The 72089-nt window shown below is 42.7% G+C and overlaps 1 protein-coding gene and 1 long non-coding RNA gene across 2 annotated transcripts; both read right to left on the reverse strand.

The window, feature by feature from the left end:
* Positions 1 to 16637: 16637 nt before the first annotated feature.
* LOC114015617 (uncharacterized) lies at positions 16638 to 30198 on the reverse strand. Its single transcript, XR_008732939.1, has 2 exons — positions 29518 to 30198; positions 16638 to 28900 (listed from the first exon to the last, which is right to left on the reverse strand). It is a non-coding gene; the product is annotated as an uncharacterized LOC114015617 (long non-coding RNA).
* A 21351-nt stretch (positions 30199 to 51549) lies between these two features.
* Positions 51550 to 56740, reverse strand: FAM110C (family with sequence similarity 110 member C). Its single transcript, XM_005438288.4, has 2 exons — positions 55499 to 56740; positions 51550 to 52183 (listed from the first exon to the last, which is right to left on the reverse strand). The coding sequence occupies exon 1, from the start codon at positions 56637 to 56639 to the stop codon at positions 55539 to 55541; it is 1101 nt and encodes a 366-aa protein (XP_005438345.3). The 5' UTR covers positions 56640 to 56740; the 3' UTR covers positions 51550 to 52183; positions 55499 to 55538.
* Between the last annotated feature and the right edge of the window lie 15349 nt (positions 56741 to 72089).

The following is a 72089-nucleotide window of genomic DNA, read 5'->3' on the forward strand; positions in this document are numbered from 1 at the left end:
TTGCATGCCAAAGAAAACAACTGCAGTTCACAGAAGTCCCTTAATAATTTCAGGAAAATGCTGAATGAGGAATTTTGTAATAAAGATTTTGTATTTTCTTACTTGATGTTCCATGCTGGGCTGGGAGAATTTTTTCTACTGATTCCATCACACCACACGGGGTGGGGGTGGGGGGGAGAAATAGTTGCATGATTGGCAAGGGTTTTATTGGAATAACTTTGTCATATTGTTATCTCTTAGATTCATGGATTAAATATTTATGTATATATTTTTTCCGGGCAGCCTTCAAATCAACATTTTCCTCATTAAATTTTTGCAGCACTTAGATTAAGTGCTTTGGCAGAAGAAATTAATTCTATCCCGTTTGTGGGTTAGTGTTTGGCAAACCTTAATACATAACAAATCAATGTGATTTTATCAGGATTCTGTGCCACATATCCTGTGAGCTAATATGCTGAGTGCAGAGGATGGAAAGAAGCAAAACTTTTGTCATAGCAGAAGCTCATATGAATCTGATGCCTTATGAGCAACTGCTCGTGCTCCACCTGTGATGTGCATGGTTGTGCTTTTCACAAAACCTCTGGAGCTCAGCCAGGAGGAACCTGAGTCTATACTCCCATTCCTGTCTTTCAGGGACATAATTGTGTATTCTTTCACAGGAACTAACATAGGGCTGAAATTTATTCAGTATCAAGTTTGGCAAATGATCTTTTGAAATCATGCAGGAAATTAAATTTCTTCCTGGCTGACATGTAGGTATGGCTGGACAACGTGCAGCTAGTTTCTAGTGAAGCACACTCAGATATCTGCTGTGCAATTATTCCTTGTCTTCTAGGACATCATTCCTTTTCCTCTTCTTGGTGAAGAAAATTCATTTAGCAGTCTGATCTGGAGCACCTGCATGCTCCTTCTTCGTAAGCTTTACACCATAATTCTCTCTTGTGCCCTAGACTAACCTGTTTTGCCCACAGAAGTTGGTCTGACATTAAAAGATAACTCAGTCCCTCATTTTCTGAGCCTTTTCTGATAGGAATGCTTATTGCTGAAAGTGCTGAAAGCTCAGTCTTTGGAAAATTGAGAGCTATACAACCCTTAAGAAGTCAAACTGAAAAAAAGAAAATTCCTACCTCTCTATTCATTTGTATGCACATGTATAATGGTACCTAATAAACACTGTCATTGATAAAGTACATGAATTAATAACATGAAAGGTTCAATATATTATTACAGCAGATTAATGAATGGCTGAGCATATGATGAAATAATGAATTTAAAGGCAACTTCTCTATGTTATGGTTTTTTCCTGTTGTCTCTGTTCTTTTTAGGAGAACCTTGGCGTATTAGCCTATTTCTAAAACTCATACTAAAATGTTGCAGTGAAGTGATATATTCTGCAGCATAATATTGAACTTTAGGACCTGCAGCCTAGCCATGCAGAAACCTCTGCTGAGTCAGCAGAATGGGAAGTGCAGAGTTTCTGCAGAGAAAGGCATCATCTCCCCTGACTCACTATGTCATAGACTTGGAGTACAGGCTCAGCCCCAGGCCAGAGAGAGGGAAGGCTTTGAAGCAGACTTAACTAAGTGAGAGAAAAAACAGAAAGCATAGAAAAAGGACATTAAAGCCAACTTTAATTTGCTTGACTATTATTTGGGTGGGCATAAAAATTTGATCCAATGTGGATGATTTTTTTGGAGAGCAAGGTTGGAATGTTTATGGTTATAAATACTGAACTTTTGAAAAAGAAAAACATAGCAGAAAACTGTGAGGTCAGCTCTACCTGAAAAAGCTAGAGTAGTCCAGTAAGAATACTTATACGTATAATGATGTACATTGATGCTGTTTGCACCCGTATGGATTACAAGAACAAAATTATAGCAGAAAAGGTGCCCAAGATGTAAAGTAGACTTTACTCCATCAAGCCAGATTTCTATGTCTGTCTCCTTCCATCTTTTAAATTATTTTTTTACTGGCAGCTCTGCTCTTTCATGACATCATCTCACACTAGATTATGCTCACTTACTTGGGTCTACATAATTCTTAATGAAGGTTATGTATCTACCCATTTTCCATATATAGCTGAATAAATCAGTATCACAGTCACAAATGTACAAACACATGTACTGATACAGAATCCTAAAAGCAAAAGTACACAGCTTTATTTCTTATTTGGCCAACTGAGGAATTTAGGCAGTTAGTTTATAAGAAATAATATATTATGCTTCCTTGGCTTTTTTTTCTCTTGCTATTTTTTCAGTCTAAAATAGAGAAACCCACTGTTCAAGAGCACAACTTCTAGATGCTTCAAAAGGAATGCAGCAAAAATGTTTAGGTTGAGTGCACTCTAGTCTATTTAAAATAATTTATGGCTGTCTCACTGTGGGAGTAGTAATTATTGATCAGCTTCTTTTTTTCATTCTTTTTTTGAAGTATTGAAGTACTGTAACCAGCTGCATTTGTAGAGGACTTTGTAAACTCTGCTTATTCACTACAGCTCAGCCACTGCAAAGCTAATGAGGCTGCTGACCTTGATGACAGGAAGGTTACAGGCCTCACAAAGTGAATATAGGACACTGAAAGAGGGGTTTTTTTCTGCCAGTTTATTAAAATGCATTTTTAAAGTTTAATTACTGGTGCAAATAGCAAAGTGATCAGAACAAGGAGTCAGAGAAGAAGCCACGTTCTGTGGCTATTTGTGCATTAATGGGTCTTTCATAGCAGAGGTGTACTGCTGTCTTGGTCATTGAAGATGCATTCTACTAGCGTTGAGAAATTCCTTCAGTTTTCAGGAAACTTAACTCTAATCCTCCTTTGACTATCCAGTCCTTTATCTTGGGATCTGTCATTGGACAGCTCATAAATCCTGTCTTAGAAAAGAAACAGAAAATTCCCACCTGTGCCTGCCATAATCTAAATCAAACACTGTATTCAAATCAGGCTACATTTCACATTTATACATTAGATACCATATTCATATAGAGCATCTTTGGTTTTAATAATTAAATATTTGGCCTTGCATCATAGGGTTTGTTAAAGTGTTTGTCTTGGCAATGTAAATTTGCTAATATTTCTTCTTATCTGTCTCTCTATTGTGGCAGTGAGGGGACCAGACAGTATTTCCTTTCTTCTAATTTTTAACCCATATGAAATATACTCCAGCATGATTATTTTTTTTTAATTGTACAGAACAGAAGTTGCAAAACCCCCCAGTGATACTCATTTGTCCCTGCATTTAATTCTTCAGGGTCTTTTCAAATCTTGGTCATCTTGCTGAGACAACCAGTTGGGGTAGTAAGGAAATCTATCCATTCAGGATATAAATACATAATCAGTCAGAATTATACACAGTGTTTCAATTTATAAAGAAGACTAAATATTCTCAACATGACAGTGACCACTCATCACCCGCTTTTTATCTAATGTTGCTAAAATTAAAGACTCTCTTGCCATCACCATGATTATATTTAATTGTAATAGAAAAGTTATGCAGTAAGCACTTTCTGGCCACTGCTTTGAAGAACTTAGAGGATAGTGCAGGCTTCCTGCTTATTACTGGCATCCTATGAAGCATTTCTCATGCTTCCTCTGAAAAATGTCATTGCTGCTCTTCAGTCCTAATAGATGTCTCCCACCATGCTGTTCCTCTTCAATTCTCTAATCCATGTTGGAATGAAGCCTTCAAGAAACTGATGAAAAAAACCAAAGTCTAGAGCTGCCTTGCACTCTAGCTGTGCAGGAAGTGCAGAATGAGAGTAAGTTTGCTAACAATATGTCAGTGGCTTTGTTACAAAATCTACAGGCAATCCTTTTTCCCCTTTTGATACTGAGAAAGGGGAGAGTCTAGCATAATTATTCTGCCTTTAACTCTAATTTTGTCTTTCCCTGTGACTTGTGCCTCATGGTTGTCAGGGTGAAGATGCACCAGCAGGGGCAATCCACCCTGGCTGATATGGCTTCTCACTCCCCGTGGCTGCTTGAGGTGCCTGTGGGTCATCTCAACCACTGCTGCAGTGGATTTCATGCCGTCGTCCACAGCACATTGTCAGATGCAACCCTTCAACCGAACTGTTATTCCTCATGTCATGGAACGGAGTATCATACGAAAATAAAGCTGGAGGTGACTTAGGTATTCATCTAATTCAACTGGCTGCCCCAAGATGGGCTCAGCTATAACTGTAGTTTCTCTCATTTTCAAAGAGTAGATTTTATTTTGCTTATCATCTCATATCTAAACATGGTTCTGAATCTGAGTGAGCATAAACTATTTGGAGATAAAATGCCAGATTCTGCCATTGATTATATATGGCTTGTATTTGTTTCAACAGCAGATAATGCACATAGCTAAAAACATAGCCTAAAACCATGTTTGCATGGCACGCAGAATTTTGCCCTTACTTAACAAAAGAATATTGCTGCCTAGATTGCAAAAACAGCGCAAAACTGTACAGATAGGCACCATGCTGTGAGCTTTTATTGTCTGACTGTGTCTAATGGTTGAACTGCCAAAACTAGCAGCGGGACAAGAATAAATTATGAACAGATTAAGAACTCTTTCATCCTTGTGTGATAATCCAGAGTTCCCTAATCTATAAATAATGATCCCAGGGTTTGCAAATGAGAAGCACAAACACTGCATGAACAAATGGTAGGAAGCTTTTAAATCCTGGTCAGAATTACCTCCTCTGACAAATCAAACACCATATACCTAAGCTAAACAGAATGGAAACCCTGTAAATTAAATGTCCATGGTACATATATAATGGTTTACATTCTGAAATTTGGTGTACGCTTCTGTCTCTGCTTCTGTGTAACATTAATGTTTTGTATTCACGATATGTATTTCTTGTATCCAAATTGAATAGAAATACCCTGAGATACATTACGGATACTTTCTTTAGCAGCATAGAATTTGCCAGTACCTCCATTTTGGTTTATTTCACATACAGGAGTGTTGTCCATGGTATTGGATACGAGGGAATTTTTATTATCATAAGATACAACTTCTAATATTTCTGGAAATACAACTATTTCTTAAAAGAGCTGAAGTCCAGATAAATGTGAATTTTTTTTTCTTTTCCAAAGTGGCTATTTTTACTCACTTTAATCACATAGTTTCTAAGTCAACTGTGCTGGCTTCTGCTAGGCACATGAGAATGTGTAGCTGTTGTGCAGAATGCAGCTCTATTAGTTTAGAATTGGAAGTTATAAGTGTGCAGCAGGAAAACATAATCAGGTGTTTGTCCTGTTGTATTTTGCAAAGGCGCACTGGTAGATTTTCTTTTAAAAACTGCATTATTTGTAAGTACAGTCCAGTGAGATCTTAAAAATTAGGGCAGCTTATGAATATGATGATTCTGTAACTTAGAGTCAGTGTTCTCTTTTTAGTCAAAAGGAAGCAGGTCCATTTTGCAAAACACATTGCTCAACCTAGCAGCTTATTCACATAAGCAACACCGTTGAAATCACCAGTTTTCCTCACATTAATTTTGTTTCCTTACAGTAATTTTGTCCTTGTAAAGACTGACATGTTTGTTTAAAACTACTTATACCAACATTGCTAATGCTAATTCTTCCTTCTGTGGATTTATACTGGGATAGTTGTTTCCATGAGGAATTCACACTCCTAAATCAGGCAGCTATCCTCATACGAATTAGGACTAATAAAATGCATATTTGCACATTTTCTGTATTTGATGAGCAGGAGTTGAAATGGGGCCTATGCTTCAAGCTGAATATGATGGGGAAAGAAAGAGAAAGAGAAAAACAATGTCAATGAAAAGATGAGAATAACAGGCAAGGTGATAGTAAAATGGAGAAGTCTTCTGCCATGGCTGAATGCTGAATTATTTAAAGCAGAATAAATAAGGTATACTACAATATGAATTATTCTTTACGTAGTTATATCCATTTGTTGCCATGGCCCATCTACTGTGCCATCTGCAGAAATGTCAGTCCATATGAACCTTTTGCCTTACATGTCTATGATTAGGACATTTAGAAAGAAGCTGAATGCAGACCAAGAGCTAAAATATACAAATAACATTAAAACTTCTGCATATATCTGATGACAAAGATAAGTAATCTATAAGTTTCATATAGGAAAGATTGATAGGATCAAATAAGAAGATTGATAGATTTCCCAGTACAAACTTGGTATGCCAGAAGATACCTCTAGCTATGGGTCAACACATGGATCTTGAATTTTGCAAATTTTTTTCTTTTACTTATTGTATTACTGCAGCTTGACTGTGTAGCTTGTGAAAAATTTCCACAATATGTTAGATGTGCTAAGCATGTAACTATTCACATCCTACATGATGACAAGAATCCAAATTCAGTTCATGTATGGCGGGGGCCTAGAAATGAGAAGAACATAGGATTTAGACCCTGGCTGAAAGATCAAATTCTTGTCTTTGCCTGGTTCTGAAAATAGACCCAGAAATCATAGTTTCCTAGACTTTCTCAGCATGGAAGCCAATTGAGTCAATCTGGTTTGATAATTGCGTTAATTTGGGGGCTTTCAAAAATTTTATTTTTTACAAAATGAAAGTTGCCTAAAGAAGTTATATGAAAGGTCTATTTGATATGGACAAAATATCACGCCTGGAAGCACATGCGGATTTAAGACTTGTTTTGTGTACACTGTGATCCTATTAACCTAATAGTTGCAGTGTAGGGAAAACATGGTAAGTTGTAAAAAAGCTTGAATCTATTATTGTCTCAAGACAAATCTTACACATCAGGCAGATTTCAGTTTTTGACTTTGTGAACAGTTTCCACTGACTGTATGTATGTGCTGTCTGAAGTTTCTTACTTGAGTGAGAAGTTGTTTTGGCTAACAAAGTAAGTTTATTATTAAGTCTGTATGTTAGATAATTAACTATAATTGTAACTAACTACCTAGCTACATGAAGATTTTCCCTAGACGACAGTGTATGAAAATATGTAATGCTTTCAATGCATATCCAGACAAGTGTAGAGTCTTCAATTGGAAAATAAATGCTTCTACGTGGCCTTATAGGGCTCAGTTTTGTTTGGACTGTGAATGGGTCTTTGGCATGACTTTAAGCTGTGTTTAAAATGGTTTGTTACGGTGACCTTAGTAGTCACAGAATCTCCAGAGTATGAGCTATGGGTCAGATTTACTGTCCTAACCCTGACATGCTCTGTGTCATTCTTTGAGCTGATGGGACATTTTTGCCAGCTTGTGTTTCTGAACAAGCAGATTAACAACACTGAATATAGGCAAATGTAATGCCCCTGTTGCTAATAAATGTGTGCAGATACTGAAATGAAAATACTTTTGGGTTCATAATCAATTACTGCAGAGTTTCCTATAACCAGCATTGCAGGAAAGTGCACTTTTTCCTCAAAAGGGTTCTGTATTTTTTTCCAAATGTGTAGCACAAACAGGATGAGCAGAAAGGAATAACTTCCTCGAGGCATGTACATGTACTTTTGCACTATTAGAAAATTAGAGGTGTAGAAAGTCTGGTAATACAAGTAGAAGTGATTGATAACATAGTTTGCAGAGGGGGCTTGAAGAATTTAAAAACCATAAAGAAGACCAAATTAATAAAGGATGTGTATGGAGTATTTGCAGTTATTATACACCCAAACCTGAGGTTTGGGAGAGATCTGCAGTACCGATTCTGTGTGAGCTCCCAGACTTCTGTTGACTACAGGATCTTAAAATCTGTCAAATCAGCATCTTTGTTTCACAGCATGTACTCGTGGGATATTTCAGTTCCAGGCTAGCAAAAGAAAAAAAACCCAACAAAACAGCTGCTGTGATCTCTCCTTTGATATTTGCAAAAAAGTGGAATGGTCAAGGATTTCTGAAAGGGGATCAGTAAAATCACATATGCTTAAGTGAATCTTGCCAGGCTACATTTACTATGCAGGGTAAATTTGATTTGCAAAAATGTGGAATATAGATTACTAGATTAATGAATTAAAAGAGCTTGCTGTCTGTCTTTTGCTCATTTTCTGTCTCACGGGAAGAATAAATTATATTCTGTCTCCTCACTGGAATAATTAAAATTTTGAAGAGCATGTAAGTACAGTGTTGAATAGTTACTCATCAGTTTGCTATTTTGCTGATCTTCCCTTATCATAAAGAGAACATCAGTCTCTGCAGCTAGCCATTAAGAAGAAATAAGTGCCCCAGTCAAGCCATAACTTTTGCTACCTTTCCCTCTGATTTAGAGAGTGGGTCCAAACTGGGATTTTTGATTTTTTTTTTCCCATTTCTTGCTTAATCACAATTATTTTTTTCACTGACTTTGGGTCCTGAATCAGTTCTGCAGCTGTCAGTGAATACTGAGAATTTTGTCTGTGAAATCTGTGGGAGTGAGGACATCTCACACAAAGGAACAATCTGGTTAGACGTCTTCGTCCAGGGCACAGCAAAGCCTGTGAGGCCTTTTCTTATGATTTCTGTGGGCACATAAGCAGGGACAGAGCAGCCACCGCTCCTTTCAGACAACAAGTAATTATACTTTGAGGGGAGATAACAGTGGAAACAGTCAGCCTCCAGAAAAAAGGGACATGCTGAGGCATATTTGATTGTGTGAGAAAGGACAATCGGCAATAAAAGAGAAAGGACAAAAACCCCTGTGTATATGGCATGTTACTATGAAAAAGGAAGACTTGGGGCTTTTGGGCAGGCAGAAAATGGGCTTGGTGCTGAGAAGGAAACTCTATTGCACCCTTTGACTCCACATATGGGGCTCCAAAAGAAGTGTAGTCTTGATGCAGAAGAAGGAGCAGTTCCTCCTCTCCAGTCATAGAATCATAGAATCATTTAGGTTGGAAAAGAACTTTAAGATCTCAAGTCCAACCATTAACCCAAGACTGCCAAGTCCACCACTAAATCATGTCCCTAAGCACCGCATCTACGCATTTTTTAAAAACCTCCAGGGATGGTGATTCCACCATCTTCCTATGCAGCCTTTTGCAGTGCTTGACCACCCTTTCAGTGAAGGAAATTTTTCCTACTATCCAACCTAAACCTCCCCTGGCACAACTTGTGGCTGTTTCCTCTTGTCCTGACACTTGTTATCTGGGAGAAGAGACTGACCCCCACCTGCCTACAACCTCCTTTCAGGCAGCTGTAGAGAGCAATAAGGTCCCCCCTGAGTCTCCTCTTCTCCAGACTAAACAACCCCAGTTCCCTCAGCTGCTCCTCATAGGACTTGTGCTCCAGACCCTTTACCAGCTTCGTTGCCCGTCTCTGGACATGCTCCAGCACCTCTGTGTCCCCCTTGCAGTGAGGGGCCCAAAGCCGAACACAGGATTCCAGGTGCGGCCTCACCGGTGACGAGTACAGGGGGACAATCACTTCCTTTCTCCTGCTGGCCACACAGTTTCAGATACAAGCCAGGATGCTGTTGGCCTTCTTGGCCACCTGGGCACACCGCTGGCTCACGTTCAGCCGGCCACCAACTGTCACCCCCAGGTCCTTTTCCACTGGGCAGCTTTCCAGCTGCTCTTCCCCAAGCCTATAGCATTGTGTGGGGCTGTTGCAACCCAAGTGCTGGACCCGGCACTTCTCCTTGTTGAACCTCATACAACTGGGCTCAGCCCATTGATCCAGCCCTGGGAATCATGGGGAGTCATGCAGGGGTCGTATACTGGTTGGGATACTGGGAAGAGGACTGCAGGTCTACTAGTTTCCCTGCTAAATCAGTGTTGTGAAGAGAACATGAATGCTTGCATTTTTGTTGTTGCTGTTGTGAATAAGTGGGACCACATATAAGAAACACCTGACTTCTTCATCAGTTTCTCCCTCTGGTGGAAGCAACTTGTAGAACTGCAAACCCTGGCTGATAGTCTGGGACAGGTAACAATCTGTCTATATAGAGATTCAGTGTGTATTCATATCAAATATTTCTCCTCTAAGATGGTCCCGCTGCAAAACTCCTATTTCTGTCAGTTTAGATTAGCCTTCTAAATTTTAAAGCCAGCAGCTAACAAGTTTAACAGCACAGCCTTGTAAATCATCTGTCTTGCAAAGGCACTTACGTAGAGGAGCTGAGCATCTCTGAAAATCAGGCCATTTCATTTTACTGGCTATATACGGGTGCAGCAACTTAAATTAGGCATACAGAAATGTTAGCAGTGAGATTTTCTGGAGATTGATTGCTGCTTGGTTATTAGAGCATGCTCTGAACACTTGTTTTATGCCAGAAAAGATATGACGGCAGTACTTCACTAGCCAAATGGACAGAATGACCTTTTAGAAATGGCTCTGGCACAGGATGGGGCTGACACAGCAATATCAGTGCATGTGGGTGGATACTCAGAAGCTCAGGGGTTCAGCTGACACAGTGGGTAATTTTCAGTTAAGACGAATTCTAGGTTTGGTAAGCTCATGTGGCCACACCACAGCCCTGAAAGAGAAGTGTGGGGAGCTGGCTTGGGCAGGTCAATGGTGATAAGAATATGTGGCTAAGAGTAGGGGTCAGGCAACACTAAGCATATGCTGAGCCAGTCGTTGGCAACCTTTAATTGGTAGAGCATGTATCTTTCCAGCTCAAGAATCATGTGCTCGAGGGAGCTGGGGTCCTTTGCCTTTCAGAAGTAGTTCTCTTGAGCTACTGCTTTTGGAACTTGCAGCCCAGTGCCAGCTTGGCTGTGTGGCAAGTGAAATCTGTCCTTTGTTGCGAGCTGCTGGCTCTGCCACCAGGCCGCTTGCCCAAGGTTGAATATTTAAGCTCTGTCCCTAAAGTTGGCATGATTGCTGCCCACTGGCTCAGCCTTGCTTTGAACAGCCAGGGAGATGATCCGCAGCATTCACAGATATTTGGTCAGCTTCCCACAGAGCTCTGAAGATGTCTGAAATACCTTCTTTTTTAAAGAATGAGATAAGATCTTACGGGCACAGGTTGGCATGTGCTGGAGACTGGCTGTGGTTGCAGCCAGGAAAATCAAACCTATTGAATCTTTGCTGTGCGGCATGTAGCCTGGTGTGCTCTGGCCAGGTCCCATGAACAGAGGGCAGATGCTGGGCTTGGCATTCTGCAAATGGGACCCATCTGCTCAGCTCCCTTCAGGCTCGTCTCTGGCTGTTGGCACAAGTTATCTTCTATTGAGTGGTTGCACTGTACTAACTGCAGACGCTGCTTTACTGATGGGAACTCCCCAGGGCACAGGAGGAATTGTGCCCATCTTTTTGCAGTTTTAAACTAATTGCTGTGACAAGCTACTATGAGGAGAGAAGAAGTGTGATCCTCCTATTTAAGTAATTGCAGTCTGAAATAATTAAACCTTAATTAGTGAGTTGTTGTAACTTGCTCTGGCTCATGGTCTTTGGTGCTCAAGAAATAGCAGCAAAGCCAATGTGTGATTTGACAATTAACAGGTTGTTTATTTTCTAAACAAGGGCTTTTGCCTTGCTTGAGTGGTGGGATTCTGCTCTCAGTGAAAGTTGTGTTGTTTTTTTTTCCTCTGAAATGTTTGATTTTATGTAGTGACGGTTCAGTGGTAGGAGAATAGTTGCTCTGTGTAAGCACTGCTGTAACAGCTACAAGCCCCAAATAGCCGCACTGTATTGACTCCTTCACTGTCACTGCTCTGCCTAAGTGTTTGTAGAAAATAAGCATCTGAAGGAGTAGCTACTTTGAATTTGCTTCCAGAAATCCGTGGTTGCCCTTGTATGATGAGAGGACTTGGAACCAGAAGACTCAGCTCTGCACCTCAGTGTCTGTGTTGCAGCTGAGGCCACAGATGCCTCTTCTGGTTTTGGAGATTGTGCCCATTCAACCCTGGCATTAACTTATAATCTGATATTAGTTTAATTTAGTCACAGCACTGGCACGGTATGCTGTGATCTCTGTCTTCCATCTACTAAAGGGTTCCTTCCACTTAGAGAACAGCATCTGCAGTCATTGGGCTGGCAGTGAGAAACAGAGGCTGAGGTGATAATAGTAAATAAACCAGGGCTAGGGCACAGCAGTAGCGCACGATCATCCCACCTGGCTGTTAGTGCAATCCCTGGTATGGGTTTTGGCATGTACCAGCTATGTCTCCCCCAAGGAATGCCCAGGCAAAGCCTGGATGACAGTGTCTGTCAGGGACTGTTCCTAAAGAATCAACTTGAGGGAGGGAGGAAGCGGCAGGGTTGCAAGGTGTGCTCTGCCGGTTAGCTTCAGGGCCTGTGGGCCCCGGCCTGTTTTACTCACTGATATAAACAAAGCTGGAGATGCCAAACATCTGATCCCTTTTTCCTGAGTCTGAGAAGCCAGAGCATCTGTAGGATACTTTAGCCTTGGTACTCACAGAGGTATGACAGAGCTGCCCAGGAGCTTTCATAGCCCGAAATTTTAGAGATTTCCTTTGTAATAAATGCTTCGGCTACGTACAGTTTTATGCTGGAACTGAATGATACCCTTTCTTCCACAGGCTCTGTAGAAAGTCTGCACCCTTTTAAAGAGCTACATGTCATGCTTTGTGTGCCACAGGTACAGCATATCCTGGGTAAAGCAATAACGGCTGGGAAATGTGTACACCTCCAGAGAGCCATCCTTGCAGTCAGAGTCAGCCTGCAGCTTTGCCATAAATTACGTAGCAATAAAAGTGATAAGGCATTGTTTTATTCTTTGGAAAGAAAAGTGCCTCTTAAACTGGCTGGATTATCTTTAATTTCTTTGAAATTTAGCAGAGTGATTTTCTTCATGCTTTGGGAATTCACAGTGAGAGATGAGCACAGCTAATGAACCGCTTTCAAGGAATCTAAACTTAGCTAAAACCTGTTCATGAATCCCTTTGATAATCAAGAACATCAGCAGAAGAACAAGGCTGAAAAGGCAAAACCCTACAGCCTGACTTTACACTGTGTGAAATTAAGGAACCAGCTCTTACATTTGATCTTTTAGGTAAAAAGGTAAAGTACATTTACACTACTCTTGGCCTCTCATCACCTCACTTCTGGCAGTACATTTTGAATGGTGCTGATTTGTGATGCCACTGTTTTACACATCAGCCTGGCTGGATTTCAGCTACAGTTCCACATGTTGCCATTGCCATGTCCTGCCTTTGAAATGAAATGTTTGCAATTTGCCTTGCTGCGGCTTCTCCCCTTGACTGCAAAAACACAATCCAGTAGATACTCTTCCATTCTTCCTGGTTACTGAAGAATGAAACACATTTTGGCTCTTCTTAGCCGACCACGTGCCTGTATTTGTTTGCACTTAATGGGAACTCGAGGCCACAATGCTCTGTGAGCTCCATCCCAATTTCATTGAAAAATGGGGATTCAGTTCACAAAGCTGAGCCTTATCAGATGGCAATACCTGCTTGCAATGAACAGGCTATGAAAGGGCTCTACTTAAAGGGAAGCAAAACTTCTGAGCAGATTGTCTTTAATGTTTCTTCTTTATAGAAAGAGTTACAACTGCTTTGTTGTTGTTGTTGCCCTTTTTTTTTTTTTTGAGGGATTGCTCCACTGCTATTGTACTGATTAAATTTGTCCATTTGTTAAGCAATCTAAATTGCCTTCATTCCCAGCTGCTGCACAATATAACTGTAATAGTGCAGATTGTTTTACAGAGATGGCTTGATTTTTGTGGTAGATTATATGGTAATGAATTGTTTGTCAAAGAAATTTAACTGTAAGTGCAACAATATATGCACAATTGAAGTAATGACATTTGTGATCATGATAATACTGCTTTTCTATTTTATGATATAGTCAATCTGTCCTCTTAAAGTTAAAAAGCCAGGTTTGATGATGACTAAACAAAAGAACAGATGTTCCCAGCTCAAAGCTGAGCATACAGAGTGTGAAACTGTTTTATATGACCTAGTGAGAGCCCTTTGGAAAGGATGTATTTATAAAATATTTTGGATCTGAAAAAGCAGAAGATAATTCTGACACCGATTATTTAAAGTTTCAGCACTTAAGCACAATGCAATATTTCACTGTCAACTGTTTGATCACCTCTCTGAAATTTTTAGTCTCTTGCTAACAGGAAAGCTGTTTCCTTGAGCAATATTAGCAAGAGCAGGATAGATGCCTTAAGATGGCTGCATGCCTGGGTGTGGTACTGATGAGAAATCTACAGGAAACTTTCTTCCTAGAATTTGTTTTTGTAACTAGATACTAGAGCAGAAAGGCTATCTGGGAATCAGCACTGAAAATTACAGCACAAAGAACCATTTAGGCAAACACTGTAAAGTTCCCTATGGTGGTGTAACACTTTTTCAGTAAATGGCTTGTTCATTAGAAAAGGGTATCATCAGATCACTCTCAGGGACCTGTTGCAGGTCAGTTACACAGCTCTGGTCTGAGGCATAGAAGACAGGGCTCACAAGGAAAGATGAAACTTCACATGGTGCTGCCATCCCCATCTCAGCTCATTGTTTAAGCTCCCTTTACTGTCAGTGGAGAGAAATACATACAGTCCAGAAAAGCAGGCATCCCTTAAAGACAGCAAAAAAGAATAAGGACCTACAGAAAATGATGACCTCATATTGTCTAATGTAGGCAAAGGACGAGTGATTATCACCTCCCACTACAGCAAGACTTTTTCTCTCCAGTGACTAGAAAAGGAACCTCAAGCGGCTAAGGTAGATGACTGATTAGATACTGAAGACCAGGTGAAATAAATCCTGTTCAAACATTGGTGGAATTGTGTTGATGTACAGAGTACAGTACGTCTTATTTCCCTGCCAAGCATATAAGCACTTTTAACCATTTATGCTACATCCAAAGAAAAGGGTGCCATGCCACACCATAGTTTTAGAAATTATGGCATTTTTAAAGTTCTCCATCATTTGAAATGCTTTTAAAGCTTCCCTGAACCTGTTTTTACAGCTTAATCTCTCAAAAGCAAGCAGTTTCCCTTACTCTCTTACCTCTTCTCTTCATATCTCTACTCTTCTCTCTGACAGTAACTTTAGACTGTAGTTTAATTGCTGCCTGACCAGCACTGTATTGATGCCAGGTTTGGAATTAAATGTTATTATTGTTTTATTTCATTGAGAATGGCTGACTAATAATAAGCTAGTGTTTGCAGCTCAGGGTGGATGCATTTATTTTTTGGTCCAAAATGTCATTTTAGAAGCCTTTACGCTTTATACATTTTCAAATAAGCCAAAGTTGCAGCTTTTGAAAAAGTTCAAAGGAGATAGAAGCAAACCAAAATAAAACAAGCCCCAAAGTGTCTTCTCCATGAAGGAGAAATTAAAGTAGCTTTTTTGCATCCCAGAACTCTATATAATTACTAACATAACTGATGAAAACAGTCCTCACAGAAATTACTTAAACAATGTAAAATGAATTCTGTTACATGTTAAAATTCTTTTGTGCTCTCTGAAGAAACCTGAGTTAATCTTTGTCCCCGATTTGCCAGTTTCTGGTCCACATGACGTGGGGTACAGAGGAGAGCAACAGACTCAGGCACAGGGGATGGGGGTGTCTAACCGCACAAAACAGCAGCCATTCCACCTGTGGTGCTGACATGTTCCCAGTGGTGCTCTACATATTTAAAAAATACTTTTCTGGTTTGGTGATACCTTGTAGAAATAAACCTGATAAATGTAGTTCCAAGTGATGTGAATCCTGTGCAGCAGCTCTCAGTGGTGTGCTCTGGCACCTGCTTTCTCTCCCAGCTAAATTAAGTCCTATTAATGCTTGGATTTGTCAAAATACAATAACCTTGGATAAAAGTGAGGGAGTAGGGAAGAGAAAAAGCCGCAAGTGTTTAATTTTCTTGTGTTGCCAAAACGACTTAAGGCAATTTGTCATGAAAGTACTGAATTGAAAAGAGACCACTTTCTATCAACTTGGAAAATGGATCTAATACCCAGATCCTTTAGAAAGAGGTATGGGAAAGAGTATGTACGATTGCATACTTGCCTACGTAAAGCTTCTCCCTTGAGTAAAATATCATTGTGAAACTAATAGACTACGTCTGCCTCCTAGAGCAAACCATGACCTCTTGCTTGCTCTAGGCATTGTCAGATGTTTTCTTCCACCTCTCAACTGTTTCATCAATGCTGGATCTGAGCTCTGGGTGTTAAGTGGAAGGTTTTGGTTGGCTTGCAGAGGAATGCAAAGCCTGATCCTAACTGCAGTAACTTGCACTGAAGTTCAGCCTTCTTCAGTAGTGGGCCCTGAGAGAGGCTTGTTACAGAAAATTGTTCCACACTTTTGGCATCCAGATCTGGAATAATCTTTTTCCCAAAAATATGAGATACTACAAGTTTTAGATGGCACAAAATGTCGTCCCTTGCAGTTGGAACAACTCGGGTCCAGTGTCAAGTATACAACTTTTTTCGAGGTTACCTAGAGACTGAGTGGAAAGAAATATGTGCCCTTTACTAAGCTTACCTGAGAGAGACAAAATATTAAGAAGCTGCACATCTAGCGGAAGAGAAAAAAGAACTGCCATTTCCGCTTGGTGGTATCTGTTTCTTCTCCCAAAGCTGACAAGAAGAGGAATTTGACTCTTGCATTGTTTGGTACTAACTGTTAGATGATGCTTATTCTTACCTTTCATTGGTTCTTAAGAAAATAAAGATAACTTTGATTTGTGCAGTTTACAGATTATTGGAATTTTATATATTAATTGTTTATCCAACTGATAAGAATATCCCAAATAAATATCCCAAATAAATCAAATGAGGAAATCTCACGTTTCATATTATTTTATTTATAAGTCCATTTACACACCACCAAAATTAAACAATAGACATAATTAAGTATGTGTCAAGATATGTGGCAAGAAAAAATCGTTTCTGACAAATTGCTGATGACTTTTTTTGGAGAGAGCGGGAGCTAGCATGTAACAGTTTGTTAAGAACATATAGTCTATAGTCTGTAACTCAAAGTGCCTATCTATAAACTTCATGCTGTGTGTTTCCTGAAAATTCAAGAGCTTTTGACAATCTGTAGTTTACTTTTAACACAAATGTCCCAAACTATTTAATCCCTTGGTGAATGGACTTCTGTAATCTATATGTGAAGCCTATAGGCGTTATGTGACATGTTTCATTTTTTCTTTCTTCAGTTTTGCTCTCTTATCTTCCCTAATTCAACCTTTGAGTAACAGGCTGATGTATTTCTAGTATCAGTCTTTTAGTAGTAGCCTTGATGGTCTAAGGTTATAAGCACGCCAAGGTTCATATGGAGAGACAATATCTTCTATCAATCTGACTGATTTAATGAGAAAACTAGGCTGGCTTTCAGTAGCACAGACCATATCTGAACAGTCAGGTACCTGAGTATTTGTTCAGTGTTCTTCCAGCATGTCCCTACCTTGAATTGCCCATGTTCTGTTGATTCCTGTTGTAGTTGCACAGTCATCGCAAAAAAGGTTGGTTTTCAACTTTTACCTTTGTCTCAAAAATATCTACAGGACTAAGCAACCACAGGAAGGTTGCTGTGCGTGGGGCAGTACTTATTACATATCTTTTGGGCTCCAACTGATTTTTTCAAAAAAAGGAAATTCAATATGTTCTCTTTTAAGAACATAAACCAAATTTTCCAAATAAAATCCTGGCCATCCTGATGTGATTTTTTGGCATTTTCTGCAGTACAACCAGGATTTCCCCTTTCACCTGGGAGGCTTGTTTGGTTAATTACGAGTCACTGAAGACCAGGATCGTACCAGGTTGAGAAAGAGAACTGCCTGCTGGTGTCTTGGCAATTGTACCTATTAGTCATCTACATGTACAGCTTTGGGAGTTTATGAAGGATATATGACTACAGCTCTAATTTTGAAACTCTAACCCTATAGTTAATTACACATGGCAAGTCATTGTCATATAATACCTGAGGCTGTGCTCTAGCAAGTTCTAATGTACAGATCCCCTTGACCTCCCTCTGATTATAGATGTATATTAATGTATAAAGGATAAATGTGACCTGAAGACCTACAGCTTGAATTTGGAGTAATTGTACATAGTGTTCATCTTAATGTGCACTGATTTAGGATACGTAATGCTTATTTTAGGATTATTAATTAAAATATGAACGAATTATTTTTTTCTGGAAAAGATGAGTATCTTGGATTATTGATAGGGTGTCACGTTGTCTGTGAAACACTCCTCACATTTCTGCATTAAGTTGAATTCTTATCCATCCACCCTGCATCTTGCCATTTTTAGCTGTAAGAACAGGAAAATAAAGTGCCTAAAAGTGGGAAGAAAATGACAAGAAAACATCCTGTCTCCAAACTGTAAGGCTGTTATCCTTTATCAGTAATCTTTCATCAAATTTTGAGCAAGTAGCACTGTAAAAGGAATCCTGGAAATAAGAAATAACTTGATTGACAGACTATGCAGACTGTTTGCATTATGGGGAAAGACCAGAAGCTCTGCAACTGTATGTACTTATTTCTTGAACTATATAATATGTCAATCCACAGTGGAGAATAAGAATTTTCCTTTACAGTACCTAAAGGTAACTCAAATCTTTTGCTGTGTTTCTCTAGATATTATTCTAGATAGTATTCATGAATTTCTGAAATTGTGGCTGTCTGCAGCAAATTTCCTAATGATTTCAAAGACAGGATTGTCAAACAAAAATCTCAACGTAGAGCAAAAATAGACAGGCACTCAATTAGATAATCTAGTGGGTGCGCAACAAGTTACTTATGCAGGGGTATTAATTCAGCAGATTTAAGCACATGCCTTAATTTCATTTGGTTACTGCATAGAAAAATGAAGGTGATAGTCTAGATTAAAATTATTCTACACTGAAGTCTATCATAGTAGCACAAGAGAGGATACCTGCAAAAATGTGATATGGGCTAGCAAGCGTAAGGCAAGCCGTCTATGGACTATGAACATGGGCATATTTTCATCTCTAATTCCTCTGATGGCTGGTATTACTGTCATCCTGTGGAACACAGCTTAAAAGCAGCAGAAGTGTATTTACTTTTCACTGTACTATGCAGTTGCTCATGGGGTTTAGGTCAAATCTTAAAGCTGGGACATAACTGCTTGGCTGAGTATGTCCTCATTTTCTGTGGAAGAAAACCAGCTAGCAGAATCTGTTCCATGCTGGCTGTCAGCACATCCTAGCTCCACACACATATTTCAGAAAAGTGAGCTACTTGTAAATTGTAGTTTGTACTCAGATTTCAACATTTCTGCTATTTTTAATGTGTGAAGTAAAATACTCTTTAAACATTTTGTATGGAAAAAATAATAAACTCTTCCTAAGCTTGGGCTGTAGACACGTTTTTGGCTTGTGAATTTGTGTGCTGGACATTAAATAATGAGTTCTCTTGGCTTAACATTTTGAACACCATGTGCTCCCTGAAAGTAATAAGCAAAGATAAAGGGAAAAGAGCTCCAAAAAATTAAAACATAAGCACGCACAGAAGCAAAATGAGAGGCAGATTGATTTCCTAAGGGCTTAAAGAAAGAAGACAAACAACTTATATTTGTGGTTGCTTAAAAAAATGTGTTTTATCTGCTTCTTCCACTTACGTATTGTGGAAACAGATTACAAAAGAAAGCAAAAGCCATAAAAGCTGTGACTGGGATTTATTACCCATTATTAACAGTTTGCTTTTCTGTGCCAGGAGGAGGACCCTTTATAGACGACAATAATAAATTTTGAGCTTTTACAGTTTTGAGGGTGGGTGGCAGGGTTTGGGGATTTCCTCTTGGCTTTTTTGTTCTGTTGAGGTTATTCTGTGCTGCAGGCAGCATACCCGCAAGCAGATTACATTAGATGGGCTAGTGACACAGTGTGCAGAGCTCCCATCTATCAGTGGGAAGCTTGGCTGCTGGATTTGGCCACCATGGATGGGGAGCAGTGATTTCCTTCCAAGACAGATGCAGCACTTTGTATATATGAAAGTGTAACTTAATGCCACACCAAAAATTTTCCTACTCGTTGTGGGAAACAAGGCAGTGTTTTGCAGTATGGATCTCTGGTGTTGAAAAGCCTGGTTCTGTGTAGGTTCTTTAGGCACTTTTGTAGATCTGGACCATAATTGTTTACCCATTTATGACAGTCATACAGCTTAAGATGAACAGAAGTTTTAATGCACAAGTATTTGATTAGGAGCCACTGGGGAGATCTACTCTTCATATCTTAAAATCTAAATTTAATTCACTTGTAAAGAAACACAAATGAATTACCTGCAATTTACATTTGAGGAGGACCTGTATTTGCAATGACAGAGAGCTGTCACTGTAAAAAAGCCAATAGATATGCAAAAGAGGTTTTAAAAAAGCAAGAAGGAAGATGTTATGGTTCTTTTGTGATGGGTGAAAGGGAGAAGTCAGTTGGTATGTGATGTAACAGCTGGACTCAATATGGAAGGACACTTTATGCTCTTTACATCTAGGTGATATAATGTTCATGTGAAATCCTGGGATAGAATTTGTCCCCCCAAAGCTGAGATTCATAAATTACTCATTGAAAGCTTGGATTTGCTTTCACTGCATCAGACACAGGAAAATCTAAAGCAAGTCCCTAAAGAATTAAAGTGTTAAACCAGCCAAATCCCTCAAATATGCAGTATATCCATGTGCTGGTTTAAAATTTCACTCTTAGTAGCATACATGTGAAAACTTCCTCTGAAGTCGGTGGAGTTATTCTCAGTTACAGTGATGGAAGAGAAAGCACAATATAACTCAGTCTGGGGAAAAAACCCTCAAAACTTTCTATGACTGAGGCAGCGAAAGTGTTTTATTATTTTGTCTGAGTAATATCTTGACATTGCATTGTTATTTTAAAATTGCTCCAAAACTTGCTGTTTCTTGAGTCCGTGGTAGCACCTGCAGGGCTGACATATGTGCGGTGAACGAGACATCTGGTCTGGAACAAAGCTGTCTTTCAGCCCAGAGTAAACGTCACTTGTTCTTCAACCACAAACAGCAGACAGAGGTAGGGATGAAAGCCAGGGGAAGGTTTCACAGTGCATATCAAAAGTATTTATAATAAGGGCTTACAGGGCATGTGATTTAATTGCCTTTCCAGAATACAAGGCATTTGTCTGCTTGGTTTTTTGTGGGTTTTTTTCTGCTTTTTTTTCCAGACACCTCACTGTCATTAACCAGGTTTGTTTTACTAGCTGAAGATGACTTTGCAGTCCACTTCATGAAGCGATGCGGGGCAGTAACTGCGTAAAGCCTCTTTTTCCTTTGCCTAGTTGCCTGCCTTCAGCCGACAGAACTGAGAGAACGTGGTTTGGTCTCTGGAGGGCTGCTGCTTGTGTGAAAGCGAGGTGCTAGCATTACCTGCTGTGTTGACTAGTGGTGATGAAGCCTCACAAATCTCTCCCTGTGGAGGCAGCTCTCTTGGATGACTTTGCCTCTGACCTCTGAGAAGGTGCTGGGTGCTGGGGACGGACTCTGGGGCCAGGCTGGCTATATGCCTTCTGGCAGGGATAGCTCGAATGTGGTACCCACCTGGTGCCAGTGCATCCTTGTGATGCTCCTCTCTCGCTGGCAACCTGGGTAGGCTAGTCACCTCTGTCAAGCCCACTGGACTGCAGAGCAGAAGAGGTGCCACGGTGTCAGGGGAGCTTTAGCCTTGTCTCTGTGAAATGATGATGAGGGAATGGACTGCGTGATCCTCTCAGTTTATGGGGTTTGACAGGACTGTTGAGAGTTGAAGGGAATAAAACTAGACAACTCCTGATATTCTAGTCCTTGGCAGAGGGCACAATATGAATAAACTGAGATGTGCCAAAGTCAGTATTCAGCCCTGAGCCTGTCAGGTATTTTCATTGCCCCTAAAAATCTATAAAAGTGACAGGATTTGGAGTGTAAAAATTTTCTTTCACTGTGGCAACATGATCACTGTATGGCAGAGCTGGGTGTATGACAGGGGAGAGACCACACTTAGTGCTCCATCAGTTACTTGCTATAAACAAATAACCACTGGAAGAAGGAGAGCGATCACTCATTTGGGATTGAATTTGAGTTCTGTTCAGGGTTGGGGCTTCTGGTTTCATGCGGCCTCTTAGAAAGGTAGTGAAATTCGTTTTTAGACACTGACTCTTGGCAAGGTCGTTTCAGGGCCTGCTATGATAGATGGATTTTCTAGACAGAAATATATTTGCAGGCTTCAGTGCAGTATGTACCTAATGGGCTTAATACATCTGGGAAGTATCAAACCTACTGTGCATACATTGATTCTGCACAGTAAGTGAGACATCCTGAGCATGTCAAATATACGGCAGAAACACAGATCATCTATGAAGTCTGCACACTAAAATCAACCCCCACACCACTTCCAAAGGATCAGACTTCTGAATGTCTGCTGAAGGGCAACCTTCCTCCCCGGCAAGCATCTCTGTGGTTTCTGGGTGCTGGAGAAGCCAGAAGTCATGGACAAAAGCAGGGAATCCTCATGTTCTGCCCAGGTGACACTTCTGAGGTGGAGAAGTGAATGGCAAAAGAGAACATCTTGGAAAGAATCACTGGAGGAGAGAGGCAGGAGATGGGACCAAAGGGATGCATGAGAGGCTGCCTGCAGATCCTAAGTGGAAGAGGCCTTTTTTTCATGTTATTTCAAGCTGGTCTTGATAATTGCTTGGACAAATTTACCTGGACAGAGTCTTCCTTTTTCAGGGATGGGAAATCCAGGTAGGAGTCCTGTGCTTTTCTCTTGCTGCAGGGACACCATATGGCACAACTGAGCAGGAGATAAAAGGATTTCTTCTTGATTTTCCACTACAAACCACAGCAGGTTTTCAGCACAAACATTTCGCTGATCTGCAAATTTGGTTCATTATTAAAGCTGACTTATCTCTTAAATTCTCTAAATACTTTTTACAAGGTTGCCACTAGCATCACGTAATATGCCAATTAAAGGTAATTGAGACCTGCCAAGAATAAATGTCTTTATGTAAGACCAAAGGGAAAGGGGTGAAAAGAACAAGAAATCCTTAAAACAGGTTAGCATCACTAGTGTGGCTTTCTGTCTTAGAGGGTCAACGATGTTGATGTCATTTTATTTATGTTCAAATTTTACAGGATCTTACGAGTGTGAAAAGTTCTCCCTGGACAACCACATGCCATTTTTCGTTAGTCTTATTTTGAGCCTTGTGATATAGCTTTTGATCCCTGATGATCTTCTGTTGTTAGCTGCTGTTCAAGGTGGCATGGCTGCAAGAAAACAAAACTTCTTGGTATGATGCCCATGCTGAACGAATTTAATAACTGCTTTTATCTGTAGGGTTCTTCTAAATATAGGTAGTTCTCAAAGCAGCCCCAAGGGGCATTTTTCTCAAGGTACCAATTGCAGAAGACAGCTGTCAGTATATATCTCAGACTCGTTAAACACAAATAATCTGCTAAGTTACTAACCAGCAGTCTAAGACCAAGTGAAAGATCTCTGCCTCCTTTCCCATGTATCCCAGGTACCAAAAAATGATTGCTCCTGAGGCTATAACATGAGTCACAGAGAAGCCAGTTTGGCCACAGTAAATTAAGCCTCATAATGGGCCTGTTGAAGTGTGATGACAGCTCCTGCTGGGTGATGCTAAATGTGTGAAAAGTGCTGCAGGAGAGGGCTGGAGGAAACAAAGGGAAAGCATGTTAAAATTTGCAGAGTCAAGTCAGGTAAGGACTGGAGAAATATGTGGCGCAGAGGAAAAGGTTTGCAATAAATTCTGGTAAGAAGTAGGTAATTTCTGCAGTCATATTTCTCTATGTGGTTAAAAGATTTAAAACTGAAGGCAGAATCCCTATCAGGTAAGCTGGCAAAAGGGTGCAGGAGTGAAAAGCTGCCAAAAAAGCTGTACTCGGCCCAGATGTGTCCCTGCTGCCTCTTATTGTGGTCGTTTGCCCCTCATCCATGCTTCCCTGTGAAAAGACACAGAACTAGAAAGACATTTCTGTGTCTAGCAAAATGACGTATCCATGCAGAGCAAGAATAACTGTTTTTCAAAAGTGGAAATAGTCTGAAATTGCAAAAGGCCTTTGCAGGATACAAAAGGGATTTGGGTAGAGATTAAAATGCTCATGAATGTTTAAGAACAAAGTCTCAATAAATCCAGAAAAGAAACTTATTTTTTAAATGTAAGAAATTAAAAGCAATGAAACTTCAAACATTTTGGTGGATACTTGTTTTTCCAGAGTGCAACATCTCACCCCTTTGTAAACAGTAGCAATACAAGCGTAACAAAGCATGTATGTCCTTACTAGTTTGCAGTTAGAAGAACATAGTGTTTAAAGGTGTTAGGCACAGGCATGAATACCTTCCAAGAGGTTTCCTTAGAAATGAAAGAACATGCGAATAAAAATAGGGCATGTGTTTTTATTATGGAAATTTGGATCTCATGTTTTGTATTTTTTTAAAAAGTACACACTAGTCTAAATTATTTTTGTTTATTTCATGGTTTGTGAGTTTTGGGGTACTCATTTTCAAGCCTTCCTCCACAGCAATGATGTTTGACAGATTTAATAGTTATTATTTTAATGAGCTGAGGTTTCCACCTAATCACTTAACTTGAGGATTAGGATTTAAGCACAGCATTAAACATTATGATACAGCTCTTGTTATCAGATAATGCTATTTCCTTCACAAAACTTACCAGGGAGCTATTGTGTGCTCCAGCTAGTCAAGTGAAGTAGCCTTACATGAAAGGGTGTTAACCAGCAAAGAAAAAAATTAGCTAAAAAATGACCTGTTTTCCCATGCTTTCACAGCAGCAACATACCGATATCTCAACAGGAAAGGCAAACACACTGACTAGATGGTCTTATCTCATTTAAAGTACAGCCTTGTGATTTAGAGAAAGACATACGGTAACAGCTTTTTCCAAAGAGGAAAATCTACCAATTTAATTGGTCTACTTGTTTGATTTGAGAAAACTATCCCCTTACATGCCAGTGCAGCAGCCCAGTGATTTAGATAAAGAACTCTTGCTGGTTCACTTCCCATCAGTCCAGTCCTGCTATGAGAGAAAACAGAAGCAAACTCCTGTCTGAAAATTCCTAAGGAACCAGAGATTAATTTCATGAGGAGCGTGGCATGGGACTTAACGTCTACCAGATCCTGATGACTACTTGATGAATCCTGCATTTACTTATAGAGCGCTTAATTGATTGGACGCAAGAATATTCCATTTGCAGTGCAAACAAGTTAAAAAAGGCTTAGTCAGACATGTCTAGCAGAGTCAGATTAAACCTTGATCCTAGCAAAAGGCAGATGTTCTCCTGGTTTGTGTGACGGATAGGCAGCCTGCTTTACTGAACAACATGTCTTTTCTTATGCTTAGCAACAAAAAGCTATACTGTTCTTGCAGCAGAGTTCAATATTATAGAAACAGGGAGAACAATTTTATCTCTGCACTCCAGTAAAGTTAACATCCACCTTGTTCTGCATCCAAAGTGCTTTCTTCAGAACCACTGGGGATACCTTAGTCAAACGGTTTTACAGCAGGGCTTTAAAAATTGTACACTTTTAAAATTAAGGAAAGAAGCTGCCTTTAATAAATATTCAATTTTAAGACAATGATAAAATAGCTATTGTAATCGGTTATAAGCAATATGCCACAGAATTTAGGCTAGTTGTCTCTCCTTTTACATCTTTCAACAGATTATTTGTGGGCATTACTACTATGGATTAGGTCATGAAAACAGAAACTCCTTACCTGAAACAGCTGCTCGTTTTCAACTTGACAGATTTGACTATGTAGCTTAATACTGAGACATTTTCCTAATGCACTCAACTAACAAATATTACCAATGTAAACCTCTGCACCCTGTTTATTCTACGGATGTGAATCAATTGAGAAAGGGCTGAAGGACCTAAGTTTTTTGCCCCAAATAACACCCTCCAGAAGGGTGTTATCCTCATCAAATTATTCAGTCTTTGTCATACATGGGTAAAGTTTCACTGCCCTCCCTGTCATGGTCCTCAGCTGCTTCTGCCCCTGCCCTATGACAACTGCATCCGAGCAGCCAGGTTGTCAGGTAATGCCCCAGAAGAGCTGGATGATGCCAGGTGTAGTCAGTGAGGAGCTTTGCAGAGGTCACCATGTCGATATATCTTTGCAGGACCAAACATTTCAGTGTAAGTCTACCCTTATTATCATCCTCCCTGCCTTTCAGTTCTGTTTCATTTGTGGCTGATTTGTTCCTGCAAGCTCTTTGGGAGGCATATTCCTCTGCCCCTGCCAAGCTTCTGTTTTTCAAGGTCGTTTTACCCACAGAAAGTGATGTTTCTGCTGTTTTCCCCAAGGACTTTCACAGAATAAACCCGATGTCATTACGCTACATTCAGACCACTGTCCAGATTTACGGTCTTGGAAACTTGTTTTGACACTGTTGTTTCTGAGTGAGGCTGTGCCATCAATCTGTACAAGGGGGAGACAGTGTTTGCTATCTTACTGTGCTGTCAGCTCACTAGTTCACCTATCAATGACTGCAGTTCAGTTCATATTTGTGAAGCTCTGTTAAAATGTGAAGCATTCTAGAGGTGCTGAAGATTACTATTATCTTGCCCTGCAGAGCACACAGCTACTTCAATAGGACAGGTCAGTCCAAACAGGTCTTGGCAGTGCCTGGATAGGTAAACAACAGCAACCACTCCTTGCATTTGCTTCTGCAAGCAAAGGACAGAGCGGTGTCTGGCTGAAGATCATCCTTTCTGCATGTGCTTCTCTAAAATACCTTGGATCATGATATAAATTGCAGGAAGAAAGCTAAAGAAGCTGTCTATATTCACATTTCTTTACATCTCTGTTCCCTCTCCATGTATATAGCAAGTGCAGAGAAACTATACTTGCTGTGATTTCTTTTGATCTTGCACTGGCACCTGCTGGTACGGGGAACTGGAGGCACTGAATGAATGGTGGTACAACAACAGTCAGCTACAGCAGGGTTAGGGAACATGGGGTTGATGGGCAGAGGTAGGCACATACTCGTCATTCTGCTTTCTTCAATCCCGTCTCTAATCCTTATAGTGTCTAAGTTGAGAAGTAACAGCTGTGAAAAAATAATAGCAGTTCCAGGATTGCTTTCTTGCCTCCCAGAAAGCCTTGTGCAAATGCAGTGCAATCAGCATTTCAAGAAACACATGTATTTTTTTCTTCAAGGAGTCCTGGAGGTGTTTACACCTGAAGTGCCCTACCTCATCTCACTGCTAAAATGGGGTTGAACACTGTGTGCTTGGAAGATTTTTTCTGTTTGATTGTTTACTTGAAAAAGTTACAAAAGATAGCTTACCACATCCTCACACCCACAACAGCCTTTTTCTTGCACCTACTACAAAACATGCATAGGCAGTACAACTCATGGTACCCAGCTCAGTGGAGGGGTGAGAAGTTTGCCCAGACTGCCCCAGCTCCATGTGCGGTCACTGAAGAAAAGTAGTTAAGGCATCTACTATAAGACTGGATTCATTCACCCTAACTAAAGCATCTAGAATTCAGCCCATGTTTAAGGATTTTTCAAAGCTATTGTATATACACTGCTAACCTATGGCAGATCTGCTTTCCCAGCAATATTCTTCCCTACTTTGCCTATGCCCAAAGCCAATTCTGAGTCATGGTGTGGGTATTTCTTTGAGAAGGATAGTTTAAATTTCCCGTAGCAGCTTGACATTTTTAATTACACAGCATGTACAGAATTACTAGACTGAGCATAATATGCCAAGTCAATAAGCCATGTATTACATTTTTAACCTGAGGCTTCAGAAATCCATCTATTTTTGTAGGTGTGTTTCCTGTACGTGCTTTGAAGCCCAGGACATGTATAGCTTAAGGGAACTGTGCAACCTTCTTCAGGTTGCACAGGCAGTCTTGTGAATAAATGGAACTTACAGCTTTGGTCCACACCTACAATAATTTTCCTGTGGTTGGGAAATGTTCCTTTTTTCAAGTACATGTGAGCATGAGATATCTTGGAGGAACAGAAGTAATGACTCCACTTCATGGCTTGACTCCAAAGGGGGCACTTTTGACAAAAGAGACTCTGCCCTGCATTTATACCTGCAGAAGAGGCGCCCACATCTACTCTTCGTTTTCGGAGTTACTGACATTTTGTGACACAAAGTGAATATGAAGCCAAGTAAATGTATTCTTTGCCCAAGAAAAAGAATTGTCTGTGTTTCATTCCCTTGACAATGGAATGAAAAAAATATTGCAGTTTTACCAAGATGTTTTCAGCCTGACAGCTAGCATGCCCCTCCCTGGGAATACACGGGATGGAGAAGCTGCCATCTCCAGCACCATTGCCAAGACAGGAGTTACCATTCTTCTATACTTTTTGACTTAGCACAGACTTCTTGACCTCCATCACTCAAAGTGAGCTGGTTTAGCAAGACCCAGTCTGTATTTAAATCCTTCAGGCCAACTCTGGCTCATTTCAGCTGGGACAAGCAGGAGTTGAGAGGGCAGTAACCTGCACAAGCAGCCCCAGGTGAGGACATGCAAGGACATGCCTCAGCAATGACGTGTATGGATGCGTGTGCATGGGGTCTCCCAAGCTGGAGTGCCTGGCAGGCAGACTTTGCCTGGGAGGAAGATAGGGTGCATCATTTGTTCGGCCCTTTGGGGAATTAGCAAGCAAAAGCATCTGGGAGATCTCAGTCTAGCAAAACATTCAAGTACCTGTTAAATTTCAATCAAATCAATAGCTTGTTGACTGGTGTGAGTAATGATGTGCCAGTGCTTGGCTGGATTCAGGTTTGAAATATTAATAGCTGCCCAGTTTTGTGTATTCTAACTCAGGTAAGTGTGAAGAAAATGGAAGGTGATACTACCCCTAACATGAATGCTATTAACCTTGCTCTGGAAGGAAAGGGTAATTGCTGTTCCAGGTGGAAAACTAAACATCTGTTTTGCGTAAGAACATGTTTTACAGTTTCCCCTCCTTGCTCACCTTAGGATACTCTGCCATTACTGTATTTTATTTGCCTTCCCCACCTCCAGGTCTCTTCTACTTGTTTTTCTTCCTTGTTCCACTGCTCTGGGAACTGGAGTCAAAAGGAAAGCAGAGCCCCTTTGAATCTGCAGCAGGCTGGATTAAATGGGACAAGCAGCCCTCCCTCCCTCCCTCCCTTCCCCTGCCCTGCTGTTTGCAGCTGAGTGATAACATCAGCTGGCCCTTGCGCCTTGCTCTGTTCTATGTGTTTTCTCTTCTTATTTTGTTTTTTTTTGTTTGTTTGTTTGTTTTTGGGTTTTTTTTGTTGTCGTTGTTTTGTTTTGGCTTTTTTTTTAGCTTGTCACTGGATTTAATTCCACATGCACCAGTGAACAGCAGCCACTGATGCTTGATCTAACCACTACACCAGAAAAGCTTTTATACAGGCTGCAACCTGAGCTCCTGCAAACACATTTCAAACCTCCAGCTGGTCAAGGTGCACTTCCACTCACATTTCCTTTTATCAGAGGGCTGCAGGAGATCATGCTGAGCACATTATTTACTCTCCTCTGTATGCAGCCTTGCTTGCCTGTATTATCAGGGGTAACATTTTATATAGGAGGTTGCCACCCAGTAACTAAACACAAGATAAGCAGTCGTGGGCAAAAAAATGCTTGATCTTTACAGAACATAGTAAGATCATTAGGGGATCACACACTGTTCACTTACCCAAATGAGCAGGCAGGAGCCAAGTACCAGAAGATTCTTTGCACCAGTATTGTCTCCCTGTTCATTTTCAACCATTTTTGGCAGCATAGCTGGGAATCCACATGGGTAAAAAGTATAAGTGCCAGGATCCAGCTCCCCGAAAAGAGATCACCGGGTTTGGTGGTAAGACATAATAGCTGGTGTGGCTTGTTTGCTGTCTGGTGTTACTGGAAAGGACTTTGAAAAGGAGTCTGATCCTCAGCACAGGCTGGCACTCGACATTACTTCTCAATCCAGAGCAGGAAGGTAAGCAAAACCAAACACCATGAAAAGGCCAAAAGGAGCGGAGGAAAACCACATGTAAATATGCAGGAGGAACAGGAAAAGGCTATCAGGGCTGTTTCCTCCAGAGTTTCTTCACTGCTGTTATTGGCTGGCAAGAAGTCACTTTTGCAATGAAGTGGCTGGGGCTTGGGTTGTGTCTCATGGGCAGGCTGGGGAGACACTGCTCCTCCTTCCCCAGTGACTGCAGAGGAGGGCAGTGAAGCTCCGTCTTAGCCTCCGCTGTGAGGCACGAGTCCAAGCCTCTGCCTCTTTTGTTGACATCCTGTAGTTTGTTGACACCCGTATATTTAGCAAAGAAACAAAAATGTCCTTGCAATGTGTGGACATGATAGGCATTCACTTGCTCTGGGTCTCTGCAGAGAACTCTCGTCTGGTACGCATCCTTCTGCATTGCACCACTTCGGGGAAAATTATAGAGCTCCCTCTTGCATTGCAACCATGTTATGTAAAGCATCTGAATATGCCACCCTCTGAGAAGATGTGCCACCTCCAAGAAACTCATTCAGATATTTCAGATATGATAATGACCCATTTAAAGTACTAATTAAAACTGGATGAGTTTCATATCTCCCCCAGCTTTAGAAAAGAAAAATCACAGGTCAAATACAAATTTCATAACTGCTTGATAAAGCCTCTGCAGGAAGGAGTTTGGCAGAGGGCATCAAGACCAGGCGCTTTTGAGCAAATGAAAGAACCTAAAGCAAGACTTTGAAGTCTGACCTTCAGAATGTATAATAATACACTGGATGACAAAGGTAATAAGTACCACAGAGAGGGACAAAATGTATCTAATTAAGCAGTTTTAGCCACGCTTTTCTTTTCAAATACACTTCTTACCAGAAGGATTTTCAAACTTATCATCACAGCTTTTCAGTGATGTTAGTTCTGAAAATACTGCTTTATTTTGCTCCGTGCAAAGCAGCGTATCTTCAGTTATTTTACCGTCACAATCCACTTCTGTGGTGTCGTTTGCGTTACAGGAGTGGAAAGGCCTGAGAGAGCAGTGACTAGTGATAGTCGTCACTTCACCTAGAACTATGGGCCAAGCGTGTTCTTCTGAGCTTTATGTTAAAATCAATGGATAAACTAGTTGGATAGACACTGCCATGTGAACAGGAACCCCAATTTCTTCATCTCCAGGTGGACAGACTAAAAAGTGTGTTTTCTTACTCTTGCTGTCTTCCCAGAATCACAGAACAGATGAGTTGGAAGGGACCTTTGGAGGTCTCTAGTCTGCCCCCCACCCCCCTTTATAATAGGTTGGCTATAAGTTTAAGTGATAAGATCACCCTGAACTTTCCCTTCTCCAGGCTGAACACTACCAACTCTCTCAGGCTCTCCTTGTAGGACACATGCTTTAGTCCCCTCATCTTCCCCATGGCCCTTTGCTGGACTCTCTCCAGTATGCCTGTGTCCCTCTTGTACTGGAGAGCCCAGAACCGGCCACAGTACTCAGATGTGGTGTCAGCAGTGTTGTGTAGAGGGCAGGGTCACCTCCTTTGACCTGCTGGAAACACCACTTTTAATGCAGCTCAGGAGGTTCTTGACCTTTTTTGCTACAATGGTGCATTGCTGGCTCATGTGTTGTCCCCCAGGATCTCCCACTGCCCTTCTCTGCAGATCAGCTTTTCAGTTGGCTGACTCCCAGAGTCTACGGATGCATGGGGCTTTTCCTCCCCAGGTGCAGGACTTTGCACTTCCCCTTATTGAAGCTCATGTGATTCCTGCCAGCTCTTTTCTACAGCCTGTTCAGGTCATGTCCCTCTGAACGACAGCACAACCCCCTGGTGTATCAGCCACTCCTCCCAACTTTGTATCATCCGCAGTCTCACGAGCCTTTAGTCTGTCCCAGCATGCAAGTCATTAATGATGGTACCAGAGGCAGTCTGAAAAGCCCTGCAAAAGTCAAGATGAACATCCACTGCTCCCCCATCACCCACTGAGCCATTCACTTCATTGTAGAAAGCTATCAGGTCAAGCATGATTTACCCTTTGCAAATTCTTGCTGATTACTCCCAGCCATTTTCTTTCCCTTCATGTGTTTGGAAAGGTTTTCCAGGATTATTTGATCCATCACTTCTCCTGTGATCGAGGTGAGGCTGCCTGGGCTTTAGTTCCCCATGTCATCCTTCTCACCCTTCTTGAAGACAGTGACATTTGCTCTCTGCCAGTCCTCCTGAACCTTTCCCAGTTGCCATGACCGTTGAAAGATAATGGAAAGCAGCCTTTCAGTGACATTGGTCAGCTCCCTCACCACTCATGGGTGTATCCCATCAGGTCCCATGGACTGTGTCTGTCCAGTGTGTTCACACATTCTCTAAATGATTCTCCTCCAGCAAGCAGCCTTTTTGGTTCAGTCTTTCCCACTGGTCTCAAGGCCCTGGGATTGCTGAAGGCCAGTACCAGTAAGGACCAAAGTGAAGAAGCATTTGGTATCTCAACCCACCGACTACTTGTCCTTCGTCATGAGGTCCCCTGCCCCATTCACCAGAAGGCCCACATTTTCCCGGTCTTCCTTTTGCTGCTGATATACCTGTTGAAGACCTTCTTGTCGCCCTGCATGTCACCTACCAGGTTTAACTCTAGGTGGGCTTTGTCTTTCCTGACCTGCATATTCAGGCAGTGTCTCTGTATTTCCTTTGGGTTACCTTTCCCTGCTTCCACCTCCTGTTTGTTTCCTTTCTGTGCTTGAGTTTAGTGAGGAGTGGCAGTCCTGCCACCTTTGCTTTTATACTTGCTTATCAGGAAGGACCATTCTTGAGCTCAGAGAAAATGAACATCTTTCCTGGATCTCTCTTCCCTCCATGACTGTATCCCACACAATTCTTCTAAATAGCTCTCTGAATAGGCCAAATTCTGCTTTCCTGAAGACCAGGGTTGGGATCCTGCTTTTTGCCTTGCTCCCTCCTCTCAGAATCCTAAACTCCACCATCAGGTGGTTGCTGCAGCCAAGGCTGTCCCCTGACTTTCACATTCCTGATCAGTTCTTCCTCTTTTGTAAGCATGAGGTCCATCAGGGCACCTCCCCTGACTAATTCTTGTTTCTGAACTGCGTAGTCCTCAGTGGATGAAGGCAGCTAGGTCTCTGCTGGTAAAGCCCGGGAATGGATGATGAGGCAAACCTTACAGGCACTGGCCATGGATAGGGAGGCGTGGCAGAGGCAAGGTGGGTTCCTCCACATTCCCCATTCCTTGCCTGAGCTCTTGGTTTGAGGATCCAGCACAGCTGTGCAAAATGATCTTGCATAATTTGTGCTTCCAGCGCACGGCATGAAACCTTTTCCCACAAGGCAGCCACAGCAAGGCCGTTCTGGCACTGGCCCCGTGCCCCAGGTGCCTGTTTCACAAACTGTCCTATGTAATAGTAACTTGCAAGGCTGGGAAAGGGTGAGACAAAGCACAGATGGCTTGAGGAGCTTTAGGTAAGGGAACAGACAAGCCTGATATCCCAGGAGCTTTATAGGGCATATGTCGGCAGCCAATGCTAATACATAGAGAGCACGTTTGAAATTCTGGAGGCTTTTATGTATGGGATCAATTAAGTCATTTTATGTAGATGTGTGTGTGCTCTGGATGAGCACTTGATGGAGGAAAAGTGAGGGCTGCTGAACTGTAAGATGAAAAAGGCCACTTTCAACAAATAAAAGGTCATGCTGGATGCTGGGACTGGCTGAGGAAGAGGAGGCAGACTTGCATCTGGTTCACCGCCCTGTCCAGAGTGTATGCATCAAGCTCTGCAATTGAGAAAAAACTCCCTGAAGACATCAGAGAGGCTTTTCAAACTGAGTGCTGCAAGAGGTGGATTTTGAATGGTCCATTATAAATTATGACCAACACTATCTGAATTTGTATCACATGCTTCCCTCATACTCCCAAGACAGAAGTTGCCATGTTAAAACCTGTTAACACCAGTACTTCTGCCTGGCCTTGGGACTCACTCCTTTCTTTTCCTACTTGTTCCAAACCACTTTTCCCAACTGTCAAACAGTTTTCTTTTCTGTCCTTTCTTCATACTTGATTTCCTCATCTTGTGCCATAACAGCACACAGCAGAGTGGACGTACTTTTCAGCCTTTGCTTAATATTACCTCTCACGGAAAACACCTGCCTATGTGGAAACGCATTTCTGATTGCATACAGTTTGCCTAACCTAAGTTCCTGAACTGTACGTAAGTACCTGATGGTTGGTGAAGCAATCCTGCTCAAATGAGGACTTCACAGGGCACTAGTTTTCACTAGTTTTTCAGACTTCTCATAAAGGAACTCAGACAGATTCTGAATCACTTGCCCTCTGGGGGATGTCCTCTGTGCCCCAGCTGAAGTCGTCTTGGACTCCATGTGCCATCACAACAGTGACATGCTTTCTGCAGACTGACGCGTCACTTGGGCACTGGTGGAAGATGGTCTTTCCTGTCCTCAGGCTTTGAGTTGTGTGGAGGAAAAAGCCTTTATTCCTCACTGAGATGGGTGACATGCTTCTTGCAGACTCAGGGATACCTTTGGGGCAGGTGTGGTTTTCCTGCATGGGGACCCAAGTGCAATGTACGCCTAACCTGGTGCCCCAGCAGTATGGGGTGCCTGTGTGGGGCACTTCAGTGCCATCCATGGAGCTAAGCTGAGACACCAGTACAGGTGTATAACCATGGCAGCAATTTTTACATGTATCTATCCATCTTTATCTAAGGGACAAAGAAGATTAATATTTGTGAATAGTTTTGCACTCCACCTGTTGCTCAAGGCTCTGTCCTTGCTCCCAGACTTTGCAAAACTCCCCTCCAAATCACTGATCTCCTTGGAATACCTTGTATTTTATTGCTTGATTATTTTACATGTGCCCTATTAATTAGCCATGGCTAGTATGTACCTGTTTGTGCACTGCACTGACTGCGCTGTAACATGCACATACCTGAATATTATATAGCATGATTACTGGTGAGTTCTTCTTAAACACCAACTTGGCTGGTAGCAAGATTGAGTGCAGTTATCTGGGTGACCTAAATTGCTCCATGAGCTGGGGCTGCTAAGAAAGAGTGAATAAGTGATTGCATTATGAAATCATGTTTTCTCTTGTGTAGCTAAAAATGGCTCTAGCCAAATCACAGGGGCTCTGTTTGCTTTGGGGTGTGGTGAGCTTGTATACTTGCAGTTTCTCACAGGAAAGGAATAAAAAAATCCCTTCTCTGAAGGGCTACTTCACTGAATTTTAAGAGGATTGGGCAAGAACCTCATCTTCTTGCTGAAGAAAACATTTGCTGGTTGTGTTTACCCTCTCTGCCAATGACATTTTCTCAACTGTTTCATACGAAAGGCTTTTACAACCACTGTTAGGAGGCACTGCAGGTGCCTGCAGCCGGGGCTTGCCTGCTGTACCATGAGCAGAGTCTGGCAGTTCCCAACAGCCCCTGGCCTGCAGCAGCAGCACCAGCAGAGCAGCTGCATTGAAACACCAGCCTGGAAGGTGCTGGATGTTCTAAATTTTCACTGATAACATGAAGGACCAACATGTTTCAGGTTTTCAGGAGAATTTTCTGCATCCAAGGGATACAAAAAATAGTGACTGTTCCGGTAAGATCGGGATAAATCACCTGTTAGAAAAGAAAGGAAATTAAGATTGCTTCTAACATAGTAAGCAAGCACTGCATGGCTTTGCACCTAGGTTTTGTACAGATCTTGTTTTTCTTGTTCCCAGTGAATATACATGTAAGGCCTTTAACTGGTTGAGCAAAATACCAAGGAGTAAAGGGACTGTTCAAAGCATCATTTTGAGATACTGTGGAGTGGATTCTTGAATATCCCAGAGAAAACTGAACTAAACTCGGTAAAGACATTTAGATACATCTCCTGTTGTTCCATGGCAATGATGATTTTCTACTGTGATAAGAGCACATCAAATACAACCTTCCTTCAGAAGAGGAAGAAAATATTTGAAGACATCTTCCAGGTATCAGGGAAGTCGTCAAAAGTAACTGTGGGGTTAAAACACCATCTTCCCATTTCACATTTCCTGCCATAAGTAAAGACTAAGGATTGGATAAACTCTTTATACTGGGAATCACGGAGCAAATGGAGGGAGAAACTGGAAAAGTGCATTTATTAGTAACTATAAAACTTTTTTTTTTTTTTTTTGAGACAGCACCCATTTGTGTTTCTATGTGTACTTAGGGTCATGGTAGCTCAATTGCAGCAAAAAAAACATTGTCCTCCGTAGAGCACTATTGGGTAGGTTTGTGGCTTATGTGACTCTAGAGAAGAGCCTTTGATATTCTTTCCAGCATCCCAACTGACAAGTGTGTAAAGTTCATTTTGATTCATGGGGCACTGGGGGAATCCCTGCAATGCCAAATCCAATATTCTGCCATTGTTTTCCCCTAAAGATAACAAGTTTTACATTTGTTTCTATCTCTCTTGAAAAAATAATTGCAGTCCTAATTCTCCTTCCAGTGAAGTGACAGTGAGGTTAAATGTCTCAGTGGCCACAGATTTTGCTGCTACTTCTCAGAAGAAAGCTCTCAAAATTATCAGCTTAAAGCTTTCAAAATCGTTGAAACCAAATATTTCAGTGGTTCCAGCATTTTGGTCTTGCAGAAAATTAAAATAAAATCCATTCATATTTAGGATTGCTTGAATTTCCACAGTAAAAAAATTATTTTCCTAAGTTGGAAATTTTATTTTTTGATAGTTCTGAGATAAAAGCTTTGATTGTTTTGCCAGTGTGATGTGTTCCATAACAATAATCCTGTGATTAGTTAGTATTTAAGGGGTATATCAATACTGCGAAGAGTTTATCAATTTGTCCTTTCACTTTGGCTTGTTGCCTAATTAGGAACATGACTTTGATCACCTTCCACTTCAGCAAGCTTTGGTGCTTCTGTTATGTAAACACATGTGGAAATGGCTGTACGTATCACAATGATTATTAAATCATTAATGTCTGCAAACTCCAGAAATGTTTGTGTCATGATATTCATTTTAATTGCTAACCAGACAGTGTTAATTAGGGGAAATCCATGATAGTGTAATTGGTCTGTAAGTCCTTCTTTCACAGTGGTGAAAGTCCCTTAGGAATGTCACTGAGGAATTCTCAAGAGAAATTGCTCCTAATTGGTGACGCATAAAACTGAATGGAAAGAGATATGATAAATTAATGATAAAATCATTCAGAACATTAGTCATGTTTTAAAATTATTTATATGTCTGCCTCCCATTCTGCGTATTCATCTATTCTTTCATATTGCTCTCCAAAAAGTGAATGGTATTTCTAATTGTGGAGAAGGAAAGAGTTCATTTGTAGCTCTGTCTCATGTTTCAGGTTGTTGCCAGCATTTTCAGATTTATTCACTTTTTATTGGTTGATAGATCAGTAATCGGATGAGGGATGTGTGTTTACAAACAGGTCTGCCAAAAAAACACCCCCAAAAAAGACAGTGAAAGAAGAGAGGAGAAATGTTGATGTATTTCATAATTCTGTTGTGTGCTTGTATCTCTTAGAAGAGTGAATCTTTATCAAAAAGAGACTGGAAAGATTTGTCATTGTGAACTGTGCTCTTATTGATTTTGAAAGCTAGGTTCAAATCCGTACAAGCATTTGGTGATATAATGCACTTTCCCTCCAGCACTGCTAATATTGAAGCATTGAAAGAACAGTGAAAGCCTACACTGAAATCTAAATACTGAAGCATGTTGAGCCTATATTTTAAAATACTATGTTTATAATCAGGAATCCAAAGCAAAATTCTCAAAATTTGGCATTACCAACTACAGGAGACACATTGTCAAGAAGGGATGGGCTCCTATCCGGCATTTCTGCAGAACTGAGCTGTCAGACATGTCTGAAGTTAGCCTTTCTGAATCACATTCATTAAAAATCCCCGTTCACTTTTGAAAAGTTTGGTTCTACACTCACATTTAACCAACAAAATGTGAGCTCTTTTTTTTCTTCTTTCAGAATTAGAGAACTTTCACAACTGTTAATGCCTTTAATTAGGACTGTGGTTGAGTAATTAAGTTGCCCAACTATAGATCAAGATATCTAGCAGTATTTTGAAAATGTTGACTTTGTTTTAACTTGTGCTTGTTGTCTTTACTGTAGCTGCCTGTCATTTTTTTACATATCTTAGAATGTAAGCTGCTTTTGCCGCGAATATATTATTGGTTTGTGTTTGTGCTGTATCAAGCAGCGTGGGCACTTAGGGACGTGGGGTTTGAAGGCATTCCTGTGCTGGTGCAGGGAGCACCATCCTACAGCTTTGACTGGGATCTGAGCTGTGTGCGTGCATTTCCCACAGCACAAAGCCTGGTACAAAGTAGGCGGCTTCCTGGTAGATTCACAAAAATACTGGAAGTCATCCCAGTTACGTGTTTTGCCCTTCGCAGTTTTTAATCCTTGTCAATTTAGCCATTTTTTCTTCCACAGAAAGCATGTGGATTTTCTAAAGCAAATAAAATTAAAATACTGATCCATTTAGTCCAGTATCTTATCTTCAGAAGTAACCAGTTCAAGAGACTTCAGAGAAAGGATTAAATGTATGCCAAAGAGAAAAGAGCCCTTAGGTCTGAAGAGCTGAGGAAAGGAGCTGAAAAGCTATCAGAAGGTCACCGGTTAATTTTTATTAGACAATATTAAGAGATATTAGAGTCTTTTTAATAACCTATTATTGTTACAGCACTTTATTTTAATAATAAAATAACCATTATTCCCTCTTTACCAATCCTCTCATGACATAATATCACATATCTCTCACCAAACTGTTTTTTCCATCCCTTTGATCAGCAATTCCCTTTTAAACTATCTCCTCTCAGCTCCTTCTTTGATCACCTTTGACAGACTGCTAGAGTATGGAGGACTAGTGTATTTAGAAAAGCAAGGAAAATCTCAGGATACAAAACACAGTTATATGAAATACGATGTAGACGTGTCTCCAAAGCAGAAAGTCAGAATAAAAGATATATGTGCTAGTGCAAGGAAATAGCAGAAGCAAGAAAAATTGGTTGGTGTCTCTCTGGTGCTCAGTTCATACTATGCCTTGGGGTTTCAGCAAACAGCATCTGCATGAACCTTGATGGCTACAAATCAATAATATAGATCTCATCTGCAAACAGATGCAATCTCTGCCCCTTTATGGGAGGAGCAGCTAATACCTCAGGCAAATACAGGGCATGAGTTTCAGGTATGCCTAGTGTATGCCCTGGGGAGCGTTGTGTAACCTTGCGAGCAGCCTTTTTTTCATAATAAGCACAATGACAAATCCAAGGGTCAGATATGAGGGGGCAAGACTGCTGGGGCTGGACAAATTTGGGAGCAAAGTGTAAAATAATTAGTTCTTAAATGGTTTATGAAACGCATGTAAGCAAGACTTTTAGAAGAGTATTGTTTCTTAGGAAGGACAGCTGGGTATGTGACACCCTTGAACTACCAACAGGTCATAGGCTTTTTTAAAAAGTATTTTATGGATTTCTATTTTGTAGCCACTTTTATTTCAGCCTGATGTTGCCTGCAATTCCGTCTCCTTTTTTTGGTTTGTCTTTTCCCTGTTTTTCCTTTATAGTTCTCTTTCAGAGATAACAAATTTTCCCTTTAGCATCAGCATGTGATTTCTCCATTTTGATGGCATTGTAATTTCTTTTTGCTTCAGTTTTCCATCTGGAAAATAAAGATAGCATTGCATAATAATCTGAGAGGATGTTACAAGGGTTCCTGGATGATTTAAGATGTGATGTTTCATGACAGACTTAGCTTTCATAAAAGTAGGCATAAAGCGATATCTAGAGATAGGACTTGTACCTCTAGAAAAAATGATAGCTAAAAGCGAAATTGCCTTTACTTCCCTCTCTGCTTCAAACTGTATAATGTTAAATACAAAATGTTTTTTCACAGCACATGTAAATCACAAGTTTTTGAGGGTAGCACAACTGTGAAAACTACGAAAAGACTCAAACTGTTGTTCCAAAGTATCTGAACACTTAGTTACACATTAACAGCTACAGTAGTTGTACATTCACATATTAAGATATCATCCAATTTTAGAGTTAAAATGAAAGCTTCCTTTTCAGTGCATTACCACTGAAATAAGCGTGTACATTTTTTCCAGAAGAAGTAATGAATCTTTATATAGCACTCTAATGGCCTATAGCGTATTTGGCTGACTGGAATGGTAACAAATATTAAACTTTAGCACACTTCAGAAAGTGTGTGTATATATTGAAATTCTAAGATTAAGAGGGTACAGTGCCTACACTCAGTAGTGCTAGTACAGAATATTTTGAATTAATGGTATAATGAGAGCCCTCTAAAACTCATCACAGCAGTTCTGGCCCTTACCTATAACAAAAAAAATGGTTGTTACACATTGAATGCACTTCCAAACTATTCCTTCCTCCTTACAGTTCAGCTGAACAAGTAATGATTAATTACACTCAACTTTTCCATGATTCACCCCCCCCAAAAAAAACCCAACCCAAAAAACAACTGAAAATGAGCCTATTTCTGTGCGTGCCAGATGCTCTAGGCATACTGCTTCTTCTGCTATGTATATGATGTTTTGTTTTGACCTGTGGTTGTTCTTCCTGGCAAGAATACATTGATTTTCACAGATTTATAATTTTGTTGGAAAGCTGAATATTATTTTTTTTTGGGGGGGGGGGGGGGGAGGGATTTTTTCACTACTTTTGTGAAAAACTCAGGTTTCATTGTGAAATATTTTTGTTGGAAATTTTTTGACTAGACTTACCGTTTAGATATTTAGATTTATGTACACTGATGACTCACACGTCCTTCCCCCACTGATTTTCAACACCTTTGCTATTGTTTTCATGAGCTGCTCTTTCCTCTTTCATTCTGAAAAAATACAAAAGCAGTTGTAATCAATCCTTGACTTGCTTTTCTTTGCCTTTCCAGCATGTGCTCTAATTTTTTGGCTTAAGACACAGCTTTTTTTCTGAAATAGGAGCACACCTCTTGATTTTCCAGGTTTGTCTTCTGTGTTGCTCTCCATCAAGGGGATATACCAAATGTCACCACGGCTCAGTTAGCACCACTTTAACCTGCAGGTTGAAAGTTTAAAATAACTTAAGAAAAGAGACTGAATGGAGCAGACAATGGAGAACTTGTTCTAGACAGCCACACTGCACGGAAGTTAATTAATATGCCAAATGTTAAGTTTATCTTTAACTTACTTGCCTTATTTAAAGAAGCAAGCACACATTTTATACTTTCTCTCAATGTTAGGGTACCACTGTGAAGCCACATTTCCCAGCCTGGGGGCACCTGATGTCCTTAGCCAGCCACACTGGGACTTCCTGCCAATGACCATGTTGGCTCTGCATTTCTTCCAGGGAACTTCAGTTTTGACAAATTTGGGGTTCAGCAAACTGAAGCTTCCTCCAGCCACACCTGGGCGGGGATTTTCAGAAACACTGGCTGAAATGTTTTTTCTCAATGAAGGATGGAAAAAAAATGACAGCCCCTCCTTAAAAAGACCAGTAGACTTTATGGCTTCAGACGGACACTGCATTCACAATGTTATGTTATGAACATCAGTTAAGGGTGGGATTGCTCTTGTCTAAGTTTAACTGGCCAAAGGTTAGTAGTCTAGCCTAAACTAGTCATCTAGTCCCCCTCTGTAATCAGTAGTGAAATACAGGCATCTCCAGAGGTGATTCATTCGTTGTACCCACATCTATCTAAAGATGGGATGACTCACCGACTGCAGAGGGACCTGTTCAGGGGTTAAAATTAGGTGAGCTGTATCATGCTGCTGGATACTGTTTGTGTTAGCCTGCCCCCATAGCAAAGCTACCTACAGGCTAGGCTGCATCACCTCTCATTTGGAGCAGGGTAGGAGCACGCACCTGGACAGTCACAGCAGCTCACAGGACAAGTGCTGGCAGGTTCGGCTGCCATAGCTGAGTCATGTGGCTGAACCCTTAGTACCAGCAGCTGTTTGTAAAACTGGCTCTGAGATACCTCTGATAAAGAGAATTATGACTCAGGCAGGTTGTGAGTGCTTTTGAAATGTTACACCATTTCAAACGGCTCAAGCTATTACCAAATATCTTGGCACCCCCTCTTCTTGACTGCAGTGTACATGGCTCTTTCTAGCTGCAATTACTACCAATACTTAATTGATTACTTCATTAAGCACAATGAGAATCTTTGAGCCTGAAAAGCAAAGCATTGTGTATGTCAGCATCTAGTCCCTACGACTTCATTAAAATCATTCTCACATCAGCTTTGTTTTGCCTTTGAAGCTCATCAGACTCGCACAGAACAGCAGACCCATCCCAACTATAAGGAACCTAAATAGTCTACACGATCTTTCACTTTATTTCTGATGATTTTTTCTTGCACCCTCCACACAACTGAAAACTCCATCATCATAGCTACATCTTCTTTCCACAGTCTGGGAGCTTTTCCAGTTCACCTCATTCCTTGTGTGTTTAATTTTTTGAGAATCCTCCTTGAACTGATTTCATTTTCACCTCCTTGTTTAGCTACTTTGCTCTTAGTTCTGATGGATTTGTTGCTATCCAGCACACCTCTTCCTTTGGAATGCATCCATTTACGTGTGAATATTTTGATGTTTCCATTGCACCATCCCATTTTATTTCATTCAGAACCGCCTGTGTTTACTTCCTGCTCTGATGGAATTTGTTGTCTTTGCTTTATGTTTCATCCTTGGTCACAGTGGCAAAGGTGTAATCCTGACTGTGCAGACACCATCGGCTTGTCTCCAGCTCTGTCTTTGAGGTTAGTCACAACAAAGAGGAGCTCCACGGGAGGCTGTGCAGGCTGCAGGAAATTGCTATCACAGGGTTCTTAGTAATGGGAGTATTTATACTGGGCAATGTTTATGTTTTGCAGTCATTTTGCAGACCTTATAATGCTACCTACTATACACCTACCACCAAACACAGCACGTACCCGTGGCCAGACACACCACAAACTGTAAACTCCTTGCAGCACTTCTGCCTCCTCCACCGAACCGTGAACTTGGATGAAGGCCAGGCTTGAAGCAAAATGTAAAGTGGAAAACTGGTGTCCTTCTGTTTCTTGCCCAGATTCAATAACTGAACAGTCCTAAATGTTCAGACATTTTTGATCTTGATCATAACTTTGTTTATAGAACTATGAAAAGGTTTTCTTTGAAAAGAAATATACCTAGATATACCTTGAAAAGATATATACATGGAAGAAAGTTGAGAAAAATCAATAGAGAACAAGTACAGGAATCTGGTAAGTGTTTGTTTTAGTTTAAGAATGAGCTAAATCATTTTAAGCTGGACTCAATCTGGTAATATATATTTGCAATCTATTTAGAAGGGCAAATACAGGATTTTTTGGAATGGCAGAGCATTCACTTAGATGAAAAAAACAGGTCCTCGAACTTACTGGTAGCTATTACTGAGAGGATGAGCTCTAGTGAGCGATTTTAGGGTCCAGGTCAACCACCCTTCTCTCTAGCAGGCCTTCTCTCACAGCAGTTCCCACTCCTTCGTCGCCTCCTGCCACATGGATGGGACAATACCTGAGAGGATGCCCAGTAAGGGGAAGCGCTCAGTCACTGAGGCAGGACTGGAGGTGGTTGGGGTGTTTTATTTTGCACTTCGGCACACTTCAGAGGCTAGATCTGCAGCTGACAGATGGTAACTAGCTCAACGGCAAGGCCATCACATTTGATAGCAGGGTCTCATTCCATGGACACATCTCAGCTAAATGAACGTTTCAGAGTTTCAAATCTTTTCAGCTGGCTTTCTGTTCAGCTAAAAACTGTGGCAAGTTGACTTGAACTGAGCAGAGAGGATTGCTGAAGTACAGTTGTGCACGTGGAGGTTTGCAAAGCTTTTGAATCAATTTTATTTTACAGTTAAAGTAATATAAATAGATTTAAATCCGTACTTGTAATTAAAACAACACAGTTCCCTGTGCCTCCCAACTGCGGGCAGAATCTGAGTTTGACTCTGTAAGGAATCATCCCTTTTGCAATTTCCTGCAGTGTCCCCAGATCTTGCCAGCTCTGCTAAACCATTAGACGTGCTGTAAATGCATTTTTTTTGGTATTTTGAAGAAAGTGTGCTGATAACTTTGGAAGCTTTTTTTCATGTTTGCTTTATTTGAGTGTATGGGTAAGTATTTAGAGTGTGGGATTTACATGTTATGCACATGATGAAAGAAAGACAGAAAATACATCAAATTGTGTAACTCCAGGAATTAAACATTCCCCCAAATTCTTTTTCCTTGTTTCCTTGAATTTTGTAGGACACAATTTTTTATTGCACTATATTCATTCTTTTCCATAAGAAATCTGCCAGATTGTCCTATGTACTGTGGGTTAATCAGCAGTTAGATTTTTACATACTCCAGCATTTGTACAGATGGTTTACATATGAGGACTGTTGCTAATATAGGCCTCTGTCCTCAGGTAGGACAAGATGCTAACATAATACAAAACACACTGATTTATTTTGTAAATACTTGAACACCAGCAGGATTTATTTGTGATAGTTTGAGATCAGGCACGGGTAGCTGTAAATGGAGATTTTAGACAAAGTGGCCATGGAAGAAAGCCATCCTGTTCGATAATGCTTGATAAGACTTTGTATCAGCAGGTAGAGTGGAAGTCCTCTTACCATCCCATCACTTTGTTTTCACAACGGTTTTAGAGCATATAAGATGATCTATGAATGTCATGTGCTCTGGAGGAATGAGATGGTCTTTCTTCCAACAATAGTAGGGTAGTAAAGTTATATGACCGAAATAACTGAAAATTCAAGAAAATTGGACCTGCCAGACTATCAGTCTGTTTTGGAAGGTTACACTGAAGGTCTGCTCTCACAAATTACACAATTTCAGCCTCTTTATAGTAATTGACATCAAGGAATTGAATCCTTTTCTGTAACAGGGAGAAAGAATGGAGACCTGTTCTCACTGCCATCAGAGCAGATGGAGGCAGCTCTGGAGGAGCTCTTAAACCCAGTAGGTGCCTGGAGAGTCACCTCAGCTTCTGTTTTCAGGTGAACGCAATAGACTACATCAACATTTGATATTGGTTGACTTTTGTGTGTGATAAACTGCTTCTTAAATTTACTTTCCTGCAGAAAATACATGTAGAGTGAAGGGTGGTCCTCCAGAAATGAGGGGCGAGCTGCACCTTTCCAACAAGTCCAAGAGATATCTCGCTGTGTTGGGTCCAACACAGAACTGCTTCAGGTGCGTTTCTTTTTTCAGTCCTGTTGCTGCAATGCTTGCCCAATTTAATTTTACTGCCCTGATGCTCTTTTTTATTTGGCCACACTGAAGTTCCTAGAAGGTTTAAGCTATACTTCACCATGAAAAAGTTTGTGATCTGGGTTTGATTTTGCAGTAGTTGTGCTCAGAGCTCTCTGCAGACAAATAAAGTGTCACACCACGGCTCAGAGAATCTTGTAATCTAGAAGACTTAAACCAAGCCAAGGATCATGTCACAAACAAGTATCAAAGAGCAAAACAATGAAAAACTAAATGCTAAATTTTGCAGGAAGAGCTATGTACATTAAAAAGGACTGGAGAGCTGGTCTCTATTCTATTTGCATGTTTAGTTTTTAGTTTCCTTGGGGTAGGGACAGATAGGTGTTAACAGAGGGATGTAAAACCTAACTTCAAACATTATTCTGAAAAAAAAACCTGTACAGGAATGAGGATAGATATAGTAGTGCCTTGTGTAACATGGTGGGCACATGAATGAGTTCATTGGAAATGTAAACACAGAAAGGGACTGTCAGAGAGGGTGTAGGATGAGCAATTCAAATGATTGAATAGCCATGGAAGTGGCTAAGATTTCCTACTCACCATTGAGTAAAATAGTGATGTAAGAAGAGGTTGCGTTGACAAGAAGGAGGAAGAGCAGCATTCCCCTTAGTGTGCTCAGCTGTGCCTGCTTCTTTGTACATGAGTCTAAATCTTGGCTCTGGCTGGTTCAGCACTGTCTTAGGTTCATCATCTCCTGACAAATAATCATGTGGTTTTGTGGGTAACTGTTGATGATTGCTACCCTCTGGTTCTTGCTAGGGCCTATGAAAAAGAACATAAAATTGGTGGTCCTGTGGGGCTGTTGATCATTGAGGTGAACTGTGAAACCCAAACAATCAAAGCCCTTAGATCTTTTTAATCATATTAATTGCTGTGTCAACCCAACTCCCCTACAAATGTGCAAACTAATTCTGCAGGATTCTGGGTTCTTTCAGTAGCTAGACTGATTTCTGGAAATGGATATATGTAGCTGACTTTGATCTGGATATTGTTTTTCTCCGACACTGTTTGCTTTTCTGGTATATTACCAGCTTCATTTGCAAGTGTAAACAATGAAAATCCTCAACACCTTTTGTCATGGCAATCTCCCTGGGCTAAGTTGCTGAGCAAATGAGAAACGAACTTTCTAAACCTATTTTAATTCCAGGGATGGTGCACCTACCTCCTCCTTCTGCAACACTCCATTTAAGTGAATTGATATAGTCCCCTTTAGTTCAGCAGGACAAATCCAGGATAAATACGAGCCAATCAATAAACCTCCCCAAAATTTGGAGGCATCTATCTGCAGGGTAAACCTAGGCCCTGTATTTGCATATTTGTTTGCTGTTGATATAGACTGTTCTTTGTCAAAATCTCTTGGAGCTCCTAAGTACTTTTGCAGTTCTGTGTTCAGAATGCACCAACATCTACAAAACAGGCCTTTTCCAGCTACTATATCTTTGCGGAGTTTCTTTCCAACACCTATTTGTTACCCAGAGATGAATCAAAAGAGCAGCAGTGAATCAGTAAGCTGTGGACTTTAAGAGGTTGCTTACACCAGAGAGTCCAAGAACAGGAGATGCAAATCCTTATTTCTGGAAGAAATCCACTGGACTTCATAAAATGCGGGACAAAGGTGCTATGTGAAAAATTACTTAAGAACAATGTTTTTAAATGCTAAGCTGGGAAGTAGCCCAAGGTTATTAACAGGCTACAATGGCTCCTTCCTCTCTAAGGCAGCAGTAGCAGCAAAGGCTTGCTATGGCAGATTAACCTCCATAGAAAGGGGGATGCACAAATTGCCAGCCCTTTCCAGACTTGCTTTGTGTCTTGCACTGACACCGGTCAACCAGGGCTTGTGTAGGTAAGGCTACATGTCAATGATTATAAAGTTGCTCTTGTGGTTTTTGGAAGAGCCTAATCTGCACAGCAAGTGTCAGTTAGGTCTGCCTCCAGTTGTGTTCAAATGCTGGCCAGTGAAAGACTTGTGTCTGAGCAGGTTAGACCATACCAAAATGTTGGATATACCAACTGGAGTGCATGGGTCTCTGGTAAAAGCTCACTGTATGCAACCATTATTTCTGCTGCTTTCTTCACAAAATCCATGCACGGGGAGTAGCACCATATACTAAATTCTTCCTATGGAATCCAGTTGAACAACAGCTTGTTAAAAAGATTCTGGAGATAATGTTTTTTCCAAGCAGAACTTCAAACTCCCTGCCGCTTTGGACACTGGCTGTGATAAATGTGGTATTGCCTGCAGCACACTGTAGCTTTTGACAGTGAGTAAAACCAAATATAATACTAAAGTCTGGAAAAAAATACTACCCTTCAGAAATAAACTGTCTATCTTTTCAGCCATATTCTGAAATGAAAAATATTAGAATACTGTGGAACAGCCCTAGCCTCACATATTTCAAATTTACTGCTACTGAGAGCTAAGTTGTTATGCCATCTCCTTACAAGATTCCCTGCCTAAGCTCTCAGCCAGGGGTCTGGGTATGGCCCAGGGAAGCACTGCGCTTTCAGATGTTCATAGTCTACTTATCAGCCTCACTCACAGAGAAATTAATTCTCTAATGGGATTCTAATTTTAAAATAATAGTACCCTAATGGGGACAGCAACATAAAAGCATACTTTTTCAAAAAAAACATTAGCTTTCAGAGTGGTAGTTTTATTTGTATGCATTCAATAGAACATAGGTTCTTTCATAGCAAAACATAGCATAAACATAGCAAAAACCATCCATACCAGATCTGACCGGTACTCCATTTCAAAGGTTTCAAAAGTAGACGCAAGAAACAGGAGTCAATGACAGGACAATCTGCTCCCCAGAGAGTTTCTGCTTAATCCCCATCGATGCAATATTTGGCCAGTTTCACAAAACATGAGGGCTTATATACCTTAGAAAAGTAATATACATATTATAGAACAATTTGTATTTCTTACTTATAGATTTCTGTACAGTAATATTTACAATATATTGCAAAGATTACAGTCTCTATCTGATACCTTTACTGCAAATACTTGCTTCCAGGCCATAAATCCCAGACTTTGTACCTTCTGCCTGTTCCACTACAGCCGTGGACGTTGCCCCTTGTCACAGCACTGGAGCAACAGAAACACTTGGGTGCAAGTAGCAGTTAGCACTGCACGCTTGCACCCCATTTGACTATTTTAGTTTACATAGTTGTAGTCAAGCAAAATAATTCAATTTATGACTTGCCTTTGCCCTCAGCCCCAGTTTTGGGTTTCCCAAAAGAGCGGAAACCCAGCTCTGTTGTTAGAACTTCTGTTCATACCGCAAAGGATCGCTTTACCACAGTAAAGCTGAAAAATCCCATTGTTTCCAAAGCATGTCTTTCATAATCAAATAGTAAAAAAAAAAAAAAAATATCTTGAGAGTTTTTTTGGGAAATAGATAGGTGGTGACTAACATCAGCAGGTTTTTCTCACTTTGAGGGACATGACTAAAGACCCAGCAGAAGGAAGGAAAAGCTTTTACATGTAACAGTAACAGGAGCTGAATGAAGCCCAGAGCTCCCAGTCTTTGTAAAAAGCAGCGAATTACCCATTCCCAAGATGTATGGAGGAAGGACTGTCATCTACTGTTGTTCTGGCATACTGGAATAGGTAGGTTATTAGCTTACCCAGAAGGTATTATTAAATAAAGGGAATCTGTGACTTATCAAGGAAAGATCTTAAATAGGTCCACATCATCTCTGAAGTAAATGATACCTGGGAGAGCTTGGGATTTCTATCAGAGTTTGAACAAAGCCAGGGAAATTTTGCCACATAACAGTGTGGAAAGTCACCACAACCCCACTGAACTGTTCATAAAGACAAAAAGGGAGATTAAAAAAATATTCAGAATGGGGCCAGTTCTGATTTCATTAACCTCTGCCATAAAACCTTCATCAATGTTGAGAAAGGCTGATGTTTAGAACTTTCAAGCAAATTAAACCTGTTCCTTCCGAACATTGAAAACTCATGACCAACGCATCTTTCACCTTAACTTTTGAGAGCTGCTTAACTAAAAGAGCAAAAACAAACTGAGTTTGAAAATGAAACAAAAAATTTCCTTCAAACCAAACCAAAATAATTCTCCTGCGGTGAGGCACTGATTTGTAATGCAAAAGATTTTTTCCTGCACTTTGAGCTGTCTACAGTCATATTTTCAAAGAAAAGAAGTCGGTATTTTCAAAGAAAAGTAGTCCTTAGCTCTGACAAATGCATATAAATATTTCTGTGGTACAGCACCTTGCAAAGTGAGCATGAAAAGAACAGATACCTCAGATTATGCTGCTGATTAATAAACCTAGACTGTATCCCTTAAAAACCTTCACCTTAAAAAGCGCATAAATCTTACATTAGCAGCATCTTGGGTTCGAGTTTTCTGAGAATCATCCTTTAATAATAATGTAACAAATACACATGAAAATTTCATTATTTAATGAAAATATACCTATGTACTACCTTCCCTGTAAGTTTGCAGAAGCTCACTCATGCAAGGAGAGGCAAGGAACTACTGGACAGAGCCCAGCGGAGGGCTACGAAGGTGATGTTGGAGCTGGAGCATCTCCCTTATGAGGGAAGGCTGAGCAAGCTGGGCCTGTTTAGCCTGGAGGAGACTGAGAGGGGAGCTTACCAATGTCTACAAATATCTTAAGGGCGAGTGTCAAGAGGATGGGGCCGGGCTCTTTTCAGTGGTGCCCAGTGACAGGACAAGGGGCAATGGGCACAAACTGCAACACAGGGAGTTCCACCTGAATATGAGGAAGAACTTCTTTCCTTTGAGGGTGCCAGAGCCCTGGCACAGGCTGCCCAGAGGGGCTGTGGAGTCTCCTTCTCTGGAGACATTCAAAACCTGCCTGGGCACAATTCTGTGCAACCTGCTGTGGGTGACCCTGCTTTAGCAGGGCGTTGGACTAGATGATCTCCAGAGGTGCCTTCTGACCCTGACCATTCTGTGATTCTGTGAAACTATTTCGTTTTCTGCCAAGTGGAAAGCAGGTTCAACAATTCTTTTATCTGGAATTGTTATCTATCTCAACAACTTCAGACATGTAGAGCTTAGTACATAACACTAGAAAACAAAGACAAATGTCCTACATTCCCAAACCCTTGCTGTAACTGAGAACCATCCAGGGACTGACAGGCACATTTAAAACATACAGAAATGTAACCCAGGTGATCTTGCTGTGAATTTAACTGATGTCAACTACACTGGTGGTGAGTGCTACAAGGGCAACTCTTCCAGTGCACAATGTTGGCTTAGGTTAAAATAGGCAACTGTTCCTCCTACCACCAATGTTTTATTGAATCCTCGACGCTCACCCTTGCCCTTTCTGCTCCTCCAGATGTATTTACTGAGAGTAGCAAACACTTGAGAAACGCAGCTCAAGTGCTCACTTGAGCTTGGCATCCACCCGGCTGGGCTGGCAGCTGTCCTGGGCCAGGAGAGGCAGCGGCAGGAGCTGCTGTGGTGTGGGTAGGAGGAATGTGAACGATAAAAGCTGGTGTTTCTGGATGGTTTGACAGCCAGGTAAGCTGGACACCAGGACACCACATCCATGGTAACACAAAGTAAACTTTTAACCCGTGCAGGACCAGGTCAAGACACTATTACGCCAGCGGGGCACCTTTCACAGATGGGCATTGGTGCAACTGAAAGGGGAACTGGCTTTGGCTTTGGTAGTTTGTGGGGTTTTTTGTTGATTGGTTTTTGTTTGTTTGTTTATTTGTTTTTTTGTGATTTGCAATGTCCGCAAAGAAATGCTTTGGTGCAAGACATTTTCTCATGAGCAATGACAGATTGGGGTAAGTGTCTGAGGCACAGCCATCAAATTCCATGAGTTATTGTAGAGGCCTCATTCACTGCAGTGATGATCCAAAGTACTTTTGATCAGCTTTTAAAATGTATTTAGCTCGGCCAGTCCAAATTAAGCATTTTATTGATGATACTGAGTAAGGTGCTGTCTGATATGGGTGTCTCACCCCATCAGGACATGTACCTGGCACAGATGCACCCTAACATGCCTTCTTGCCTTGCAGCACAGGGATGCCATCCTGCACATCCCAAGCACAGCCCTACTGCAGACCCATGCTAGGGCAGCGTGGCCTTACATACCCCGGGACAGAGATTCCTAATGTGATTCCATAAGCCCACTGCTCACTCACAGTGCATAAAATTAAAAGTGTTAAACCACAAGCTGCCAAACATTTGCAATGTCAGAGCCGGACCCATACTGCAAACAAAGTGGAGGAGCTTATGAACATGTGAACGGTACCATTCTGCAGCAAGGCAGTAACAATGCAAAACCCTCCCTCAGTTCTGACTACCTGTTTCTTGGAACCATGCTCCTGAAAACATTTTGCGCAAGGTTTTAAACGCTATTCCTCCCCACAGGCCGAGCACACGTGTTGCAGAGCAAACTAGATGGATACAAGGTACTCCACTTTGGCTTTAATACCCTCAGAGAAAGAGAGACTTGGCAGGGATTTAGCTTACAACATCTTTGCTAAGTATCTGAGATAAAGCTGCCACAGTTAGTCCTCCCCAGCCAGGCAAATAACATCTAATGATGTCAGGATGAGCCCTAGTCAAACAGCTCTGGTAAGCCAGAGCCTTTGAACGCCCAGGTGGAGCCTGTCTGCCTGCAAGGAAATGCCTGACCCAGAGGTCATTGCCACTTCATTCCTGCTTTCTCCCCCCATCCCTGTCAACAAATTCATTGCTGGAAAGAGATGGGTGCACAACACAGACCTTCTGTCACAGCCCAGAATGGCATCCTGGGGCAGTGAGCTGATGCTGAATATTCTCGGGGATGGCAGGTGCTGCCAGGCTTCACTCTTCCAGCAGCTTTCATTTCCCGCTGCCTTGCTGGGACACAGTTCACAGTCTCCACTTGTCATCACGCTCTTGGGCACCACTGTGCTTCTGACAAGAGTGAGGCTGCCAGGGATGGAAGCGAGGGTAGGAGGCAATAATAAAACACTAAACTTGGCCAAAGTAGTCATGAGCCAGATGAGGGAAGGATTTCTTCCTGTGTCTGGTTTTGTTCAACTTCCAAGTCGATTCTGAAGAAAGAGGAAAAGAAGTGTCATTTATTATTTATCACATCAGACAAGCTTAAGGTGATACTTTAAAGCTTTTATTCAGCTGCTTATGGCTACTGCCAACGTAGTAAATTCCCCTCCCAGGAGATTTCCACTTGAATAATCAACATCCATTTAAGAATGGTGCTGAAACTGAAGGCTGAATAATCTCGATTCAAGCAAAGAAGGAGGATGCAGTGTAAGCCCCCTTAGAGTCAAGCAGGACTGACAGCAAGAGGAGCTGAACTGCAAAGGTGAATCCAGGTAACATCCCACCAAGAAGCAGCAATGCCCATCTTGCTGAGGACCTTGGTTTTCTGAAGCTCGCAACCCATGCTCAGACTCTGCAGTCAATACTGATGAAATGTGTAATTGAACCTGATCCTTCAAATAGCTGTTTTATTTACATGGTGCCCCGCCAGGTCCCAGAGAGCTCATGAAAAATTAAATGGAGAACATAAAATATGAATGGAATGATCACTGGCTCATAAAAGCCCTGCAGTTCTTGAAAGGTGTTTTACACATAATGAGTGCTGGATTTAAGAAAACAGGTTTCTGCCTCTTTTTCCAAGGAAGGTGCAACAATGTTCAAGCCTCTGTGTAAAAGCAGGAACCTTCAAGGATGTGCCTGGGAGCACCAGGGAGAGCACATCGTTCCTTCATGCAGCACAGGAGTCCACTGCCCATTAATAACCAGTAAGCAAACTAATCAGAACCAAATATATGGATAGAGTGAAAACACACAGATACCTAACTTGATGCTGCCTTGTCAGAGAAAGTGTAGGACTAAAAGAAAAGATGATCATTTGATCAGGACTTATCTTGCAATCATGTAGTGGTAACAACTCTCAGCTTAAATTCTGCCCAGTAAAGGTAATATTTAACCTATGGTAGCTCTCGATGACTCTTGTCCTTTATTCTAGGTGCTGCATACAGGTGTTTTAGGCTGACTTTCCCAAACTTTCTGGTTCTGTGGCCTAAATAGTAAGTATGTTCTCAGTTCTCAGAAACTACCCTGGAAGCAATCATAGCCCTACTGTTGAGGTCTGTCAGCTGAAGAGTCAGCCCTAGTATGATTAAAATTAGATTTATAATATGGACCCTACGGATTGGTGTTTCCTAGGCTGCCAAAAATTTTGGTGCCAAAGGAAATATCTGCCAGTGTGAAGTACCCCCTTGCTCTAGGTATTAAAATTATTGCAGAACGACCAGACTTGAACAAACTTGCTGTTTACTTCACGAGGTCTTTTCACCACCCTGTTAGGCTATTTGCTATGAACTGTCATTTTGTCTCAGAGGTTAAAAAATAAGCCATTGACCAAGTCCATGTGAGGTTACACCGGCTCAGCCCCTGGAAAAGGGTTCTCCCCCTCCTTCCCTTGCCTTTGCCATGGTGAAGCACCTCTGCAAATTGCTCCCTGGGGTAGTCACCAGCATCTCCTGTCTCAGCTGCAGCACTGAACACACTTAGCACCATGCAAATGGATGAAATGGATGGGGTATGGGTCAGCTACCCCCTTAAGAACAGGCTCTGTGGTGACAACCATGGTTCTGGCCCTGGACCCTACTCCCAGCAAGGGCATTCAGGAGCAAACAGGCTTTTATTTCATTTCCCTTCATGGAAATAGGGGTGTTTTTGTTACATGGCTCCCACTTGCAGTGAAATCTGCCTGTCATCCTCTGTGCTTAGCAAGGCCAGCAGCTACAATGAACTTCACAAACTGCCACCTGCATCATTTTGTTTTGTGTATCTGCCTGGCTTTTTATCACAGAAAGATGAGCAAGGAGAAATTATTAGCTCAAGGGAGCCCTTTCTTCTCTCTAAGGTAATTTGGGGAAGGTTTTGTCACATAACAACACTTCTTTAAGCTGTCAGCCAGATACCTGACAACCGTTCTTATCTACAAGGGCTTGAAATGTTTGTGTGAAAATGTCTCTCTCTTTCCCTTCCTCCTCCCTCAACCTGCAGGAAGAAAAGAGGCTTTTGAGAAAAATTTAAATTTTAAAAGTGATCCAAATTTCACATAAGTAAAAGTGATTTCAAGTAAGTAAACTGATTTTTGCATTACATAGATGAAGGGAACTGGGAGTGACAGCCCCATATCCACATAGGAAAGAGGCTCAAGCACTACATTTCTCTTCCACGTTCGTAAGGCCCACACGCTCTGCCAACAGCTGTATCTACACTGAAAGATGTTCTTCTCACGCACCAATTACAAACTGTCAGAAAATATACATGTAATCCTTCCTATCCAGACCTACTCATGCAATTTTAAAATACCACACTGTAAGCTGCGGTACTTATCCTAAGGGCTTCAGGTACTGGAAGGAGAAAAACCTGTTACCTACTAGACCATCAATACCAAAGGCTCCGTGAATATAGTTCTTTTTCAGAGGATCAGATGCCAAGTAAAACCAGGATAAAGGCTTTTACCAGGGCTAAATTTGTTATGCTTCTGTCTGTGAAGTAACTGATTTCCAAGCCTCAATGCCACACATTTGTATTAATTATCTTCAGTTACAACAGTGAAGTGCCCCTCTAACCAAGGCAAACCACACAACCGATTTCCAGCCACCAGTGCCAAACTGCACAGCAAAACCCACTGCAGAGGAGCCAAATTCATGACAAACAGGACAGAAAGCTTAAAGCCTGTGAAATGCTAAGGAGTCACCTGGAACAAATTTTTATGGTCCCAACAGAAAGCTGTGGGGGAAATAAGATTGCTAGCAGGAGCGCTGACTCAGCTTTGCTTTCCCGATACTTGGGGGTACCTGTGTGTAAGGGGAAGGGAGAGAGAGTGAGGGAGAATAAGGAGGGGAAAACTGGAATGGTATAGTATAAACATGGTGTACTCCTACTTTCAGCAGTACCATGTGAGTGCGGTGTACTCCTAGTTAGCAAGAGTATCAGTTCAGCCTGTTATCTATGCAACTGTAATTAAGGATTGAATACTTTTCTAAGGGTTTTTTCCAGCACTTACACAGCAGAAATTAGAGAAAACAAGCTATTTACAGAGCACGAATCTGCAAGGGACAGACATCCCTCACAGACACTGACTTTTTAATTTCGGGGTGGTGGTGTCTGATCTAAATCTGAGAAGCTGCAGCCATTTGTTTGTTTTTTTGTAATGACATGGATTTCTGCTTTCCGAAAAGGCCATCCTGGAACACGTAGTATACAAAACACATTTTCCTTCAGCCCTTCATGAAAAGACTAGAATAAGCTAAGAAAAGCCAACCACTCGCTAAAGAGGAAAGAGAAATACATAAATCGACAGGGCAAGGCTTTGCACACACCTTGAGCTCACGAGGCTGCAATGCACGCTGAAAGAAGCCATCATGCCAGTTCCTGGATCACCTTACTAGTCTCCCTGGCTTTCTTACACGTGTACAGCCATTTGATTATCCGAGCGTTGCGCTCGATCACAGAGGTGCTGCTCGGGACCTGCTCTGTGAGTTCGTCCTCCAGCAGCCCCTCGTCCCCGCTGTGCCTCGTGAAGTCGCTCTCGGAGGTTGCCACACTGATGCTGCGGATCTTGAAGGAGACGTTGTCAGACACCACGGAGAAGTTCTCTCTCCCGAGATCCTCAATGACCTCCTGGTCCAGGCCACAGTACTTGAAAAACGTATCAAACTCGGAGAAGGACTTGGAGTAGCGAGAGCTGATGTCCGACTGGGAGCGGTGGAGACCTCTCCTCTTCACCTCCTTGACCTCCTCAGGAGGCAGACCTAGCGTTGGGGGTCTCTCATGCTCTTTTGTACGCACCGCTGGGGCTCCAGCGCTCACAGGGACAGTTTGCTCCGCTCTGCCGTGGCTGCTCAGCTCGCGGTCACCGCCTTGCGCTGCGAGAGGCTCTCTGCTCTCGGTGGCCACAGTGTCCTCCATGACTCCGGGCATCTCGGGGGAAGCCAGCTGCTTCTCCTTTACGGGCCCTTGGAAGATCCTCCTCACCAAGCTCCCCCGTGAGCTGTCCTGGCTTTGACCTCTCCCAAACTCGCATTTCTGGCGGTAGATCACCAGGGAATCGGGCCGCATCTGCCTCTTGGGGGTGCCGCGCCTGGCTATGGGGGGGCCGCGCTGCAGGGGGGGCCGGCAGGGGCACGCGGGCTCGGCCAGCGCCGGGGGCTCCGCGCCCTCCCCTCCGCCGAAGCCCCCGCGGCGCGTTCTGCTCTCCACCGAGCAGGTCTCGCCGCTGCTCTCCGAGGCCGAGCTCAGCGCGGTGACGGGCTCCTGCCGGGTGCCGATGACCTGCCGGCTTTTCACGTACTTGGCCTTGTCGGCTGCCAGCCTCTCCACGGCGCTCCGCCTGCCCGGGCTGCCCGCCTCCATCTGCCGGCGCAGGTACTCGGGCCCCTTGCTGAGGAGCCGCAGGGTGAGGGCGGAGCGGAGGTCGGAGATGCCGTGCATTCCCGCGGCCCGGGACAGCTCCGTCGGCATCGCACCCCCGGGGACGCGGGCCCCGCTGCGCAAGGCACGAGCCGGGGGCGGGGGGGGCGGCACGCGGGGCGCCGTCGGCGGGGCCGCGCCCGTCCGGGGGCCGAGCTGCCCCGCGCCCACCGCCGCCGCCGTCGGGGAGCGCGCTGTGCCGCCCCGCGCCGCCGCCCCGTGCTCCCGCCCCGGCTGCGCCGGCCCCGCCGGCCTGGGACAGCCAATCGCGCCGCCGCGCAACGGGCCCGTCACGGCAGGCAGCGCGCGGCACGCCGCGCCCCGGGGCACCGGCCGCCGCCTCCCGCGGGGCTGGGGCAGGCCGGGGCAGGGGGGCGCCGCCCCGCGGCGGGGAGCGCAGGGCGCCGGCGCCGGCACCGGGGGGGCTCCGGCCGCCCGCCCCCCAAGCGCCCTCCGCGGGGCCGCCCCCGGGCACGGCGCGCTGATGTAGGGCCCGACGCGGCGGCCGCGGGGCGGCACCCCCGCCTCGCCCCCCGCAGCCGCCGCACGGCAGCGCCCCGCAGCAGTGCGTGCCCGGGCGCCGCAAGCGGCTCCTGCCGCTGCAGGTCCTACGGGCGAGGGAGGGACCCGGGTCCCGGCGCGGCACGGCGCGGGGTGGCCGCGGCACGGCCGCCGCTGCGGGCCCACGGCGGGGGCAGCCGCTGCGCCTCCGGCCGCCGGCGGCAGCGTCCGAGCCCTGCGGGGCTGCGGGAGCAGCGGGGCGGCGGGGGCGGGTCGCGGCCCCAGCGGCGCTGCGCCTGGGGAGTGCCGCACCGGGGCACGGGTCTGAATCTGCTGCAGGTCTGCTCTTCAGGAGCACGGGGCAGGGCTCCCGCCTGGGGCTGGCAGTTCTGAGCGGGCAGGTCAGAGCCATCAGCTGTCACTGGAGCACCTGATGACTCGGGCACCCCTGGGGCAGTTGGAGGGCCCAGGGCTTATCGGGGGCCCTCAAACTTTTTAACCAGGGGGCGGCGTGCGGATGAAGTGGCAGGCAGGCATCTGCAGCTGCTTGGTTCCCCCCCAACCCCGGCGGGGGGGTCTGTAAATACCGGGGGCCGGATTGAGGACCCTGGGGGGCCGTATCCAGCCCGCGGGCCGTAGTTTGAGGACCCCTGTATATGTGATCTGGTGTGGGAAAGCACCTCCTCTGTGGTCACTGGTAACTGACTTGCAGGTAACTTTTCTCCTTGCGTAGAAATCAAAAGCCAGTTAATAGCTGCAAGGTTTCTCACACATAGTCACTTGTTTTTTGGTGGGTTTTTTCTGTTTGTTTGTTTGTTTTGGTTGTTCTGGGGTTTTTTGTCTATTACTTCTGTGGGATTATAATAGCGGGATGCTTTTGTGGTGATCGACACGTACCTGATCGGTATGATCACTAAGTTGTGGCAAACAGCTTTGCAAAGGGAGAGATGGGCTATGGGCCTCCCTGTCCTCGTGGATGAAGTTTCAGGGTGCACCACTTTGCCACCAGGTGCAATGTGCTCATAGCTGTGTGGCTGGAGAGAAAACATAGTAGGCGTTGTTAGTGTCAAGAAAGCGTAGGCCAAATGTTGGGTACGCACCCCACTCCGCATCCCCTTGGAGCCGGCGGCGGGGACCTGAGCACCTCTGGTGCGTGGAGCTGCTTTGCTTGGGGGTGGCAGAGCAGCAGCTTTTGTGCTTATACCCCCCGCCAGGAGCGGGGCTACCCAGACTGAGCCCTGCTGTGATGTCTGCATGCACACACTGTGTCGTCATCAAAGGGCCAAGCCCTGCGAGTGGCACCAACGTTATCCTCATTCAGGCATAAGAGGGTACAAAGCGCTGAAGTGTGACCTGGGCAGCTGGGGTTTCGGTGGAGCTGCAGTCCTCTGGGCACGTGCTCACCTTTTGTGGCGAGATTTCCACTGTTTGTGTGCTAGCAGAACCATGCTGTGGTTCACAGAATCGTAACATGGTTTGGGTTGGAAGGAAGCTTTAAAGGTCATCTAGTCCAAACCTTCTGCAGTGAGCAGGGACACCTTCCACTAGATCAGGTTGCTCAGAGCCCCATCCAGCCTGGCCTTGAATTTTTCCGGGGATGGGGCACCTACCACCTCTCTGGGCAATGTGTGCCAGTGTTTCACCATCCTCATCATAAAGTATTTCTTCCTTATACCTGGTCTTAATCTATGCTTTTTTAGTTTAAAACCACTGGGGTTTAATAACCTTGGGTTATTGCCCAAGGGACCACAGAATATACATGAGTATCAAGATGAGTGGTCTTATTAAGCAACTCCATTTCTTTATCAAAGCTCTTTATTCACTCCTTGCCACATGCAAATGCCACTAGCAAGAGCAGGTATTACTTAATTTTGTGACTGGACAATACCTTTTGGTGTTTAGAGTTGACATACAAAACCAATTGAACAGTATTGATTGATTTGGATGAAACCCCCCTACACATTTTATGTTAAAAAAAAAAGAAGAGTCATTTTGCTTTCACTTAAGGTTTCCTAGGTTTTGAAGGCATGCATGAAAGACAGACCTGGATGCTTTTGATGAAACATTTTTTATTTTCAACCAATTTCCTCCCACTCTCACTGACAAAGGAAAATGTGAGTTTTCATTTTCCACAAAGTGCATGTCACAAGAAATTTCTCATGAAAAATTGCAACAGCCCGTTTCAGCTGACTTTCTTGATATGTGAGATAGTTCTCCCTGCAAATCCTGGGTGATGACAATGACATTTAAAGTGAGTGAAGAGTCTTCCCAGCTTCAGAAAACGTAGTGAGCAACAAAATTTTTCAACTTTGTCCCCCCTTTGATAAGATACATTAATACAGCAGCTGCACAGTTGTGCGAAATTTTAAATATGTTTAGGTCACATATTTAGGAACTTAAATACATTTCAGTTTAAAATAAGTTTATGTTATTTGAAATTATATATCTTGGAATTAGCTCTTATATTTATGGATACACTCTTACAATGTGCAAAGAAGAGAGAACCATTGCATTTCTTCTTACTGAAAAGCAGAGTAGAATCTGGTGTATTATGAGAGCCCCAAGCAAACCAGCTCTGCCCCTGGCCCAGCACAGGCTTGCAGGCAATAAAATGGAAATAAAACGGGGCACAGCAGCACCCATCCCTCAGCCTGTCAGCTGGCATCCGCCTCTCTCTGGCATCAATGGATTAAGCAAAGGTAAGAGAAGGAAATCCTGCACGCCCTAAGCCTTGGCTGGCAGCATGAGTTTTCCCACGAAAGGGGAGTTTTACAAAATGCCTCTGAGTCAGCTGGCATTTAATGTTATCGCTAAATGCAAAGCAGTTGAATTTTATATGGGGCAAGACAAACCACTTCTCACTCTGTTTGTATTAATAAGTGATGTGTCCGGGGCACGTTTCCTGTTGCTGGAGACTGGGAAGCCAGTAAATGAGAGCTGCTGCAACGTGACTGCAGGTAAAAAGTATAATGCGTGCAAAGCTTAGGTCATCGCTGCCTGCTGCTCCCACCCCATTCCCAGTGTCAGTGACACTCCTTTGATTTATAGTGGTCAAAGGGCAAAAATGAAGCAGCAGCAGTGGGAGGTAAAAGGCAAGGAGAAGAGAGAAGGAGAAGAAGGGGGATCTCAAGCCCTATCAGAAACAGGACGCTCCCATTTTGGAGACCCCCAGCAGAGCTGTGTCCCAGGACTGAGGTCCCCCCTGCCCAGCACCTCTCCATGCTGAGCTCAGGTGTTGCCTGAAAGCAGGAGCTGCCCAGGTCAGAGGGTCATTTGCTCTGCTCCTGCTGTGATGTCCTGAGTGACGCCACTGGGTGTCCTGTTTGCTGCGTTCGGGTGACATAAAGCAGCCACAAAGTGGAAATGAACAGTTTCAAACCAGCTGTCTCCCGGTGGGGAAATTTCAGGCCCTTCAACATGAAATCAGTTGGGGTCGTGATTCTTCCCCAGATTCCTACAACAGAAGATATATGCATGCCTGCACGTCTTCAGGCAGAATTTGAAGACTCAGGACTTGAGCACTGAACAGCAAAGGTTTCAGTTGTGGCAGATGCGCATCACTTCTATGTCCTCTTTTAGCCTCCCCCACTACTGCCAGATTGCTTAGCATCCTTTCCCACCCCTGTAGTTCCGGGTTGTTTGCTTCATTAAACAATTTAGTGTCTTAGAAAACATCTTGCTCCTAAAATCAATCCAGCTTGTTCATAATTGTCATTAGCGGCCTTTATTTTTTAGGAGAATTGTTTTGGAAACCCCACGTGTGCTGCTTTCCAGGCTGAAGAGCCATGATGGATCTCAGTGGGACTGTGTAATTTACATCACAGTGATCATGCCCACATGTGGGGAGCCTTATTAGAACAAAGAGCAGAAGAAAAGTGATGGAATAACACAATGAGAGCAAGAGACAAAAGGCAGAAGAAATGCAACATGCATTACACCAGGCAGTGCCAGTGGGGAAGGTGCAAGCCATGGCATGCTCCCTTCCCCTCTGTGCCCTTTTGTCCCTGCAGTACATCTGAGTCTACACTAACCCTTTTTTTTCGTACACCTCTGACATGCATAACACATGTAAAAATTAGAAAATCCAGCCCATTTGATACCAGACATATCTGAGTGTGTGTTAAAATGCTGAGATTGAGTATTTTGGTTTTAAAGGCTGATCTATTTAACATGTTGTCTGAGGGATCAAATTCATTTAATAATGTGTAAAAGTAAGGGGAAGAGCCACTTTCACAGTAAAATATAGCTACCATGCTGCAGAGGAAATAAATGAGTTAACTCCCAGAGCAACTCTGCTTGATCCAGAAAGGGATCCTTTAAATTCTGAATCAAAAACCTTTAGGAATTAATGTATATTACATGTATTAAAATAAACTTTGCACCCAGTAAAAGGTTCTTACTGTTGCTTCTGTCATGTGTAAGTTGGATAAATGTTCCTACAGTCTTCCTCCTTAACCACAGTCATAGCTTGCAGTTGTAAAACTGCATCTCTTGGTGGCTGCAGAACCCTTTGCAAACCAACCGAGCTCATACACAGTCACTTGACCCAACAGAGAGATGGGTCAGGGTGCTTCTTTGAGTACTTTGTGCGTTTATAGGCAGCATTACTGCAATCCCTCTCACTCATCAGCATATTTGTTCACACAGTTTTCTTCTGGGGAAGTACTGTTAGCCTAGTCTCATATATAGCTAGCTTTGGTTATGGAAAAGCCCTCTCACCTAATCGAAATCTAAAACCCATAAAGGGTTTAAAGCTGTACAGATCCCTGTTGTTTTAGGGAACTTTCAGCCTCTGTGTGTCACTGGGATTCTCAAAACTCTCTGCTGTCTCCTTGCCGTGTAGATGCCTAAAACAGTAGGCACAAGGTTTTTGCTGGTGTGGTGCCAAAGCTGTACATGTCTATCCATCGTGTATCTATTGTGGCCAAGAAGCTGAGAGACTTCGTGCGTGCTTACGTCCCATGAATTCCTCTGCTTATTCTCACACATGGGCTCTCTGAGCGTGCAAGTGATGGATTAGGGAGCATGTGAAAGGTTGCTGATTACTGGACTCCTGGCAGAGGATTGCCTCTTGTCTGTTCTATATAATTTATATCCTGCTAGTTGGGGTACTCAACCGGCAAGTGCATGAGGCCATTTTCCCCTCCCAGGTTTGGAGCAAAGTTTTGAAATCAGATTTCTTGCTTTCCAACACAGTAGTTGCAATGTGGGTGCCGTGGTCACTCAGATTCTGCTGCTGAAAACGGTTTTATTTTGCTTGACTAATTAGAAATTAACTGAAGATACTAGGCAGAAGATACTAATTCTATAACCTAGGGTCTGTGCACCTAGGAAGTGGGGGTTACCCTGTGGATTTTTAGTTACCCTTGCAAAGTGGAAGTATTTAAACAGGGAAGGTTGAAAAAGTCTCACCTTCAACACTGCTCAAGGTATTCTCTGTGGATTCAGATCACAATATGATATCTAAAACCTAAAGCTCTTCTACTGTGTAGGCTGTTATAACCTCTCCCAGTCTCATTTTCCATGATATAGGCTCAAATTTAGAAATAAACCATCAAGATAATACTCATATTTGAAAATCCTAGTGATACATAGGGACTGAACTACATTCAGTTCAGTCTTCACACATTTGAGCATCCTACCAGGTTATGCAGGTGTTGCCTCACCCACGACGCTGACTGGTAGAAATCCTGTTTCCTATCTATCTCATTCATTTTCTATAGAATATAGTCAATGTTTTATAGTGAGTGGTGATTCAATAAGCCCAGAATGTTTGCATTAAGGCAAAAATTTTGACACATTTGCCTTGAGAGAATGGCCATGGGAGTCTTGGCACTGTAGCATTTCCCACCACAGCTGAGCATAGGTCTGCTTTCTTGTTCTGGTAGGAAAGACTCATAAAAGACTCTAGTGGTCTCTGAGACGGCAGCAGACATGCTCAGCATTTGCAGTGTCTGTTGAGCTCCAGCAGTTTTGAACTGGGCAGCTTTTCAAAATCTGCTGGTTGCAAGGAAGATGACAACACACACACACACAAAATCACTGCTTATTGTAGAACTCCTTTTAAATGTAACTGAATAAATTTATCCAACACTATCTATCATGGACACAGCTCCTAATGTTTAAAGAATGCATCTATCCGTCAAACACCAAGACTGCAGATACCACCTGCAGAGCACAGTGTCCGGACTTGTAACATATGGACATGTGCAACACACAAAGCCCATCATCTGTCTAAGGTTTTAATAATAAACGAGGTGAGATCATGATAGCTTCCTTCCTAAGGATTTCTTGTGTCTATGAAACACTCTGAAGATATAGCTAGCAATTGCTCAATCTTCCTTATGAGTAGTTGCAAATTTTAGCCTCTTTCCTTATGTAATCTATGAAGAAGTGACCAAAGACAACATTTTGTCTGTACTTCCTATATATTAATTTAGATCTGTAAGAGATCTTGCATGGTGTCTCTTAGCAGAGTTACTGGTGAGTGAAGTCTGCACATTACCTTTCCACAGAAGGAGCCAGTGCTCCTCACTGCTGGGATGCCTGGTGTTTTTCTATGATTTTGAGGAGCTGAAAGTCTTTCCCATAGCCCATAGTGTGTGGGTCTGCAGTTCAATTCATGGTGGACGTGTGGTAGTTAAAGGAGGCTGCTGGAGTACAGGCTATCCAAGGGCTCCAAAGGGTGTTTGCTTTTTACTGTTGTAGGCACAAGAGAGATGCAAATCTAGGAAAACTGATATATGTGCTTATGTGTATTGCTGCGCCTTGTTTGCTTCCCCCTTCTAGGTATTTTCAGGTCTTCTTCAGTTCTCTGATGCGAGAGCTCCTTTTGGAGTTCAGATGGGAAAATGAACTAATTTATCAAGACAGTTTCACTGCCAAGGACAAACCTTTCCATTTAATGGTCATCAGTCATTATATCTCTGAGGGTGTGGTGGTTTGTCCTGTCACTTTCTAAAGAGCTTTTGTTCAGTTCAGACATAAAAGACAAATATCTTCCAGGCTTAAAAGGGAGCCTGAAGTCTGCTCTGTGTGTATGTATGGAGAGGAGATACAGGCTACGTTTCCTTTGCCTAACTTTGGGACCTAGCACAGGTTATTGGCTATTCCCAACTGTCTTATTTGGCTAAGAAGAGAGTTAAATAGTGTAGATGTGGTCAGGTCATGCCTGTTTTAATCTTGGGGCCAGGAATGAGTCTGAGCCCATAGATGCAACACTGAGTCCTCAGTAAAAATTTAATTCATTGTCTGTTTGACCTTCCCTAGGTATTCACTGTAACATGCAACAGTTTTATACATATACTAAATCTGAGTTTGACTGGGTCTATCTGGTAATTTTCAGCTTTGGTTTAGGGAGATAGGCAAGTTTCTCTTACACTGCAGAGTTGTGTTTAACTAAGCTTGGGAACATCTGTGTTGTGAGTGGATTCTCTGACACAGATGTTTACATTGTAAAATCGGGCCATGTCCAACAAAACTCATGAATGCCCTGCCCTTTGCATTTTAGAGTCCCAAATGCACCCCAGCATCACCTGAGCTCTGCATAACAGAAGAATAGTGTTCCCAATACTCTTGGGATGACCTGGCTACCGATTCTTGATCTGCAGGATTTTATCTTGAAAGAGATAACAGATTTTTTCTAATCTGATTGACTCTGAAGATTAACTAACATCTTGGATAATGACAGTAAAATAGCTTAGCTGTTCTGTGTAATTATATCAATTCCAAAGCTATACAAAACAAATAAACATAAGCCCCAGTATTCAAGCCTCATTAGGTTTATGTTGCAACAGCTATATTAAACAAAATTACAGATTCAGTCAGATCTTATCAAGCTGGTGTTACGCAGCTGCTCTGGACAGGATCACTCATACCATGGGGCTTTTCTGGGAATCAATGGTCCAGATTTCCTCAACAAACAGCTCCACCTCTGCCCCACAAACATTAACTCAGGTGCTAACAAGATGTTCAAGCCCAGCTAAAGCTGGGATATGTCCACTTCTGGCTGTTGGACTGCAAGCATCCCCACAACGCTCCTGTTTTCTTCCCAGCAAAAGAAGATTCAATGAGCAGAAAAGAGCTGAAAGTGTTGGAGATTTAAGTCATTTATCCCATGTAACTATCCAGTGTCCAACCAGGAGTTTACCTGTCAGAAAATACTCTTCTACCTATTTCTTGTTATTTTCTATTTTTGCAAGTACAGCTGGTACAGGAGTCGTATTTGTGGATCCTCTGTACAAACCAACTTATATGTTTAAGGCTTTCTAGATATCTTTTATAGAGAAAAATAAAAAGGGAAAAATCTTCTCAGTTTTCTCAAGTAGATGCTCAAGGCTTCTGGGGTTTTATTAGAGTTTGAGTTGCATGGTGGTGAGCTAAACCAAGTGATGTGTTGTGACCTGGTGTGTAAGAGGGGGCCAGGGAGGGAAGGCAAACACTCGTCCCCCTTGTTCCCACACTGGCTCTGCTCTGGGGCCTCCAGCCACCCTGCTCTGGGACAAGCAAGGTCTCCTCGGTGCTGCTCGGAGAGATTTCACCCCCAGAGCCCCTGCGGAGGGCTGCCCCAGGTCTGGCTCCTTCTGCCCTGCATCTCCTGCACCCTACACCCTTGGGCAGGTGACACGTGGTCTCCAGTGCGGGTAGTTCTCCCTGGTGAACCAGGTATGACCCTCACTTTTCGGATTTTTTGGACAAAATGCCCCCTCTCCTGCTCACACAGATGGTAATTACGTCTCAGGAGTAACGTAGGAGCCCAGAGCAGAGGGGCGTGGGGGGGTGTAGGTTGGCTGCAGGTGTAGTGTGGGGATGTGACGGGTGGTCTGCTCTCACTTGCTGGTGTCCTTCTTGACCTTGGTCGCTGGGGTCAGCCCCAGGACCTGAGGGATTCGACAGTGTAAATTTAGCCCATGAGCATGCTTCAGCTCAGAGAGGAGGATAAGTGGAGCTGGCACAGATCATAGGATCACAGGGAAATTCAGGCTGGAAGCAACCTCAGGAGTTCTCTAGTCCAACCTCCTGCTCCAGGCAGGGTCAGCTGTGAGACCAGAGCAGGTTATGGCCTTGAAATAAAAATAGTGTCACGAGGAAGGATTATATAAAGACCATATGGATTTTGCAGAACAAGAAGAACTAGGCAAAAAAAAATTAATAGCTTATAATTTCATATTCTTCAGCACCTAGTTCAGTTCCCTTTTTACCACTATCCATTTTTTTAATTTTTCTGTATAGATTTTAGGCTTCTGGTTTGTGTGTTAAATCGGTCTGTAAATTACCTGCAACAACTTTAGGCAAAAATAACAAAATTATAGCAATATCAAAATCAATCAACATACAAAGAAATGTGATATGCTATTTGTTTACAGTTTGAAGTAATTACCTATCCCCACTGAAAGTCAGCCTTCAGTGGAGAGAAAAATAACCTTTGTTTATTGTTCTTTGGCTTTGAATAGAAAGTCTCTGTTATTTTAAGTACCGGCTGAACTTAGCGGATCTGCAGTGTAGGCCTAACAGAACTCATTTCTTGTTATTAAAAGTTAAAGAGTAACTACAGATAGTAATTACAAAATTACTTTAATTTTTTCCTTAGAATATGTCCTCCTTTACCATATTTGCTAACCCCCTGGAAAAAACTCACCTTCCTAACAAAACCACTTTTATTTTAATGATTAAACTGTATTTTTTTTCCTTTTACATCACAAGAAAATGTTTAATTATTCCATTGACCTGTTCAGGATCTGTGTCCAACATCTTATGAAAGTGAAGAAAATAAGAATTAATACACAAACTCAAGTCATGCAGTATGGCATAGAAAAAAGGTTAGCTGAAATCCTTAATACTTTAGTTTATGACTAGTAATTAATGAAGAGATAGTTTTCATTATTAGCATTCTGGATTACTGGAAAAAAATGTTTCCAAAACCCGATAATTAGTAAATTTTCTAATCCGAGGGTTTGTGCACTGTGCGTGTGGTTCTTCTCAATGACCCCAAATTTCATGTTTCCAATTTTGTAGGAGTAAGCATCCCACCCAGGCTGAACTAAAGCCCTTTCCCAGGTGGGGAAGATGGTGTGCAAGCAGGCACTGACACACCTGGTCATGCAAAATCGGAGTCTCCTCTTGGGTCTCCTGGCGTCTGTGTGCACTGTGGGCATTCAGTACCACACCTGATGCGTGGTGGGGACAAGATGGGGTAGCATTCAAATTAGCAGCATCTTTTCCTGAGCTAAACCTCTCTGAGGCTGGAAGGACAAAGTCCAGCCATTGCAGGTGTTTTGCTGAATGGGGTCAGCTCTCCAGGGGAAGAGCAGGGAGTGTGATCCCACCAGGACCCCTACAAATCCAGCACTCGCTCTGCCTTCACGTGCTTCTTTGTGGTGCTTGGAACTGCCCTTCATCTGATTTCAGCAGAGCCAATGTTTGCTGAAGCATTCGTGAATCACTTGACACTTGCACAGACTTGTTGGGAACACCGAAGTCATCTGCCAGACCACAGTGTTCCCAGCTTCTCTTTCCTTCCTTCCTTCTTGCGCCTGCTGCTTCAGCCAGCTTACATTATATGAGTGTGGAGGGGGTGAAGACATAGGCTGTAGATGGTGAAAAATAACAGTGTGTCCTCCTCACGGGTTTTCATGCCTCAACGAAGACCATTGAATGCCATTGTTATAAACAGCTCCTGTCCCCACTGGCTTCAGTCAGAGATAAGGACACGCAGCACCAGGCAAGTTGGTTTGCTCAGAGACACAGTCGCTCAAGAAATAAAAATATCTTGTGTCCCGTAGAGCTAGCCAAAGGTGTCAGTGTTCATTCAACATTTACAAAGACTTTTGGAAGGAGATGAATACTGTGAAGAGTATTACTTATCACTTCAGTAATTAGAATTATTATATTTTAAAATGATCTGAACTAAATGAATTATTACAGTATAACTTAATTTTTATTTAATCTTTTAAGAAGCTTAGACGTACTATATACAAGGTACGCACACATTGGATTACTGTTGTCCTATTTGAAAAATTATATATTTTTTTAATATCTAAGCATTTCTAACACTGAATGTGTAAATGAATATGAACTATCTAAGAGTTAGGTTGCACCTCTGAGCTTTAATGTCAGCGCTCTGCCTTTTATGCGTCTATACTATCCTTTGAAAAAGGCTGAGATTATATATTGGTCACTAAGTTGTCCTGTTATGTTTTAAAGGATTTTAGAGGTTGAAGAGAGGTGATCGGCAGGGGTGTCAGCTGGCAAAATCAACTTTCAGTTCCATACTGCTGCACAGAGCATGGAGGGGGTGGTGGTGGGGGAGAAGACACAAAAATCTTTCCTTTTCCAGACAAAGATGAGAGATAATAGGCAATGTTTTTAGTGAACACTCAAATCATTTTTCATGTAATTTGAAGTAGTGACACTTCCAAACCCTTCTGCTAGCGGGGTTGTTACCTAGTGTGGGTCTTGTGTTCCTAGTGGGTGTATATAAATCCGGCATTACTGAAACTCACCCCCTGGGGAGGGCACCGCACCAAGGCTGTGGTCTGCATCAGTCCCCGCTCCCCTTCCCAACAGGGCTTACACCCTCCAAAGCCAGTGCTGGCCTCTGCAGTGATGAATGCATTTTCTTCCACCTGAATATGAATTTTCCTTCCATTTGAAACCAGACTGCCTCTTTACATGAAATATTTCTGTTCTGCCTGGCGCTGAGGGTCTAGTTGACAGTCCTGGCATAGGCTGTGCAGGTTTGAAGCTGGCCCGTGACCACTGTTCACCCAGCACCGAGTTCTTCGTGGCTCAGCATGAGAAATGATGGCAATGCCTGTGGAAATGGGGGCCGTGTTCACTAGCACAACAGCAACTTTTTTGCTTTCTTTGCCAGCAAGACACAGCTAGTCATCCCTGGTTTAGCACTGTGTGGCTTGAGGTAAGGAGTATTAGATTATTGGCAGTCATTGGACTAAATCTTCGCACTGGAGAAGGCTGAAGTGCATTCACCGACATAGGTGGTTGGCATTTTATTTTATGTTAGAGCACATGAGATCTGCTGTCCATCTTTTCACCTCCCTTCCCCCTCTCAGCTCTGCCCCTCTGTTATTGCTGTCCCTCTCTTTGCACTGTCGCTCCCTCACCGCTGTCCTTTGCCAAGCCTTCAGCAGCCTGCAGGGGAAGCAGCCTCTCCCATCACGCTTGTGCAAATTGGGGCCTGATGAGAGGCATTTGCTTCCCTCCGGTGCTTATGGCTCCCCAGCTGGGGCCCTGGCTCACTCTCTCCTTTCCGTGTCTCATGGCTGTTCCAGGAGCAGAACAGATGCTCCCCACTCCCCCGCGGAGAACAGCTGGCTGCTATCGCTGCCATGTCACGGACCGACTTGTGCTTCGTGCCACCTGGCTGGGACACTTGGAGACCTCCACCGGGATCCTGTTCTGCAGAGAGAGTCTTACGCCGCAACAGAAATTATCATTTTTCTCTCTCAGAACAAAAATAACCAGTTGCGTCTTGGTCTCAGTGTTTAAAACAAAACCCCTCCAAGAACAGGTAGCATCTCTATTGAATAACACACACAGATTAGTGCAAAGATCGCTGTGGAAATGGCTTTTTCAGTTTTAAATATAACATGGAGTCTGAAAAGAGCCATATCCAATGGCTAAGGGCAAGATGGGCCCTCAGGCACACAGAGCTCAGTTATAGGGGTAATCCTTTGGTGTGTCCACATCAATTTTAATTCAGATTAGGCATGGGAACTCAACCCAATCTCCTGATCATCTCCTTTTACTGCACTTTGTTTTGCACTTTAGAGTAATTGCCGATTTCCTAGACTGAGTCCTGTTTGGTAAAAGCACCAGAGCACCATACATCCCAGCTACTAATGGGCAGTCGATGGGACCTGGTCCAGTGTGAGCGGCAGGTCAGTAGATTTGCACTGCTCTATTTGTACTGCACTGTCTGCTGGCCTTACCCATGTGTCCCCCAGAGCAGCAGGTTCTGACCTGACTTCCCTGAAGATGGTACCAAGAAACTGACCTCCAGCCTCTAATTTCAGGCTGCCTGACAGAGCTGGTGCCCTTCTCCATGCATGTGGCTGTGGGCACATGTGTTTATGTGTGCGCGCTGTGTTGAAGAGAGAGCATCCTCAGAACCTTTCCAGAGACCACAGCAGCTTCGCTCCCACTCTGCTCCTGGAAGCAGGATGCTGCCAGGGACTCCCCACGCCATACAGCTGCAATTCAGTTCATCCTCCAGGTGGTTTCTTCAGCCCTTTCGATTAGATCTCATTTCTGGGAACAGATCTAGTTTAAAAACATGGCATGGGAAAATTTAACTGCACTGTAAGAAGTCACGGACGTTTTGTTTTGCTTGCAAGCAGAGGAGTGCTAAGTTGGTCATCTCTAGCCTTTAGTGCCTTATTTGTAGAGTAGGTTGCGGCCATTTGATCTGTGGTCACTGAGGACACACGCAGAGGCTCCCTGACAACTCCATCTTAGTTAGAGCCTGATCCCACCTTTCTCACAAGCCAGCAGAAACAATGCATTTTTGTCAAGTACAAGGAGTTCTCCCAAGCATGTGGATTGGAAAGGAATAAGGGTAAAAGAGGGAAAACTCTGTTGTCACTTCATTTTTTTAAATCTTAAAATATTGCAATTGGCTTTATTAATTTTATCATTTAACTGTATCAAAGTAGCTGAGGTTAGTAGAAGGTGCTGAACACTCCTTTCGAACAATGCTTCCTTTGAGCTATTTATCCATACAGTGCTCTGCTGGAATGCAACCAGCAGAATTAATATCTGATGGGCTTGTACAAAGCCCACTTAAGGTATATTATATTGTCAAGGCAGATCCGTAAACTAGCTCTTTCTGGACAGGGGCTGTGTGTTTGATCTTAAATCTTCAAAACTTGGCATGTAAGCTGAGGGGAAAAAACATCACTTAGTATTTGTCCACATCTCCATTGTGCTCAGTGAGCCTTCAGACCAGGAAAGTCTGAAATCCTATGATTAATAAATTTTAAATAATCTATGAGGTATCCATATACACTGACTCCATGGCTGGATTCATCTCACTTAACGGTACTGGCGGGGTTCAGCATAAGACCAAATGTTAATTGTCCCCATATAGGTGCAGTGAGTCTAAACTGCACCCACGGTCAGTGGGCGTCTGGTCAACACGATCACCAGAGAATTGTGTAGGTCACCCTAAAGTCCACCTGAGTTTAGCTGCTTAGGTGTAGGCATCCTGTGCCATTGGGGATGCTTCAGGGTTAACCAGGGGATCTCCAGCTGCTGATCTGGAAGGACACTGGTGTGCTACAGGTTATGTGCCATATTTGATGGCTCCATGAGGCCACTTTATACATCTTGTTGTGACTCAAATGGCATCAGATACTTATGCTTAGGGAACTCAGTCCCAGTGTATCATCAACACTGTAGACCCCTACGTTTGAACTAGCCCTCCTGGGTCATTCCCCTCTGCTCCCCTGTTACTTGCTGGTGACATCTGATTTATTATGAGATGAACTGTGCCTTGTAATACCTCTTTTACTGCATCAGAACTGTCCATGTGATGGGCTTCTATGGAAATATTGGCAGCTTTTTCTGGGAATATGTCTGCTTTAGGAGGATGCGTGGAGAAGTCTGCAGAGGATGATGCTGGGTGTAGCCCTGCTGTGCCGGGAAGGCTCTGAGTCACAGCCTGCTCCCACACTGCTGCTCCTCTCATGTAACTGCACTTTGCCTTTTGGTCAGGACTTTTGGCAATTTTGTGGTATGTCCTTGGCTGATACTGCTGGCAAGTTCACCCAGGCTGTGGCACAGGGACAATTAGCACACTCCTGCCCTGAATTTCTTAAAAAAAAAAAAAAAAAAAATCAGGGAAGATAAGTTTCAGCAAATAATCGTAACAACAGTATGGTGATTGTTGATTTATTTTTTTTCTGTCCTGGATTATCCCGAGTTTAAAACAGAACTGACAATTTTCAGTTCTCATGCAGTCTTGCAGCTTGCAATCTGTGT

Source organism: Falco cherrug, chromosome 6, assembly GCF_023634085.1.
Source record: "Falco cherrug isolate bFalChe1 chromosome 6, bFalChe1.pri, whole genome shotgun sequence".
In the NCBI taxonomy this organism is placed as follows: Eukaryota; Metazoa; Chordata; class Aves; order Falconiformes; family Falconidae; genus Falco; species Falco cherrug.

Excerpts from the sequence above, each read along its gene's own strand:
- FAM110C (XM_005438288.4), bottom strand. The coding sequence starts at position 56,639 with ATGCCGACGGAGCTGTCCCGGGCCGCGGGAATGCACGGCATCTCCGAC.